This window comes from Pithys albifrons, chromosome 2, assembly GCF_047495875.1.
Source record: "Pithys albifrons albifrons isolate INPA30051 chromosome 2, PitAlb_v1, whole genome shotgun sequence".
Classification (NCBI taxonomy): domain Eukaryota; kingdom Metazoa; phylum Chordata; class Aves; order Passeriformes; family Thamnophilidae; genus Pithys; species Pithys albifrons.
Genome location: NC_092459.1, coordinates 97,571,995 through 97,644,083, shown reverse-complemented (window position 1 = coordinate 97,644,083; position 72,089 = coordinate 97,571,995). Strand labels below are relative to the sequence as shown.

At 37.9% G+C, this 72,089-nt stretch overlaps 1 protein-coding gene across 1 annotated transcript; it reads right to left on the bottom strand.

Moving 5' to 3' along the window:
- Nucleotides 1–27,288: 27,288 nt before the first annotated feature.
- LYPLAL1 (lysophospholipase like 1) lies at nt 27,289–55,122 on the bottom strand. Its single transcript, XM_071578950.1, has 5 exons — nt 54,985–55,122; nt 49,585–49,684; nt 39,439–39,608; nt 28,156–28,271; nt 27,289–27,545 (listed from the first exon to the last, which is right to left on the bottom strand). Exons 1-5 carry the CDS (start codon nt 55,067–55,069, stop codon nt 27,315–27,317), a joined length of 702 nt encoding a protein of 233 aa, XP_071435051.1. The 5' UTR covers nt 55,070–55,122; the 3' UTR covers nt 27,289–27,314.
- Nucleotides 55,123–72,089: the final 16,967 nt, after the last annotated feature.

Below are 72,089 nucleotides of genomic sequence, written 5' to 3'. Positions count from 1 at the left end.
TATGAACAAAAAGGGGAAAAAAAGAATAGTAAACATGGGTTCTTGAATGAAGTCTTGTTTCAGATAAGAAGTGATTGTGTACTTAAATTTTAACATTTCTGTGTAGGAAGCTGTAAAATGATTCCTGTGGCACTTAAAAATAAGCTAGATGATATTTATTTTAGAAAAGAATCATCATTTGATTTGAGCAATTAAAACGTGGTGGTAGCACTGCCTGAAGTTAGTACATGGACCTGTAACAAGGCTCCTGGTTTAAATATGTAATTCTTCCAGTGACTCATAGACAAGTCACTTAGTGTTTTTATTCTCTCAGGAAATATTGTAAAATTTCCCTTGATAATAGCAGCACTGGTAGCTGAGTTACTCGTGTTTCCCAAGAGGAGATGCAGCATCTGTGTCATATTCTCCTTGTCTGTAAATTATCAATATTATCATCTACCTCATGCAAATGTTATGAAACTCAATAGATGAATGATGGTATACAAAAAAAGAAGTAAAACAATCTTGAGCAAAGGTCAGATGAAAGCTACCACATATGAGGTAGAAGGTGTTAATCACATTTTACCACTACGACTTGGTAATAAAATTATTGGTATTTAAGTTATATGTATAGTCCCTTCTCACAATTGAGGACACGAAGATTTCAAACTGACAAAGTCTTATTAAATACAACTTAGGTATCTTGTTTAAATAAATGGAAAGGTCTGCAGTGAGTAGTTAAACCAAGCATGCAGCTTTCCTTGCAGACTAGACAAACGCTCAGGAAATGACTAAAGTCGGATGTTCGTGCTCACAGAAACTGGCAACAGGGAGAGAAGTCAGTAGGCAAACCTGGGTTTTGGATGACTGGTTGTGGTTGCTTCAAGTTGTTTTCCATTGCACTCATCACTTACTTTCAAAATACCCTGTGGCACACAACAAATAAATAAAAAATTGGCTTCAGACCCTTTACAATAAACTCTAATGCTAAAACCAGTCTCCTAATACACATAGTTGAGGGCTGGATAACCTCAAATTATATTATATTCTAATACTATATTTGAATAACTTCAAATGCTTCTGTAATGTCTTAAAAAAGAACATGAAATTACAGTTTCTGTAGAAAGAAAGCTGTTGTGTTTTTTATTAATCCATCCTTTGTTAATATTGTACCTCTTCACAGCAAACTATTCCTTTCAGACACTATCTTTAAAAAGTGCAGCTTAAAAGATAGAGCAAACCAAAGTAAATGAATGTTATTTTTTTAAACATTTTTCATTGTAAGACAATTCATAGTTCTATATTACCCTAAACAGTTTCAGCCTTTACCAATTGAGAGTACTCCGTGAGGTGGATGTTTTACAATCTGTATCACCTAAATGGACTTTATCAGCAGCATTTTAGGATTAAAGTTCCGTCAAGGCTATCAGATTTGCACAAAATTCATGCTGCTTTCTTCTTTTTGTCAGACTTTATAACAACTACAACATTTGTTTGCAGTAAATATAGTCCCTTTGGAAAAAAACATGTCCTCTGAGGAAGATGGCAATTTTCTGGTCATACAGAAAACCAATGCTACATTTTCATGGAATTATATGGGTTTTGGTGGGAACTACCAGAATTGAATTTCAAAGGTTTTATGTGCATGTTGGAGTAGGTTTTTCAAAAATGCCGAGCTATATAGGAAATATTTGTTGGAAAGGAAACTTCATTAGGATATCACTATTTCTGTCTCGGTTGCTGATTAAACATAAAATTAACATAAAATATCCATATAGAAGATCTCAAAATATTTTGTAATATGCAAAATACCCCACTTTTTGTGGACAGCAGGGTGGAATTTTGATGTGAAAAAGATTTTCATCTCTATTTTATTTTAAATTGACTGTGTTAAAATACCACTAAAAAAAAAAGAACAATGACACTTAAAAAACCCTCAGCCTCACTCAAATCTTTTGTGATTTCAGTCCTTAGGACCTAAGGGAATTAAAGAAGTGAGATGTAGTGTTTTTAAATTTTTTTAACTTCAAATAATTGAAATAAAAATATGGGTGCCTGTCTTAAGACATTATGGATGTTTTAGAGATTTAATCAGGGGAGAAGCTTTATGGCAATAACCTAAGTGGATATACAATGTGTTTTATTGTCTCTTCTTTGTCACTGTCTCACTCCTCCTCAGAGCTTAAGAAAAACTTTGGAGTGCTTTGTCTAAATGCTGACTACACAAAGGCAGCTATGTACTGTTCACTGAGGGACTCCAGATCTGTTTTGTATGAAGCTACTAATGAGCTAATGTGTTGTTACTGCTTTGGAAAGTTGATATATGTGCCCTGACATGGCCTTCAGCTGAACAGTGATGGGGACTGAAGCTGCTTTATTGCCCTGACCACAGGTTTCCCCAGAAAGGAGGCAGGCACATAATGGAGACGCTAATCTTACTGTACTTCTGATCTCCCCTGAATGACCTTATTGCTATAGACAAAACCCTGTGCATGCTAATCCTTGCCTATGCCCAAATAATGCTTGTTTTCAGCTAAAATTGCTTTGAAAGGTGTAAATTAACATTTTGCAGATAACTGAATTTGTGATTCTATTGATCCAATAAGAAAGCGGATTAGGATCATTAGACAGAAGGCACCTGCAATACTAGATGGAAATGATCATTATCCACAATGCAAATTTAATTTTAGTAATGATAGAATGGAAAGTTTTCATTTTACATTTTGTAAAAAAGATAGATCATGCAAATATCTTTGACTCTTTTTTTTTTTTAAATTTCACCTAAGTAAAAATTGAGACAAGGCCAACTACACAGGTTCTTGACAAGATAAATATGCACAAGGAGCCAAAAAACTTAAGAGGGAAAAGAAAAACAGCTCTATTGTTTCCCCCCTGCCCTCCTTCTTTCAATAGTTTTGTTTATTTTTCCCTCAATCAAAGATTTTGACTGTTAAATATACTAAGTGCAGGGATTTTATTAATTTAATTTTTTGTTTAATCAAAGAATAAAAACACATATGAAAAGCAATGAGAACACTGAAGATGCAGTAGTTATCAACATCCCTGTTATGATGCTGCTTTTGTTATTCTGCTCTTTGTAATACAGGACTACAGGATAGGGAGGGCCCTCCTGGGCTCTTTGAGCCACTCAATAGCTGCATTATAAGAACTCCTTTCGTAACTAATCATTCTCCTACTGAAATTAGGTCAGTGTTTCACCCATTTCTTCTGACTAAAAGACTGTTCCAGATCCTGTTCTTAAGCTTCTTCCGAAAGCTTTGTTTATTCATGACTTGATCAAACTCATTTGTTCATGGGCCAAGAATATCCTTTAAGTAATTCTTTCCTTTCCTCTTAATCCCCATGACTGGCTCACACAGATCAGTCATCATTCTCATTTTTCTGTGTTGGACGAGCAAGAGTTTACTCTCCCATCCCAGGACATGCAGGCTTTAATTGACTTAATCTTTCCACAGCACAGATTACCAGAGCTGTGTAGTGCGGTAGGGTCTCCCATGCCAGACAGGTCTCAGCTGAAGGGTCAGACAAAGTGTGTCCACGGGCAGGATGGGCTTGCTAGCCGTCTGGCAACCATCCTAGGAGAAGGACAACTCCACCCCAAACCCGGAGCTCGCTTAGCCCTGTAAGGCCATCCATCTAAGAGAAGGATACTCTAACCAAACCTACATCCTGAGGCATTCGCTGTCACCGTCCAAGCTTGCTAGGCCGTGGCAGATGAACCTTAGGAGTAAAGGGTGGGGCCAGTTCTGCGCACGCTGTGCCTCACCTAAAAAATCCATTGCGCAGGCTCGAAGGGTTCACCCACATTGCAAAGCCCTGTAGCGACAGGTGAGGGTCGAAAATGGCAGGTGATAGGAAGCAGCTGGAAGCCGCGGACCCAACCCTGCATGCAGGAGGTCCAGGGTATTGGTCACTAGAGACTTGACCCCGGAGATGACAGTCTCTTGCGGCAGCATCCTGAATGACCAAGCAGCCTTTTCTAGGGACAGCACTGCTTGCTCCACACAGAGAGGGGCCTAGCAAAGGTGACCTAAACAAAGCTCATCCTTGGCCATATTGACCGCCATCAATGGTCCACTCTGGCCTCCAATCGGGATTCATGGAGACAAACCATTCATGATGCTGCTGCTTCCTTTGAGAATGCACGGAGAGTCAGTCTTGAGGAGAAAAGACAATGCAGAAAGAACCGTTCCTTGCTGATATCACCTAGGGAGACATTCCACTGGGCCTTTTGTGACCGGACCTGCCTATCCCGTATGAGCCTTTTTAGCCACCAGCAAGCTTGCAGCAAGCGTGGGTAGTGCCCTTCTCAAATCTTCTTTTGCGAAGTCTAGCCATGATGATGATGATGTAGTGCAGTATTGATGCTAAACTATCAGCATGCTTCACAATAGTGGTGTTCCTTCTGTGTTTGAAATACAGTGAAGCAAATAAGGTTGAAAGTTTTATCAATGGGGATATCAGTATCAACCAGTTCCTTACATTCTAGGGAATTTTAAAAATGGGTATCTCTAGTTCACTGAAAATAATTTGTATAAGATGAAAGAAATGTAGTCCTAATCAGATGTGTATTTAACTAATTAACTGCTTCCATCCTAAGCAATTTAATACTTTTTTCAGTTCTACCTGTCATCTATCCTTTTCTTACTGATTCTGCAATGCTCCAACAGCAGCATTGTTTGGAACAAGTTCAGGGACAGTAATAGTGGAAAATCCATTCTGCATCCAGTTCACTTCTTAGGTCAGCATCTGAACTTAAGAAGAGTTAAAAGGCAAATAGATTCAAAGAAAACATTAAACAAATTTAAGGAAAATATGAAATAAAAAATAAGAAAAAAATGAAAAAAAATTTGTTCACATAAAAATAAAGTTATGCTGCTTCGTTATTTGGCTCTGGTTTTAAGATCTGAGGTAATTTTTGTCCTGAATCTTGATAATGAGTAAGTAATGAAAATTGACTAGCAACTTAAAATGGAACATAAAAATAAACTGCACTTCAAAAAAACCCCCAAAGAAATAGACATTTCTGAAAGGAAATCTTGCACTTGAAAATTTCTCATTGTGAACTACTTGGAGGTTTTCTAAATCATCCCTGTCCTCTTTGGGATCAAACGTGCATGTAAACAATACAGTTGCTCACCTGTAAAGAGGGCAGGACAATGCAACCCAATTTCAAGGTAACGGAACACTCCACCTGACTTCAGACATTTATTTTCCGTTTGTATGAAGATCTCTGCAGCTGGAGAAGTTTGCAAATGTGGCTACAAAGCACCTGAGGCAGCTGCTTCTGCAGGCAGCCTGCACAACTTGGGGGTTACCCAGAGAACACTGGAAAAATATTTGTGTTTTGATCAGTGAACTAACTGCTGTGAGTTAGGATATGGCTGTTCTTCAAAGACTGTAATTATTAATGAGCAAACTTCATTCTGTGCTGAGAGCTAGTATAGTTTCTCTCAAGCTTTGGTTAATTCTGGGTCTTTAAATGAACTGTAAAAATATTTGGAAGGGTCTGATTAGAAATTAGATTGAACCTCAAATGGAAAATAATCTGTTCTGTGATTTCTATTGGAAAAAATTACATATTGTCCTTCAGTTAAATATGTATCCTCAAGTGCTGTAATCCTTTGTTAAGACTCTTCTAATAGCTGTAGGATAAAATAAAACCCAAAACAACAAAACAAACAAAAAACCAAACCAAAACCTGCCTGTTACCAAAAAACCCCACCCAAAATCCAAAAACCAAAAAGCCCTTAAGTTTTCTGTCTGGCTCTGGTGTTCACAAGCACAGGTTTTATGAAAACTGCTTGGTCAGTATGTAAGTCAGATCTGATTAGGTGTCTGAATGAACTAATGGATTATGAACACACTTTCACACATACAGAAATAGAAAATACACGCAAGCATAATTTGTAATTACAGTTATTACTATTCAAAAGAAGTTTCAATCATCTTTATTTGGTTTGGTTTATCTTCATCTTTATTCTCCTAGAGCCATCCGTCTCAGAAAAGGCTTAAAAAATTGATAGAACTGCATCTCTTGATCATTTGTAATGTATTTATTTTCTTTTTAAAGCCTTTTGCCTTTTGCCTCTTTCCTAATTTACTGCATCAAAGCCTCATGAGCCATGGACTTCAACTCTCTGTTTATACCTCCATTGTTCTCCTATAGAGAGGCATTTCAACACAGAAAATTTTTCATAAGTTTCAAAACTTCACATCTCCAACCAAGATTTTGAAATACTTGCTAAATACTCCTTTTTGGTCTTCATGACACAGGCTTTTCATCATAAACTGTAACACAAAGACTATCACAGATTAAAATGGAAAAGAAATGAAAGTCAAAATCATACAGGGCTAAGACCATGTCTGAACTTGCGCCTTGATGAAATGAGATAAAAGGACACACACCAAATTAAAGTTAAGCCTTCCTTGGCCATTTCTAAAATGCAGGTCCTGATTACCTCTGGAGTGAGAGGAGAAAAATGAGATGCACATTCTGTATGATGACCATCACCATTATTTGCCCTATAGTGTTGCTTCTTCGTTGTCAGTGCTTTCTTTTAAATATTTATGTTTTCCCTAACTTGGCAGAAGTGAGTGTGACTCGTTAACTGAGAACAAAAAAGATCCTATTCCACAGTTCTTACTGCTTTGAAGGTTTATTGTAAGTGGATGAAGATGCTTTGGTTTTAAAATACTGTTCCCTAGTATTCAACAGGACAAAATTGGGTTTGGTCAAGCAATGGGTCATAGAATGGTTTGGGTTAGATAGACCTTAAAGATCACATAGTTTCAACCCCTCTGCTGTAGTCAGGGAGTGCCTTCCACTAGACCAGGTTGCTTAAAGACACCCAATCTGGCCTTGAACACTTCCAGAGATGAAAGAAAACATCCAACTCTCAGTCATCCCACTAGTGCTTACTCCTGGTGAAAGATTTCACCCTTTTAGATCCGTTTGCAACGTGGGTGTTGCAATTAATTAGATCTAATTGTAATTTCTTGAAACCATGCCTTTGGCTTATATGATGGAAATTACAATCACAGAATATTCTGATTTGAAAGGGACCTACAAAGATCGTCAAATCGAAGTCTCACATGAATTGCCCACATAGGGATCGAACCCACAAACCTTGGTGTTAGCAGCACCATGCTCTAACCAGCTGAGCTAATCTCAATTTGCCCACATTTGTAGGACTGATGACAAAGAGAACAAATTTGATGCTGACCCAAGGCAATCAAAAATGTGAGATTCCAGTAGTAAGGAAGTGATGCAGCCAGAAAAAGCACACAAAAATCTGTAGTGCATTTATAGTGACAATTTTGTGAATAAACCGGAGGACTTTCTAAAGCTGTCAGTGCAACAACCCCCTAAATACCATATTTAACTTTCCCGTGTCTTAGTACATAAATAAAACTCCCAAAGTAATGAGCCCATTGATCGGCACCAAAGACAGCACTTTCACACAACTGGCTAGCACCTGGTGTTCTGGGGCTGGCAGCACTTTGAAGGCTTCATTCTTTATCTGACAAAAGCTCATGAAATATATAATTTCTTCTTTTTTCCCACCTTCACTTTTGCAAATTGAGAAATTTAGAACTCATCTGGAAGGGTACAGTATTCATAAACGTTGCACAGCTTGAACTAAATGCTGAATTAGTGTTAACTGCTATTCTTTGTCGATTCACACTAGAGGTCTCAAAGCTTTTGAAAAATTGGAACATTTATACTTTCTGCTTTTCCACAGCTCTCAAAAGAAATGTGTTTATGATGATGTTCTCTAGCTCTCTTGTTTGAAATATTTTTTGTTCAACTTATCCTTAAGATACTATTTGGTAACTTGCACTACTTGTGTGTTAATCTGTTTCAAAAACAGACCTTAGCAATGGTACTTTTATCTTCTATACTGCCCCTTTCTATTTCATGTTAATGCTTGGGGTGCCACTCTCAGAAGAAGCCAACCATAGTTTAATATCTGTAAGATCATTATTTGCCCATTTGCTGAAGCAATGAGCTAGAAACTTTTCTCTGCATCATAAAGTATAGTTACAGAAGTATGTAAGGTACAGCGACAAATTTAATTTATGATTTTGAGGGAACACATCAATATCAAAGATTTAACCTTTTCAGGAGTCTGAAAGCAATATGTGCAAAGAGCTAGTTCCAAAGGCAACACAAATTTATTTAGTCAAGAATGAAGGTGATTGATTTCTATTACCAGCAAAGAGATCCACACAGACTAAAGATTCTGAAATTCTGAAAGTTCTGATGCCCTTGGAGAAAGTAATAGAAGTTGCATTAAGCATACAAATCAACAACTGTCTATCACATCCAGGTTTTTCAAGAAGAATTCAAATGAAGTAAAATCTTCTGACTATTAACCTAAGAAGTATTCAGAACTAGTCAACAAGATTGAGGAGCTGATGGACATGTAAGCACTCTGAAGCATTACAGGATATCTAACCACGTATAAGAGGGCTGAGTTTATCAGGTGACTTCTGCTGAGGATCCACTTTCAGCACTTGTTTTCTGCTTCTTTTCTTGCTTTTTGCTCTCTGTTGTCAAGAATGACTACTCAAGCTAAGCCACCATGGTTCCTTTTCACTGGTCTTTGCAGTAGGTCATCCTGGATTTCTTATTTTTCCACTCTATCAACCCCCCACAATTTTATTTGTTCTCAGCCCTCTGTAACTGAGGGCTTCACTGTCTACTATTATGTAGAATGTCAGTCTCTACAACCATATTATTTCCCTTTTTCCCATGCAGTGCACCCATCTTTATTGGGAAAAAAAAAAAAAAGAAATTACCTTCCTTTCTTTTCATCTTCAGATTACAAGCTTTGTCCTTCTCCTATCAAACTGCCATTTAGCTTTATACTACCTAAATTCATTCCTGTCTCAGTCACTTGAATACATACCACTGATTACTGGGAATAACCACAATAGTAATAATGGACAGACATTCTAGACAGAGTTTATGTCATCAAATTGTGAGATAATAAAAAGACAAGTCTTGTCTGATGAGTCTAAGGTTTTAGTAAATGACATGAAGTAAAAACTAGGGAGTAGACAGAAAGAAAAAAGTGATTAAATTGTGATGCTTCATTCGAAGCAGCAATCCCAGAATCAACATTTCTGATATGGAAGGACATGTTTTATAGTTAAGCCCTATCCCTGAGACTGATGAACTAAGAAAATGTTATGCTAAATTCTATGAAAGAAAGTACAAAGGTGTGCCAGAGCAAGGTGGGCACATCAGCAGATAAGCTGCAATTGCCACCAGAGCTGAAATGGGAAATTATGACCCTAAATCACATAAAATAAGGAAGCCTAGACACAGATCAAGCCTGTTCATTTGGTCCTGAATAAATGCAACAAAGGGGATTACTTCAAATTATCTTGCTGCCACATGAGCATGCTACCTAGTAAATTACTTCAAAGCCACAAGGTCATGCTTTGGAGAATATAAAGGCAATAAAAGACAGAAAGAAAACCCTGCCAGTCTGTCCCACTGGTGTCTTAAGCTGGCAACAGGAATGCTACAAATATACACAAATCATATGAATACCACATTTTATGTGTTGCCTTTTGCTGTCTAAAGGAAAAGTGAAATCACAGTGAGGATCCCCATCATGAATGAAGGGTATTGAAGTAGCCTGCTCGTGCCCTAGTATTGCCAGATGACATCATAGGATAGCTCAAGATGGATTTCATATTGACGTAAAGCACTGCTTAATTTCAGAAGCATTGGTATCAAACAGCTTTAAGACTTGTTTCATGGATGTTAAAAGAAATGTTTACTTTTGCAAGCAATTACTTGACTTTCCCAATTATCCAGAAAAATGACCTCATTGTAGCACATAAATATGCATTGGAGACTCTGTACGTAAGTTGTAAAAAATTATAGCTTTTAAAAATAGATATGCAACAGGATTGAGATACTTGAGCCCTAGACACATAAAGTATGTATGCAGTGAGAGTAAAGGTCATTACGAACCAAACCACACTGAGTATTTACAAAAAAATATCTCCCAGAATGTATATAATGGTATCTAGCTTATTTGCAGATAACCAGCCAGAATGGATGAAAAAGATCAAGATTTTACACTGTGTGAAAACCAAGTCTTTAATTCCAACCTCCTCCTACAGCCTTTAGACAGCTCTTACTGCCTACTTTGTGATGGCACTTTGTTCTGCTTTACCTTACCAGCATATAGATAAGGATGTGGAATAGGACTTTATTGGATCAAAAAAAATCCGAGCTATTACATCTCTCAGCTTCTAAATTAAACATAAAGAAATAACCTGGGGCATTTATTAATTCCATTTACTTTTAAAAATTTCTGTAGGTGTCATTTAGTAATTTCTTGCTGCAGGTTTAGTAGGAAGACAGAAGCTGTAATATTCTCCTGTGAAAAGGTATTCGGCGTCTCTTACATGGTTTGAAAGGTTTGGCAGACCTTCTGTAATTATCATCAAGACAAGCACTGTTTGAAAGTATCATTATTGGACAAGAGATTTGCAATAGAAACTATTATAAAGCTAAGTAAATGCCTGTCTAAAATAAAATGAACTTATATCTGTGTGAGCTGCCATAAAGTGAGGAAGTTGGCAAGCATGTCCTAAAAATTGTTTTGTCCTTACTTGCAACCCTCCATCCTCCATTCAGCTGTGTTCTGTCTTGTAAATCCTGCAGATTTACTCTGTGCAAACTAGGAAAGAGTAGGCAAAGGCTGAAAGAGAATCAGTGATGCCAGCTGCAAATTACTTCTCACACTCTTCAGCAGCCTAAAAGAGCCACACAGAGAGTAGGTACATGCATGTGCAATATGTGTGTGTGAAAAAAATGGGTTCTGAATCATCTTAATAAATATTTATAGGATTTATATTACTCCTGTAGGTATTCATCCTTCCATGAGACATTGCATATATTTTCCCAAATAAAATAATACAGTGGAGACTGAAGGAATAAACTCATGGGTGGCACTGAAAAGTATGATGCAAACATAAGCTTTCACTACTGTCACCTCCTAATGCCTCTCTGTAAAATAGTAAAAGGAAAAATTATCATCAAAAGAAGTTTGCATCCAAGGTTTTGAGAGAGCTGGTTAATATGCACAGTTGTCCCAATAAATCGTTAAATGTGTTTGCAGTGAATTCGTAAATCACTATGTGAGGCACTGAAATAACTGGCACTACTGTTTTGGCTCAGTTACCACTTTTACATCAGGGACTTATTTTCCAGTTTTTTTTCCTCTAAGTTGCTGTAATCATGTGCTGCAGTTGAATCTAAACTGAATGGCATGCACAATAAATATGCTGCCTCACTGAGATCATGCAAGTGCTGTAAAATGTGAAAGAAAACAGTGGAAGGCACTGAAGTGGTTCACACTGTGACCTTTTATAAACCAAGAAGAGAAAGACAGCAGAGAAGCAAAATTTTTCAGATTTATCTGCTCCTCTTGGCTTAATAACAGACTATGTTTGCTTGTCTTGTGAGGACATCCCTGGTGCAGGAAGAAGCCTACCTGAGCAGAAAACAAATCCCAGCTTTGAGCCTTCTTTCATCCACTCACAGATGCAATCTTACTGTGCATTTTTTTGCAGAATGTTACATCTGAATTGATGACCCTTATGCAAAAGGAGTCACTGGAGAGAGCAGACATTGACTTGCAAAGTAAGCAACATGTTTGGAGCTGAAAGACTCACTCTGTACCTCAACAGCAATCCTGCCTGTCACAGCTCTGTTATTGTTTAATCTTATGCCATATGAAACCCACAAATCTTCAGATAACAAAACAGCTACAAATGCCAGAAGGGACATTAGCATCTCTCAGTCTCTTCCGAATGTAAACAGCTACAAATCAAAAGCTGATCTTGTAAAGTGCCCTCATCAGTGTTTAAAAATAATCAGGATCCTATGACACAAGGTTATCTGCTCTTGGTTGATTTTGGTTTTGATATTAACAAGTACACTGAGCAGGACAGATGAAATTGAGCTGGACTAGCCCAGAGTAGAAAAGACTTGGTTTCTGACCCTAAATATGGCTCTTGGCTTCCTGTACAACAGAGGCTCCACGATGAGCACCATGGAGCAACAATTACTGTGTGCCTAGTTGTTTATTCATCTGGTCAATTTAGACCGTTTTACAAGGAAGGTCACCTATCTGGTAAGCTTTAGAGTAAATCCAATGCAAAGTGACAAGACTCTGACTGCTATATAGAGGAAGCATTAGTAAAAGCCCAGTTCTTCACATTTCTTGCCCTCCACAATTGTCCTTCAGCTGAAGCAAACAAAAATGTCAGTAGTAAACCACCTTAGCTTTTCATAATGCTATATAATTTCTTGAGAGTGTCATTTTCCAAAATATCCTATTGGACAACTCCATGCTCACAATTTTTAAAATGCAAAATTGTGGACATTAAGTGACTGAAAATTTATGAATCAAAATTTATAACTATTTAATACACACACATACACAAAAGTTTGGAGGATGTGACCTTGGTAATTTTCGATGCATGTTAAGAAGCACCACAATTGTTTCCTGCTTTGCAATGGAAATATACTGATTTTAAGTAATAGTTTACTTCTGGAAAACAGAAGCTAAAAGTATTAGGCTTTTCTGATTTCAGTAATTGCTCACTTTCAGACTCTAAACTACTCCTGATTTTATTTTCTAAAGGAAAATTAAACCACTAAAAGTAAATAGTTGGAAAACTTTTTTTCTCATTTGTTCATATAGACATATGTCAGTTTCTCAAATCCTCAATTCTGCTACTTCTTTTTCTTCCATATTGATGCTGTCTCTGGCAAAATGAATTCAGATTGACAGAAAACAAAAATAGGTTGGAAGGGACTGAAGGTCACTTGCTCCAACTTCCTCAGAGCAGCACCAGCTTCAAAGTGAGGTTCACTCCAGCTGAGATTCAAAAACCTCTAAGGAGGGATTTTTCATGGTGCTGAGCCACACTCATGATGAAGAATACATTCCTCACATCCAAACACAATTTCCTTTGTTAGAACTTGTGGTCATTGCCTTTTGTCTGTTTGCCATCATGTCCTTCAGAGAGTCTGACACAATCTCCAAAAACTCCCTTGGATAATGGAAGACAGCAACTGGATCCCCTCAACCACCTATAACTAAGGAAACACTGTTCCATCAGCAGCTCCTAGCACCTCTCATGCTCTAGCTTTTTAACCATTGTAATAGGTCTCCTCTGGACTTGCTCCAGTTTATCAGTCTTTAATGGGGGCACAACACTATAGACTTTTTCAGATACAACTACTGTAACTCACCTACAAAGCCAACTGCAATAGTTCAGCTACTCAGTGAAGGCTAAAGAACTAATTTTTCCTGCAGTAGATTACGGAGCTCTTAGATGCTTCCATCCAGTAAAGAGTTAAAGGTAATATAACTTCTGGCAAAAGACAGGTACAATTTTCAGCTATATCTGGGCAAGAGTGTTTATCTCCTGATATGGATCCTTTTAGAAGGGTCTTTATGCATGACTTTAAGGCTAATTTTCAGACACCTGTCTCGTATCTTTTGCTAGAATCATTCCTGTCAGAGCCCAAAGAAATTTACCTGCTGCCCACGGAGAACTCCAGAAACAGTGAGAACATCCACCTGCAATAATCCCAGCTGCCTCAAGAGCCTGGGAAGTTGTTACAGGGCTGAAGACAATATTGCCTGGATAAGACTGTTAAATCCAAGCATCTAGGAATGTATCATAGCTGTGAGAAGCTCATGCCAGAAACCACCACAGATCCATTGGGATGGAGTAACAGCAATAATAACAAACAAAAAATTTCACTTTTGAGAAGGGACACAAAACAGAAAAGCAAAGATATGTTACTTGGTTACACCCAGGCTCCATAATTTGTAAGAGGAATACAGTGTGGCCAAAAGAGTGGCATTGCAACTCTTGCCCTAAGGACTGAAGTAGCTAAACAGATCATTCGCAAATGGCTATAAATAACCCACATGCTGATCTTCAGCTTCCTGCAGCCTGCGCCAGTATGAGAAATGACTCCAGGAATAATTCCAGAAAAAATCCCTGTCCACATGCTGACTTCCATTCTGCCTTTTGCTTTCATATCCACTTTCAGATAAAATTGCTCCTGTTGGAATACTCTAGCATATTGCAATGCCATGAGAACTCACATTGCTGCTCTGTTTACTCCTGCCTTGGGAAAGAAAAACAATCCTGATATTCCCATCTTAGAGTGCTTTTACATCCACTTGGTCAATAGGTTTGGATGGAGTCTGAAAGAACATTTCTATTCCGCAGAACAACATTGTAAGAACCTTTATCATTTCACATGTTTTGTGAGTCCCATAACACTTATTCCAATCCCATTTGCTGTAAATTTCTTTCATAAATCTTCAGTGTAACAGCGTTAAATTTCCTAACACTCTCTGCCCCAGTAAACAACATTTTGTTTGAGCATCTCCACTGGTAAATCTACTGATTGAATTAAACCAATTGCATAGTCAATAGGAAAAAGTCCAATGGCAACACAGGAAGTCAGGAAACACTGGACAGATCCAGCAGAAATTACTGGGGGGAAAATCAAATGCCTGTATGGAAAGTGTTGTACTTTAGTTTTATTCCAGGTCTAAAAGTGGAAAAACTTAAAGGTTCATAGGACTTTACAGCAGCGCTGTTCAGGGTCTGCCAATGTTTCCATTATGAACCGCAATTTTCAGGGGTTTATAACTAAGCCATAAAAATTTGCTTTGGGATGAAACTAGAAATAAAAGCTCTCCACCCCCAAAAAATAATTCTCCTCCCTGCCCCCCACTTTTTGGTTGGGTTTTTTGGTTTGTTTTGGGGTGGGTTTTTTTGTTTGTTTTTGGGTTTTTTGTTTTGGTTTGGTTTTGGGTTTTTTTAGGGAGATGCTTAAATTGAATTTGCTCGTTCGTAAGCCGGCTCAGTTTAAAAAAAGTCAGTTTTTATACTACTAGAAAATATAGATTAGCTTGGGGAATCTAGAATTATAGCATAAGACAAACCACATACAATTCAATATCATCACACTACAAGAGAGCAAAGTTCTTTTTGGTTTGCATTAAAAATCTTAACAATATTCCTAAGAGACAGAGAGCAGTTATTCTGTGTAACTTTACAATAGCAAGGTCTCATTCAGAGGATCTCAACAATTTCAGCATTAAACAATAAAAATTATATAAACCTACAAAACATGGCATAAGAAAGGTTGAAGAACTTTGATTTCATCTAAGAACTGAGTATCAAGGGAAAAGTTTCCCAAGTATTAAAGAAAAAAAATAAGGAGGATGGTGATCAGATGTTTTCCAGGTTCACTTCAAAAAGAGTAAGAAAAAAAAAGATTTATCTGAAAGAATGAAGTTTTAAGTTACATGTCTGTAAATTCACATGGCAGTGAAGTAATGCAGTGGAATCATCCTCATATTGACCTGGTCATATTACTTACCAAATATTCCTCTTGAGGCTGGATAATCACTTTGAAGTTGGTGGTGAAATGTAGCACTCAAATACAGGTTACTCAAATGTAATAGTCAGATATATACCCTGAAGCTGTATGACCAGCTTAAAAAAATACCCACATTACCCTTTTTTACTAAAGATCCTTAGAGGGCTTTTTGGCTTTGCTTTGAATTTCTAGAGTTTTTTAGAGCATATTTTAAATTTTCCTGCATACTTGAAATGCTGTAATTAAAATTCTCACAGAATGATTTTAAATGAGCCACAGCTTTATGAAATACATCATAAAATCATGAAATTTTCAACAAAATGACAAGAGTTTTTAGCTCGGCTTTTATTCTATGATGCTGATGTTTTACTTTCCACACTTTATTTGGGACAGAAAAACTAGACTGGGCAGTTTCTCTTTATTACAGTATGTCTTTTGTTTCACTATGCTAAACTAACATACTTTAAATTGTCTTTTAAATAGCAATTTTCTAACCTTTACCCAAAGAATTATACTCTATATAACCAAAGCAATACCTATCTACTCCAGTTTGAAGAGAATCTGGGAACCAAGTTTTTCAGTCTTTTGGGAAAGAATTAGGAGCTTCTTCTGAGATTATTAGAAAGAAATATTTGCTAGCTTCTAGTCCTTCCTCTGTTAGCTTATCACAAAGGCTGGGAGTTTATAGTAATTTCAATACAGTGTAAAAATACTGATTTATAATTTAAAGAATTATGCAGCTTTGAAAACCTTCTGACTTTGTTTAAATTTGGCTGAGGGATCAACTGACAAAGCATTTTATTACATACACATCACATAAATTTTAAATATTGCTGATTCTTTCTTAAAGAGAAGCTTATCTCCAAGTGGTGGCTGGGGAACAGATCATAACCTTCTGGCTCTCTCAAAGGCTTCTGACATTTTCTACTCCCCCTTTGGCCCCTGCAAGTATTACGTCTTTTCTGAAATGTGGTTATGGCCCCCAGGGTCTTTCCTCTGAAGGTTATTCACCATCTCTGCTGTCCTCCCTCAACCTCTCCAACCATGCCTCACTGAATTGCATCATGCCTGGTACCTTTGACATCTGCTTCCCAAGTATTGACTGCCAACATCAAACACTATCCTGGCTCCCCGTATTATTCATTGCTTTTGATCCTAAAAATAACCCAAAAAACCCCCCAAAAAAACAAAACACAAAAAAACAACAAAACAAAACACACCCCCCCCCCCATAACCTACAAAACTAAACAGTACTGCGCATAATTTTTTTTTCCTAGAAGGTCAAATCCTCTGGGATCCTGTTTCTCATCCAGCCATACTGCTATGGCAGCACATCTCTCAGTACCCCTCAGGTCTCAAGTTGCAACACCAGATCCAAACACACTCAAGACTTAGATGTTTTGTTTCTGCACCTGGCTTGTGCAAGTAAAGTCGAGCTTATCAGTGACTGAACAGGCAAAATCATAACCTACTTGCAGCCAAGCAACCCACACATGGTGACAGGCTCACATTACTCTGATGCTGACCAGATATGTGATACCCCTGCCATCCATATACCAAATATACCCCTACAAGCAGAAGAAACTTCTTGGGCATTTGGCTCCTGCCCTTCTACAGTTTCACTCTAACTCCAAACCACTGCTCACACCAAGTGGATGTGGACAGAGCTGGGCTTCAATCTGAAAACACCTTGGGAAGCAACTCGGTAACACTTCTCAATGAGACCAAACAGAATGTAAGGTGAGCAGCTGAACAAATCAGGTTAAGTGACCTTTGACAGTACAGACCACACTGAAGGTTTGAGTTTGTCTTGAAACAGTTTAGGACTCAATTGCCACTAAATATGATCCAAGACACAAGCCAAAGTTTTCTTGAAGAAATATGGGCCTAAGAATAAGGTGGCAGACAGATTTGGTGCACTTACCTGGTAAAAACAGTACACAAATTCTATGTGTCAGCAAACGTGTGATGACTGAGGTTGGATTTACACAGTGAAGTCCCAGCACTGCACGGATTCCTCTGTTGTGGGTCCTGCTCTGGACAGTGCCCCACAGAGCTACAATACAGACAGTGCTCTGTGCTGCGCACAAAAGGACAACACACACAACTCAGTCCTCCCCCAGGCTCCTTCCACTCCTCATTATCCCCCTCCCACCAAAATTCCAACAAAATAGACAGCAGACCATAGTAGCTGCACAAAGCTCTATTTTTCTACTCTAACACTTGGGGTTCCCTAGACCACATTGCACCATCAGCTCAGGAATTTTCATGAGAAATAAAAAAATGAAGCGCTACTACTCTAAGCAGCCTTTGGGTGGATTACAAGTCACGCTGCTGATGAGTGAGTAACTTTAATCACCTTCAGAGCCCTGTAACCTCCCTGAAATAATGCAAAATGTTATTATGAAATTGAAGTTGTGTGCAGAGAGCAAGAAAAACAGACCTTCTAATTTACCAGACTTACAACTATGATTAGGACAATAATCATGGGTCAAAATGTTCCCATTACATCAGTGGATCTAAAATTAGTCCCTAACTCTGTTTTTGAGGGAGTAAGAACATCTTTCAGCTTTCCAGTGGTGGCTGTATGAATTGCAACACAAGTGCCCTCTCTACAGCTGTCAGCATTATGTCACCATTTCACCTACACTCTCTTGAGAATTAAAGGAAAATAATAATAAAAATCATACTACTGAATAGCCTCTTCGACATCCTCTCCTACTTGATGTACTATTCAGGAGCAGCAGATCCTCAGCTGGCAGAGTGTCAGGTGCCCAGTCAGGACCTTGTCTGATGTATTTTGGCACAGTTCAACTGGTCCTAAATGAGCTACACCAGCTTACAGAAGGAACTGGCACAGACAACTCTGCTCTACTCTGTATAGCATTAACAGGTCCTCCTAATTATTTATTGAAAGAACATTTTATTTTCCTGCTGCTCTCCTAAAGCCAAGTCCCTCCAAGGTGGTCTCAATCCAGTGCCTGGAGCTTGATTTAAGCTGTTTTTGAGATGCCTGCAAGTTCTGTGTGCCACTGTCAGGTAACCTTACCAGGTTTGGCCAGCCAGCCAGAAGCAAAATGTGTTCAAAGCTCTGAATATGATGTTGGGCACAACTTTAGGAACATAATCCATGCCATGTAATTGTCTCAGTAAACCAAAACACAGTTTTGACTACAAAAGACATCAGCACATGCCAGTGTTGTATAAGTAAATTGTTATAACACACTCAGTTGTGGTTGTAGCAATGGAGGGAATCTGTCAAAGTAGAATGAGGCCCATCCTTTTCAGCACCACTTCAGCATTTGACTAAGTTCAAAGGGAAGATTTTAAAGAAACTGTAGTTGAGTTAAATTTAAATGACTTGAGGTAACTACAGTACAATAATTTTTAAAGCCTACCTTAATACACTGACTGCTATGGAGGAACACTCTATTAAGCTTTGACAGTTGTGTATGTTTCATGAGAAGAGAATAACACTGATTTCAAATACTACTACAAAGAATAATAAATGCAAGTAGTCACAAAAGCATTTGATAGACAAGGATCTATGCTATTACTTTTGCTACAAATGCAATGTAACCTATTGCAGCAGCCCATTAGAGTTCTGTGGTTTAAAATATGATGGCCGAAGTGGTTTTGTCAATTCTGCTTCCTGTCATAGAACACAAACTCACAACTTAAAAAAAAAATGCAGAGTTTTCTGAAAATTATTTTTACAGAAATATATATCCCTAAAGTAAAAATTTTAATATTTTAAAAAGGTAAATAAAAGAATATTTACCTGTATTTCCCTGTATTCCATTTATCTCCCCTTTTGCCCTTTTATCAATGTCCCCTGGTAAAAAGGAAAGAACTAGAAGAGAAATGGAGACAAAAATCTTCATAGGAACCAAGAACTTCTATGGCTTTTGAAGATAAAATAAAACTCTTTTCCAGGCTTAAACGGATGGGGGGTTGGGAGAGAGAAAAACCCTTTACTGAAGCAAATTAAAAAAAACCAAAAAAACAAAAAAAAACCAACCAAACCTAACAAAACAAAAATTGTTGCACCATTAGTTGCATTTCAAAACCTTGTACAATAAGGGGAGCCAACCTGCAAATCTGTACAGGAATTCGGCCCATGTTATTGGTGAATGATTTCAACATAGCCCCAAGGGGAATGCATTTAAAGACCCATATGTTTTGTTGGCAACAAATCAAGTTCCATTAAACAACACTGTATTCAGCTACACAACAAATTTACTTACCATACATTTCATATGGGAACTAATTTGTTTGATAGGAATATTGCTGATGTTTATATTGGTTTACTGTAATGAAAACAGTATTTTCCAAACTATGAACAAATGCATTCCAGTAGTTTTACAGTGGCTTAACCAAAGTACTGGTAGTACTTCAATAAGGGAATTTATACAATACGTATGTTTCTCATTGCTGCTCATGCCAAACGTAGTAAGGGTTTTCCACTATGAAGATGGAACTTTCTTGTAGTACTGTGAGAGCAAACCCAAGTCCCCTCAAGGACCACTAGGAGAGCCACAGAGGCTAGCAGGACTACAGGCAACTTTAGGCTTGACAGCTTGCTGTATTCCAAACTGCCTTTAGGAAAACCAAATATTCAGTGCTGGTGGAGTGGAGCATGACATGAGGCTCTCCCTTCCCATGACATTACGGAAATTATGAAGGCAATCACTGAAATGCTGTTTCAGCTGAATGTTAAACCCCTAACTTTTAGATATGTAACCAAGGGCCTTTATATAAAATGTGAAATTCACATACCACTGCCTATCTGGTCAACAAAGCTGCCAAATATTTTCATATACACAAAAACACTGACAAATTGTGCTATAAAAACACTAGAACATCTTGAGGATTTCACTCAGTAATTTCATGCAATCTGGCATTAATCAATTGGATATCTTCAGCAAAAATATATTTCCTTAGTGAGGAAAAAATCCAGTTCTTCCAAGAAAGTCACCTTTGGTGTTTCACATGTTTATATTTTTGCTTAGAGAAGCATTGTTTAAAAAAAAAACCCAAAAAAGCTGAGAAGGAGCCAAGGATGATTTAATGATGCACTTACTGAAAACTCTGCAAATTGTCTTTTTTTCTCAGCTTTCAATACACAAAATCTGCCTTGGCACTTTTAATATTAATATCCATTCTTTTCACCAGGACAGTTCTGACTTCTGGTTATGAGTAATGGTAAATTCTAAATATAAACAGAAGCACAGGCACCATCATTTCCAAAAAAACATGTCAATATATTATTGTAAATACTTCCAGCACTACCCTTCATTTGCAATCAAGTTAATTTTTTAGGAAGTTATTTTAAATTAGCACATAGCACTCCATATCATCTTTGTACATCTGGAAGTGGCCATAGCACAAAAATCTCTACCAGTATCTGTATGGTTCTAAGTGCAAATCTGATATGATGCTTCATGAAATCAAACATTTCTCCACAGGCTGACTGCCAAAAGGAGAAGGAACCTACTTCTAGACAAGTTTTCTCTCCCTTCTCAAATCAGTGGGGAAGAAAAAGTGGCAGCCAGAGAGGCACCTGTAAGTCCTAACTGGAAAATACTCTGTTTCAAACCAAAGACTCTGTTCAACTCACTTCTGAGCCCTCACCAGGGTTCATCCCATTTCTGAGCTCCTCACCAGGCATTTATTTAGCAGATTTAGAGTATAATCCGTTCAGTGGAAACACTGAAAAACATTCATTTCTCTGAAAGACGCAGGATCAAGGCTTAAGTCAATATAGGCCTATGGATAAATCTGATTTAAATTATTTCATATTTGGAAATATCCTACTGATGGCCATGCAATATTTCCTTCTCAGAAAGTCATCAGTCAGCCATTATTATTTCTGAAGTGCAAAGAGAATGAAGAGCTCTATTTTAAGTACAGATCAAGTTTGTTGCCTGAATTCTGTATCACATTAACCTGCAAATTATTTCAACGTACACCTCATAAAAAGGTAAACACAAAAGACAGAACTTCCCCCGATATATAAGCACAGCTTAAGTGGGCTAGAGATTAGCAATTAAAAATCTATGGAAATGAAGGATGGTTGAGCATTCAACCATTCTTATTACTCTGGAAGTATTAAATCACTGCCTTTGCATTTTTGGCATACTACTGTGACTAAGGTTCATAATTATTTTGGCTGCCCCTCACAAGACCTTGGCTACGTTAAGAACTTCACCCCAAATCCTCCACACTCAAACAAAACAAACTCCATCTTTGAAGCCAGACTTTCTACATAGCTCCATCAGTGGGAACCATAGGCTCTAAGGCACCAGAGGTTGTTCACATGCTTGAACACCATTATTTGGCTCAAACGTGCTCCAGAAAGGATTTTTACACTAAGATCAGCTATGATAGCAGGTAATCCTTGCAGTCTCATTTACTTCTGCATATTTTAAAGGCCAAGAAGCAGCAGAAGTCATATTTTTATAAATTTTCTACTGTATACCTGACAGTAACATCTTGATGGCTTTGATTCAAACTATGATTCGATGTACTTGATGTCTACCAGTATACATTCTGACACCTTTAATTACACTAAAATAGCACAAGCAAACAATTAATTTTTCTATGCTTTTATTTGGAGCTTCACACTGTTAGATTATTATTCCTTCATGTAATTTAATTTAAAACACCAACTGCTTTCAAGAACCCTGGGCAAAATATCCTCCAACCACAAAGTATTAGCCCTATGAAGTTGTGGAAAAGTTGGAAATATAATCTCTGGTCTATTTAGACAATCTCCACTATGTATTAAGGCCCAAGTTACAAAGTCTCATCAGCTTTGTTCTCAGGAATCAAACCTTCTTGCCACTAGCAATTAATGATCCAAAAATAATGTTTAACACTCCTTACACAACTGTTTTTATGCACTTAATAAGGAGAAACCAACTTTTGCTTGCATTTTTAATGTGTCCTATAGATTCACACAACAAACCCACAAAGATTTCAGAGGCCTCCTCACTAAAGTAGTGTTTACAAACCTCAGTGCTTAACAGAAAAGTGGAGTTTCTGTATTTCAAACTCACAAAACCTTTCTCAATGACAGTAGGTTAGCTGAACTCGTCAGGCTCAACACAATGCTGGGGAATAAGAGGCCTTACTAAATCCATACTACTGGCTTTTTAATTTTATTTTTTTAATCTGTTCGGTAAACACAATGCTCACCCAAGTGACAGGGAATAAGCTCATTTCCCACCTCTGCCTGAGAGGGTGGAGGTTGGTATTCCACACTCTGAAGAAATTACTCAAATCAGTGATCAGCAGACTGATGCAGGATACTGTCTTCTGTACTTCCAACTGCAACAGTTAAACACTCCTTGAGAGAGAAAGAACAAGCATAATTATTTTGCAGGCACTGACGTAAGCAAAGGAAAATCTGGAATCCTCTGTTCTACTCAAAGATGATACAGGTCCATACTAAAAAAGATATTACATAAATTGTCAGTACAGGTAGGTAATGTTTTAAGTCCTGGCACACAGGTGAACATGCTCAGATGGGCAGAGGAATTAATGCCAGGTTTCCCATCTTTGACTAACACTAGCCACTGAAGTACAGAATGGGAGTGGGAAAATCACTGTGTTTTCCTTCTGGTTCTCATTTGTAAAGACAAATATTCTCACTCACAGCTCTGTACAGGAAAAGTGCTTGTCTCCCATATGCTGGGTGCTACTGAGCAGTTGGTGTAAACATGAACAGGATGCTGCTAAGTCCTATTGCAGTTTATAGAGAAACGTTTGAACAGACAACTTGGTATTGAAAATAGAACTGCCAGCGCCTCTTTCTTCTGAGTAGTGATATGAGAGGAAGAGGATTTGGAAAACAAACAAAAGTAGGAAACTGCATGAATTGGTAATTGTGTTACTTCCTTTCTCTAGAGCACCTTTAACCAGCTGCATCACAAATGAAGGCTGACACAAGCTGGAAAACTCATGGAACAGGTTTTTCTTCTAGGATCTCCCAAACAATCTTCTCAGCTGTCCTAGAACATGTGTCAACTGGAAAGTAAACTCATATTCACTTTCCTTCATCTATGTCTTAATAAATTTCATTCTAACATTGTCCACTAGGTTCCCGTTTCCGTGTTTTGCCATCTGGATCTCATCTTTATAAATACAAGCTACATTCACCCACTTGGCTCACTTCATCTGTAGAGACTTGTTAAATGGCTTTAAAGATGATTTAATAAAAAAGCAATGAAAGATCTAACATGAGAAGAGATTAACTTAAGCAGAGAACTTCTTAGTTTAATGTCAAAATTACGTTACCAATGACTTCTGGCTTCCCACATTGATCAGCCAATTTCTGCCTTACTCACATTTGTTCTCCTGCTCTACACATTTGTATGAACACATTAATTACTCAGAAGGCACCCAAGTTCACAGTAATGATCTAGTCACGACTTTCAAACATCTGAGATACAAATGTGTAGTGTCAGAATAGTAGAAAGAAAAAATAAGTTGAAACACTAGATCTTTGTTACCGAAGCAGTATGGAGCACACTAACTGAGCCCAAGAGAGCTAGTTTATATTAAACTAGTTTTCTTTTGCTTCCTTAAGTTTTTCACCAAAATAGCACCAAGCTCCAAGAAAATAACGTCAATATGGATGGATTTACTCAGTCAGTTATTCCAGTTATATTTTAAATGGTATTAAAAGTTTGTCCTTAAAAGCCAAAATTTTATCTTAAGTTTGAAAGGAAAAATGTAAGAACAAAAACCAGCATGCCAAATAATTGCTCATGCCTCTTCTGGAGCAGCACAGCGCTGCCTTCTTTCTAGTTATGTTCTCATATCTTCACTAACTCAAGCAATACAGATCCGTGCTTGGTACTTAAGTTTGAAATTTATTCCTCAAAATGCTGTTTAAGACTGTATGATTAAGAATGAACAGAATCAGGAGAAAGCTCATGTACAAGGGAAAAAAAGAGAGTGCCTCAAGTTTGCTTGAGTACATGGCATGTTTCTGCTTAAGATTTTTGTATGATCAGAAGTGAAACACTATGAATGAATGAAAATAGTTGTGTTCCTTCATCTGAATGTAGATTCATCTGACAAGCCATATCAGTTTAGGGCTCTGTATGCCCTGGTACCTGCTACAGGAACTCTGTCCTAACAATATACAACCAGTTAGTCAAAATGGAACTCTTTTTGATCCTCAAAGATTCTACAAAGTACTTCAAACTCCAACTAGAAATTAACAGGCAGCTGTAGTGCCATAAGCATTGCTGAGATGCCCTTTCAGTAAATAAACCCCTGCCCTGTTCCAGTATCAAACTAAAAATGAATTTTTAAAGCATGGTAAAAAAGGTCTAGGTCACAAAAAAAGAGGTCAGTCAGTCAAAAACCTATCTGGATTACTTCTGAAACATGCTGTCAAGCAGCTGGGCTAATTTTGACTATTAGAGTTTTCATTTGACTAGAGATCTAACAGCAGGCCCACTGTCTACAAGGATTAATATTGCCTCTGGCTGCTTCTCAATACCAACCAACAGTCCAAATTTTTCTGGGCTAAACTTCAATCTGTTTGTCCAATATGAGCTAGGCACCATGTGGGACACAGAGCCACACCATCCTCAGCAAATGGGATAGGCCAGTCACACTGTCCTCACTGTGACTGCAGGAAAACTATGGAGTTCTCTAACATCCCAAAAGTGACCTCAAAAACTCAGATTTGGGCTTCATCACAACATATCCCTAATGGATTTCCAGTCTTATGTCACAATTCATCTCCTGATTGGTTGGCATTTCACTCATAAGCCAAGAAAGGTTGAGGAAAACAGATGCAAACTGGGAACTTACTGTTTTTGAATGCAGATATTTTTAATTGCTTCTTAGCCTATATCAAGGGAACTAAGCCAAACTCTGCATCCACTGTATTTGCAATTGCTGACAATGTAAAATCAGAAGAATGGGTGTTGGCTCAGTACAAATTCCTATTCCCACCCATGATCTTCCTTCAACTGCTTTACAGTTTTCTAACCTTTTTAAATAAAAGCCACCTTGCCAGAAGCCTGCCACTTTCCCATCTGAATGCTCTTGTCACCAAAATGAATTACCACCTTGCATTAGCAGTTCAAATAGCCTCTTGGTAGGAACTGCAGGAAGAGCAGAAAATGGGGCAAAACTCAAATGATGTATTATCGCTAAAATGCTACTATTTCACTTGTCAAGGATTGTAATTAGAGCTGGGCCAAGGCAATGTTAGCTCAGCTGCCTCTGAACACACGTGTTTCAACTTAATTTGTAGTAATTAGGAAGCCTAGGGCACCAGGAAAAACTGCTGTTCACTTACTGTTTCAAATAGCTGAGTTTTCATGTGCCATTTAAAATGCTGTTTTTCAGAACAGACTGCTGACTTGCTAATGCTAGGAAAATGAAATAAAGCAAAATATTTTTAGCAGCAGGAAGTTGTTACTTGCTACTGCCAATTACATGCCTTGTACTTGAACAGTGACATTTTTTTTCCCTTTGCTTATTCAAGATAGGTAAAAGCTGGCTTAGACCTTGGTGCATGAGGATTCAAATAAAATTCTTAGTCCCCTGGAGCTGGCTGATACTTCTGCAGTCATAGTCAGTAACTGGCAGCAATCTGCTGTGACAGACAGAGCAAACAACAGTGTCCTAGATCCGCTCCTCAGAAAAGGGAAAAGGAGAAGATTAAGCAAGAGACTTGGATCTATTGGCTTTGGCAAAAGGCTGAATACCTTGTCATGCTAAAAAAATTACTGAATTTGGGGAGTAAGAAATGGGGCAGAGGGGAGAGAAATAAAAAAAAATTACAATTACATAAGAATAGATATTTATACTCTCAGTTAATTTATCAAACTGACACAGAGATGAATCATCCACCATTAAAATAATGGGATACAAGGTTTCTTTATATCACAATCGTTATTTACAACTTTTAAATATTCACGAAGGAGTCAAGTATCCTCATCTTTTAATTTAAAATGTGATCTTGTAGGCCAAAAGAAAACTCTTGGCAAAAATAAGTTTCTACAGGAACAGTGCCCAAAGAATGATTTCTTCAAAAACAGAATAGATCTTAATAATCATGATGGCACTTCTTTTTTTTTTTAAACCCACACTATAAACCACACAGGGCTGAAGAAACTCACATAAAGCTAGATCTCTCAGTAACAAAACAATGAGAAAGGGTAATAACAAGGACCTGTGGTATAGCTAGACAGAGCTACTTAGGACTTTTTAAAAATATAAAATAAACCTGATTTTTTTTGAGGTGACATACAACTCTGCTCTGAGGCAGGTTCATTCCCACATGCTGAGAATTCAACTGATGCCAATATAGTTCCTCCTACTGAACTAACTTGAATATATGCATGCATTTCTACAAGTAAAACTGCATTATTTTAATAATTGGCCTTTTTTGTTGTAATGCCATTAGAAGTAGCCATATCACTGTACATTTTTCCATCTTAGAATACTCTCACCCAGAGCACGTCCCACCCCTCCTCCCCCTAAAAAAATAAAAAAGGGTATCTGGGGGATTCAAAGCAATGCTTCCTGAATATAGTTTTGATTATTTTAGAATAGTTTTATATTCTCAGTCATTTTTTTCTGAAGATTGATGTTGATGTATATTTAAAAACTGGGCAAGAAAACAGAAAAAAATCTCATCTAATAGAGTGAGTTTTAAGAGTCAGCACCATCATTTTACCACTTGGGTGAACTTTATGGACTACAAGAGTGTCTACCTGAAGCTGTTCTTACATAACAGATATGGGACACCCATATACCTGCCATGCATTTTCTTAAAAACACAAAAATCAGAAAGTACATGAGGTTGGATCTTCCTTTATTCGTTTCACTTTGCTGCTTCAACAGGCAATTTCTTTTCAATCCAGGATTTCAGTTTTTCTATTTCAGTTCTGTTTAACTCATGATTGAGATTTGGAAAAGTATGAAGTGATGCTGATACACCCAATGACCTTAACATCTTGTTGGTCTCTTCACCCCATGAGTAGAGCACTAGTTCATCAGCAGTTCCATGACACTGAAATAATTCTGGAAGAACACTTTCATTTCTTTTCAAAGCCTAGACAGAGAGGAGATACTGTCAGATATATTGCTAACATTTTTAAAAGAATAGTTACAATTATATTGTGACAACTTGCATAGCATTGCATTTATTAATCTGCATTTTAGTGGTCATATTGTACTGTCTCTACAAAAGCAAACAAGGAAATACTGGGGAAAATGCCCCTTAAATTCCAATAGAATAACTCTTGACAAATGATAGGGTTTACTTTAAGGTCTATACCCCTCTTCAAATAAGAGAAACAGAAAAAATTCTTGACAGTAGATGGAGTCCATGAGTATTAGAGTTCATCAAAAGTTTCAAAGAATAGCTATGCTTACACAGACTCTTGAACAACTAAGGACAACTAGGCAAAGCATTTAACTTGTGAATCTCCTTCTACACTTCTAATAATTGTACTGTCTGTGCAAAAAAAGCAACAAAACCTCATGTAAGGCCTACTTTAAAGCCTCACTTCCCGAACACTCTGTTTATCTGTTTCCAGGAAATGGCAGAAGTTTAGAATATGAATCAATTGCCTCAGATGAATAAAAACGCTATATTCAATTTTAATTACCATGTTTTCCATTTAGCTAAGCAGCTTTGCTATAACCCCCCAAACACTCACCTGGTAAACAGCAGAGTCTTTGTTGAGAAAACTGGACAGTGCAAAGACTCCCGCCAGATCCTGATGAAACCTATATGCTAAATGCATTGCCATTCCACCTCCCATTGAAAAGCCGCCTAGGACACAACAAAAGAAACAAGGATTGGACTTTTCTGTAAGTCTTTGTAACTCAGTGTTCAATTTGTTTTTATCTTGAAATAATGCAAGCAACAAACATCTCGAGTGACATGAAGGTTACAATGATCTTAGAATCACAGAGTCACTGAGGTTGGAAAAGACCTCTAAGATCATCCAGTCTAACCTTTGACTGATCACTACCTTGTCAAATAGATCACAGCACCAAATGCCACATCCAGTGTTTCTTGAACACTTCCAGACATGGTGACTCCACCACCTCCCTGGGCAGTCAATTCCAGTGTTTCCCATGAAGAAATTCCTCCTGATGTCCAGCCTGAACCTCTCCTGGTGCAACCCGAGGCTTAAGTCAAACTATGATGAAATTAAGACATTTGATAGCTAAAACTACTGCTGAAGACTCATTACTGAAAGGGGGGGGGGGGGCGGGAAACCCAGCCAAAATGCCATTCCTTTAGAAGGGAAGTTCTAGCCAGGTGGGGGCTGGTCTCTTCTCCCAGGCACTCAGCAATAGGACAAGGGGGCACGGGCTTAAGCTCTGCCAGGGGAAATTTAAGTTGGATATCAGAAAAAAATTCTTTACAGAGAGAGTAATCAGGCATTGGAATGGGCTGCCCGAAGAGCTGGTGGATTCACCATCCCTAGAGATTTTTAAACACAGATTGGATGTGGCGCTGGGTGCCATGATCTGGTAAATGGACTAGAGTTGGACCAAGGGTTGGACTCGATGATCTTGGAGGTCTTTTCCAACCCAATCGATTCTATGATTCTATGATTCTAAGCCATTCGTGCATGGTCCCTAACAGGTAGCTTAACACTGTGGCAATGTGTGGTAGTTTTGGCTTTCATTTTCAGGTAGCCTCATTCAGCAGGCCCAAAGGATGTGATGTAGATTAGAAGGGACAGGCATCACCTGACTTAAGCAACCAAAGAGGTACTTCATATCATCTGACATCATCAAGAAGAGTCAAGGGGTATAAAAAGAGAGAGAGGCGGAGCTTCTGTCTCTTTTGGTCTTTGCCTCAGCCCATGTGAGGATGTGCTGCTCTGCCTCTGCCGAGATTAGGCCTTGCCGCCATCCGCACTATTGTTATCTAGGGAGGTGAACATTTCCTTGTTCATTTCTCTTTCTCTTGCTAGGAGGTTTCTCTGGAAGAGTTTTTGGGAGGTTTTCAAGGGCTTGGGTGGTTTGGAATCCGTATTATTAGGTTGGGCAATCTCAGTGAAGGTGTTATTATTTCTTTTCACATTTCTATATATATGTGTTATATCATATTCTATTTTAAATTTTCCAGTCTTCTGTGTAAATATGAAAACCTTGCCATTTCAAAGTTCCATTTCTAGGGTTTTTTTTCCCTCCCTTTCAGTTCCGGGGGGGGGGGGGGGGGGGGGAGCTCTGACAGGCAATTGGGCAGTTGACATTTTGCCAGGCTAAACCATAATACCATATATACTCTGCCATTAACAAAGTAAAACTCTGTGAACCAGTAATTCTCACTGCTTACCTTATTCAACTTATTCTTCCCCTAGGCTAGCAGCATTCCCACATGAAAGATCTCTGTCACTATTGTACATAATCAATGAACATCCACATTAGACTAGCATTGAGGATATTCTTGTTGTTAAACCTTGGGATATATAATAAATAGGGGGAAAAATGCAATGTCCTCCACCTGAGCTCTATCAGGATCTCTGAATTAATGACCTTCTGTGATCCATGTCTCTTCAATTGCACTGCTTTCTTATGTGAGGTAATTCCTCAGGGATGATTTTTACATGACAAATGCTTATTCATTAAGAAAAAAATCTAGACTACCACATAACTTCACAAGGACACAGTACACAGGCTATTATATTGACTATAACCAGATAATGACTAGAGTGAAGTTTCCTGTATTTTCTTATGTGGAGTCTGATCATTCACTTCCTTTCCTTTTGATCACTCTGAACAATGCTATCATCCCCAAATCCCCAAAGAACTTCTATTCTAAGAGACCATTTTGCATTTACTTACAAATAAATACAGATAATACTTTGTCAACATAAAAAATTTAGTCTATTTTAAGTATTTTAGATTACAGGAAGAAAAGCTGCATTGAAAAGTCATTACTAGTTTGTAAATGATTTAATCTTAAAATTTTGTACCCAGTTAGTCACAATCTGGCACAATGTTTGCAATTACTCACCAGCAGTCTTTGACAATGCAGTCACCTTCTGTTTAGAAGAATATTAGGTAATGGTTCTTTTATGCAGCTCATACTACTATGAGAAAATGCAATACAAAAGACTAGTACTTTGAATTTGGTTTGCCTGGGAAAACTTGGAAGTTCATCATCTGGTACCATAACAATCTCCAGGTAAATGCCATATGGTAAATGCTTCAAATCCAACAATTTGAATAAGCATTTGTAGCTGCAGACAATTTTTTTTCAATTACAAGAAGCATTACAGTATAAGTGTATGTCTGACATACCACATAAAAGACATTCTCAGTCAAGAACTTCCACAAGTATTCAAATGTTGGATTAAAGCAAAATAAGAAGCAGACACAGATATTACACAAAACAAATGTATGAACTGACAGTAACAATGTAAGCAAAACATGGAAGAAAAGTACATGTATACAAATTATCTCGGCATAAAGAGTACATAAATTCTACTTAGCATGTCATGAGTCTTAGACAAAATCAAAATGACATGGCAACATTTCATCCTTAGATGGGCAGAACATCGCAAGCTCTTCACTTGAGATCAATCTACTTTCTAGACATACAAAGGCCATGCACAGAAGTTGAGAGGGTGTCAACAGGTTTTACATTAAAAAGTATGTTCACTTTCAACTTTTCCTGTATACCTATTTCAATGAGAACCGTGACTAATGCTTCAAAACAGTTAAACAGAGCTAGCTCTGCAATGCTCAGCATACCAGTTCAGGAAAGCATCTATTCATGTTAACTTTCCTGCCTTGCAAAGGTTTATGTGCAGGCTAAACGGTGAGCACATAGAAAACAGACTCAATTGAATAAAACATTTTTTGTTGCAGAGAAAATTGACTCAAGTACACATCCATGATTTCAATTGTGCTTCAGTGTAGTGCTGATTTTTAAGTAACATCACTTTGCAATAAGAAGAAAGCTCATTGCAACTTCCTTTTCTAGTTGAGAAAGATCTGCTGAAATCACACAATCGAAATTAGAGAATTTGAACCAGAAGGAAACTCCCCTGCAATACTTTAATGAAACCAAAACTTCTTTGCAAAACTTCTCTGCTGGCATATCATCTGTAACTGTACTAAGGTAACCTCAGCCATACCATGGTGTAACACAGAGCAAACGGAGACTGAATTTCTCATATGTAATTTATTCCTGCTTGAACAGAACAGAAACCCTCATCACAGTTGCAATTTTTCAGTGATAAAACATTCTTTCCAGAGCATGTAAATGGCCTTAGAAGCCTTTTAAACAAACTTTCAGCTTACTTCTGCTAGCTATCTTGGTTTGTTTTAATTTGCTCCTCATTTGTATTTGTCTGAAATGATAATATGGTCCATGATGACACTTGAACATTATACGGGGTTCAGGAAACCAAATATTTACCTACTGTCAAACTTGAGCTTTATTAATTTTTTTTGTATTTAGCCTAACAATGTTTGGGTTTCTCAGAAAATGACTAACTTAAATATCTAGTATAAAGGTGTCTTTATCTTGTCTTTCCTGTCCTATGTACATAAGAGAATGCTAGAAACTTTGCCTTCTACTTGGTGCTCCACTTTGGTGCCTGCAAGGACATATTCCTATATTAAGTTCCTCAGGTTTTTATTCCTCTTTACAGCAAAACCAACTCTCTAACAGACACAGGTTTGAGATTGCCAATTGCTTCCTAAATCATATAGATCCAACTGTAAAATACCTTAGCCAATTTGTTATAATGATTTTGGAATTAGGAAACAACAAACAACATCAATTTTTTGCTCTTTCCAGTTAAAATTTTAAAATGTACTCAAAGTTTTTTTCCACACTAGAAATCACAGCCATTGGGGAAAAAATATTAGTTATTAATCACCTCTAGTGCACAGTATTTTGCCATCTACTTTGAGTACAGATCTGCTCTTTGCAGAGACAGACCATAAGCTCTTCTCACATGAACTTGAGTGACATAGTCAGAAACTGCTTCATTACAGCACAGAAACAAAAAAAGGAGGAGGAGAAGCTAAACCTTAGACTTCCATGAGATACGGATTCGGACTTGGGTGTTGGAGTGTGGTATGGGGTGTGTATTTTAAGTAACATTTCTTCACTAGTTTCTTCATCTTCCCTGTATTTTTTCAAATTTTTCAGTACAGCTTTGGTGACAAAGTGGCAAGAAATGAATCGTACAGTCTACAGTGTCTGTGCCAGCACAGCACAAGCCAAACACTCTCCTGTTGTATAAGGCTACACCAGTACAGTTACAAATTGTCTTGGCCTGTTCTGTTACCATCACAATACATTACAGACCCTTGCCTCATTTTCTATCCATTCTCACAGTATTTTCCATTCTCAATTTCTCCTTTTTCAGTATTTCAACTTAGTGTTACTCTAATCAGTTTGTTATCAGGAATTTCTCCCTAAAGCTGTATTTCAGTTTACTTTCTGCTCTCTTTGGGGACTTTCTGTGATTTACCTTCTATTAATGGTAACAGCAAAATCTTGTTCTATACATCATCTGCAAAGAACCTGACTTTCTGTTTTGACCTTCCCATTTCATCAATGAATGCAAGTATTGTACACATTTAACAGTGTTCATAAATGAGTATCAGCAGAGAGTACTAATGCCAGTGAAACACCAAATTCTCTTCTCCACAGAACTCCCTGAACACTGCTCCTGTGTTAAGTGCTCAAACATGTACTTTGTCTCAAGTGAGTTTACTCACAGTAGTGATTTCCTCCTTTTAAGCTATTCAAGAAACTTCACCAAACACTAACCTTGCACACCAGCAGAACTGCAATGCATGGTTTCCACCTTTGATAGCCTTTTAATTCTGTTAGTTTCTCAGGAACTGAAAGTCTTCATAAGAACAAAGACAACTTCCCTTGCCTGGCCCAGCTACTTGCTCTCGTTAGGAACATGAATCAATTTGCTCCTCAACTTTCTCAGCAGTTAGAACACATTTTGAAATGCATATTTAAGTGGTACAAGTTTTACCACTTTCTTGTAAAAACAAGTGTACAATAGTTTCTAACGTATCGACTTGCAGTAAAACCAGAACCAGTTAGAGTTTTATTTTCAACTGTTATGGGTAATAGAGGGGAACCCAACATGTGTACCTAAGGAATCGTAATTTTTAGCACTGGAAGGAAAATAAAATCCTTGAAAAGTCTCAAATCAATTTTTATTAAGGTGTTAACTCTACCCAATCTATTGCTTGCTTCATTTACCTTAGTGTGTTTTCTTTGTTGTTTCTAAAGAGGATGAAAGCACAGCCCTGCTGCAACACTTAGCTGTCATTTTTACATTTAGCATAACCACATAACTTGGGAAAAAGGAAGAGAATAACCTATTCTTTATGCTCACAGTATCTGTGATTTAAACTGAATCACAGAAAGGAAATTAGAAAATAGCTCTCTAAACCAAAGTATTGAAGCACAGAAATAGGTTGTCTTGGAGACTTATGAACTGTTAGTGGAGATCTTTTAGAAGTCAGAAAAGGAAAGGTAGATTTGCCTAACTAGAGCTGAACCTGCACTGACACATAATCATGGATTAGTGAATGTTGTTAAGCCTCACTCTTCTTGATTTTGTAGCATGACTGTGAAGAAAGTACAGGTTAATCTGTACCCTGTGGTATGTCTACACATGACTTCCAAGCATTCTAAAAGCCCATTCATCCGTTTAATTTTGTATTGACTTCAGGCATTTATTAAAGATGAGTAAGCACTTGTTTTCAACAGAGTTTTTACTAGTGCTGATCAGAATTTGATTCACTTTATGATTATTTTCTCACCAAAGTCATTACCTGATATGTGATGACAATATCATGATTGAATTATTTTTGGGTTTACTGGTGTGAGCTTTATTTACTTCTAATCTTCACTAACATTTTCTAAGCCTGTCATTCACCACCCTGAACAAAACTGAGTATATGCCACCTTTCAGAGTCCCCTGTTTTCCAATACATTAATATGGACACCATCAAATGCTGGGAAACAAAGTGACAAGTGGTGGATCCTCCTGTCTGGTTAAAATTAGCATTTGTACCTCCTACTGAATGACTTATGAAGGAAACAGAAACATCCACTTGTTAGTGTCTCTTTTTACTTTCTGATGTGCAAGCTAGAGTAGGAGAGCTCCAAAAGAAAAACAAACGGCCAGTTGAGGTACAAAAAACCCTGAGAGGAACAAATGTTTTCCCTAAAGTATAAATGCAACCCAAATTTACACTGATTCACTGAAAATTAATGAAATGTTGCAGGTATTATGGGGAAGCTGGGCTAACAGCACTGCTTTGAGCCCAACATCTCAGGCATAACTTAGAAAAAAACACAAAGCCAGCAATGGGAGGTACAGAAATCTCATCTGAATTGCACTGACAAACAGCAAGATAAACCTGTGAATTTACACTGCGAGAAGGAGGCATTGCTGATTTCTAAATGAAAGACAATGTTTTCCCAATAAAGACAGAAGATACAAAGTAGGTAGGGTGAGTGACAGCAAAAGGCTTAGAGACCAAAGACATACAATGCCAAGACTGTAGGTGAACTAAACCTACTTTAACGATTTATTGTTGATTTTTTATCCTAACATATTTACAGAATTCTCTTTCTCTGAAATGTCAAAGCCATGATATTTCCTCCCTATCCCTTTCTCACACACACTGAGAGAGATGGAAATGCTAATATTTACAAGAAGCACAGAGCTTTCATGTTACTTCCACCATGGTTCAGTAGCTATGTAAGAAGTCTAGCAATAAACAAAAAGTGGTTGTGTGTCTTGTGTTATTGTTAGAGTACAAGGGGTCAGGAATCATGCATGTGTTTTTTGGCATACAGTCAAATCTACAGGACTGTTATGGAGAGTTTATTTTCACTGGCTGCTTACACGAGTGACTACAGGTGGCAGAGACCAACATGCTTGGATCAGCACTTCTGTACTACACAAAAAGTGACCTGTAAAAGTAGGAAAGCACTGCTAAATTAAGAAATAAAAAAGAACAAAGAGATTGCCTTTCACTAAAGTGTTGTTGACTAAAGTAAGCCCTATCTAAATGCTCCAAAAATGAGGTGGCCATTTCCTTCAAGAGCTTCTAACATATTCTTGAATAAGATTGTTGAAATCTTTGAGATTTTCCACCAAAGTGGAATCATTTTACATTGCACTGTCACACGAAAGCACTTCAAAAAACCCAAGAACAAAACAACCAAACACGAGAAAACAAAACAACACAAAACCACCCGCATCACCACCTGAAGAACCAATTCAGCTTCAAATAGAAAAAGGGGTTATTGTTCCACATCTCAAACTGTGGTTATTTGCTTGTTTGGCTAATTTAGCAATGAATTTAGGCATTTATGAAAAAGAAATACATCCAGTTTTTAAGAAGGGATACTATCAAAGTTCCAAGTGTCAGAATTTGACTAAATTTATAATACTATTCTACCTCCAAAGTCAATATAAACCTACTTACAGGATTATTTGCAAGAAGTGCTTTAGCCAGGAAGACCAGTAAGAGTAACGCAACAAGAATGTTTGGCTAAAAAGTGACTACCATTATCAAAGTCTGGGGATGATATAATTATTTTTTGAATAATTACATATTGCTGTTAGTCTCCCTTTCTTCCTCCTCCAAGGTCAGGGAAAATAATCAGAAGTCTACTTCCTTCAAAGGACATGTATTAATAGGAAAGCAACTCATGAAACTGTCAGGAAATAGGAATGAGTAGATGAACCATGTACTACTACTGTGTGCTGGTTGTTACACAACATTGATATGGATGTTTTAATAATAAGACCTCATTTACATCCAGTAAATTAAGTAATTTAATTTTTTAGAAGTAGATTCATAGAGCAGCTGTTAAAAAGTCAGGCTGCACCAACATTTTCCTTGATAAAGAAAGAGAGGAGTGGCACTGCACAACCTGGACTGCATCCTCAGCTTTAGAATCCTGCCCTATAAGCAGCCACTTGTGGATGTCAGAGCTAACTGTGCTATTGAAACAAACAATACAGCCTATAACTTTTATCAGAGCAAATGATCTTACTGCCTCACAATTCTGAGCTTTGTGGAAAGTCTGAATGGCTCAAGAAGGAGAATCACTCCACAGAACACCTGGCATTGGTCTTCTCATTTTCCACTGTTTGAGAGCCTGCTTCCCCACTCTTCCCACTCACTCACCTTTGCACAGTGCTCCCTCAGATCTTGCCTTCTTATCCCACACCTCTGAGCTGTCAGCAGCTACCCACCTTCCTGCTTGCCTAACACCTCGCTCACCCTCATCTAACAATATCTGACACTCATCCTCAGCCTGTAATTTCTAGTCTGCTATTCCATATAAAACCGTAACCTTCAATCTTGTTACCCTCCTCATACTCATTTTGTTTTCTTTCCACTCATTAAAACTCCCACTTATTACAAAACCGTCACTCAACTCAGTTTTCCTTAACCCTTTAATAAGCATTTCATTCCCTGTAACTACCTTCATACAACTACTCTGCTCTTTGGCTTCTGAGACCTACCTGAAAAGGCCCCTGCTGGTCTTCACAGACACCAAAGTTCTCCAGTGTCTTCTCTCAACTATTTTGTCTCTCTTTTCCAGAATAGGATATATACCATTATCCCATTATGGATCTCCAACGTGACTCAACAGCACTGAATGCACTATGAATTCACAGCAAAATATCAGCATGATTTGGTTGTAATAATGCCAAGGTTATAGGTTCAATCCCCATTGACTTAAGAGTTGGACTCGATGATCCTTGTGGGTTCCTTCCAACTCAGAATAGTCTGTGATTCTGTGTGATCTTATTTTCCCTTCACTTCACAAAGGCTGCCTCCTCAAACTCCATGGTGACCAGCAGTCAAAAATCTACTGTCTGCTCCCCACCTGTCAACTTAAGCCTCATCTTCTTGTACCAGATGGATATTCCTGACTTTTTTGAAGAGAAATCTAATAAGACAACAGGACTTAGTTATCTCACATTCTAAGCAACTGACCATATCTTTTGTTATCTTCTGTACACTAGTCTCCCAAACTAGGAAAAATTTCAGGCCATCCATTTCTCCTTTTCCAGTGACCATTACACTTTGGTGCAGACAGACTGCCTTGGCCTCATATTCTCTTTTGATCAAAAATCATAGAATCACAGAATGGCCTGGGGTGGAAGGGACCTTAAAGATCATTTGCTTCCAAATCCTAGGCCATGGGCAGGGACATCTTTCACTAGACAAGGCTACTTAGGGTCCCATCCAACTTGGCCTTTAACACTTCCAGGGCATCCACAACTTTTCTGGGCAACCTGTTCCAGTCTCACACCCCTCACAGTAAAGAATTTCTTTCTAATATTTAATCTAAACTCTCTTTCAGTTTAAAGCCATTCCCCCTTGTCCTATCATTACATTACATTACTTGTAAAAAGTACCTCCCCAGCTTTCCTGGAGGCCCCTGCAGGTTCTGGAAGGTGCTCTAAGGTCTGCCCAGAGTCTTATCTTCTACAGGTTGAATATTATAAAGCTGCACAGTGCCTTTACAGAATTCCTAACTTCCTTTAAGAAATAATTCTAGAAAAAGGACAATTATTTCTACAAATTAAGATTAATGTCACCTTTACGCATACAGACCTTACAGGACCTCTAAGCTTCATTGTTCACTGCATCACACACTGGTTAATTATCAAAACCAGTGTAGAAAAGGCACAAAGTTCTTGTGGAAAAACACTTAATCTTGTACAGACACAAGTGACACAATTGGTTTTCCTCCAGCAAGTTTCTTATGCACCCACATGGGTCATTTTCTGTACTTTGGAGGAAGCTAATTCAGGGCTGATGTATTTTGCTTCTTGCACAAATATTGGACTCAGCTGTGAGGAGGTATGCATGTAGTCTCTGTCAGGTGAGGAAACAATGCTCTAAAGAGTGAAAAAAAAATTATTGCTGATTTATATATGAGGAATGCAAACAGAGATGGGGACTTCCAAAGAATTTATGGGCTGAAACAATCAGTGCATACCAACTCCCTTACTCTGCTTATGACTTGGAAAACAACTTTCATACCTTGCAGTGTCACTATTTCTAATTTTGAAGGCTGCAGAGAAAAGAGAAAAGCCTAGTAGCACACTGGATCTGTGCACAGAACATCTCCCAGCTCACTCTACAGCAAAGCACCTGCACTTCTTTAGCTGCTTCCAAGCCAGCAGGTATGGCATAGGAAACAGATCAGACTGTGCTGACACCCATCCAAAACAATGAATTCTGCAGCCAGGGCAATGAGTCAGAGAGGGAAAGTAAGCACAGGCCTTCAAAGAGAAACATGGGGCTGAACCAAGAAAACATGTAGGCTAAATGGTAGTGGTTCCACCACACATGATTTTGATGCCATGACTCAGTTGGCTATAAATTTGTAAGTTCCCACATTAAGAGTTTTTTCCTCAATCTGAAATAGTTTGTGGTCTAGAGATGGGACAGGGAGCCAAGGACTTGTGAATTCTCATTCCCTCTCTGACATAGGCTACTTCATCACCCTCAGCTCCTGTGCCTCAATATGCCACTATTTCACAGCAGTACTGTGAAAGTTACTGGAAAATCGTGGAAATTAAGACAAACAAAGATGGACATATATGAACATATGACTGCTAATACTTCATTTGTTATGAACATATGACTGCTAATACTTCATTTGTTATCAAGTATTAACCTTTAATGATATTTAACATGCACATTTTTCCTCCGTGAGTTAATTTAACCCCAAATGATTAGAGCAATAAGTTCATGATTATTTTTATGCTACATCTCCACTCTCCAATATACAATTCATTTTGGGAAAGTATACTTTTCCATCCTTGAAAAGGACTAAAAGAAAATAGTAAAAGGCATACTTTTTAAAGTAAACCAAAGTAGATGATCTCTTGACAGTTAAAAAGTCCATTAAAATAACATTATAAATAAGTCTCTCTTACCTATTAGTATCCTATTCTTTGCAATGCCATTCTTAATCTCATCGTTGATCAAGTCTGTAAGCCCCTGGCACATAGAATCAATACTTTCAATGTGTTCAGGACAGTCATTGGAGATCTTATACCTGTCAAACCACACAGTGGAAAAGGCTCCTTTCATTGGCGTATATGGCCTGGAGTGGTGGAAGGAAAGAAAACAAATGATTAACCAAGCATAAGATCAAAAGCTTTCAGCATGATAAGCAAAAATAGCTCAGTATCTTCCCAGCAAAGAAGACAATAAACGTCCTTCAGTTTACATCCAGTCATATTGCACTTCCTTGCATTCAAGTCATGGTCCTTTAAGAATGAAGCAAACATTTGGAAGCTATGTAAAAAGAAATTTTCAGTCAGTTCAATGTTAAGGTTGGTCAGGTCAACTAAAAATTTTAAATCTTAGGCCTACTGAGAGATTCTTAACCTAAACAAAGCTAGGGTTGAAATCCACACTGGAATACAACAAACTAAAGTAACAGCTAAACAAGACAGCTTTTCAGGAGCTAACTTTGTGGGATTCAATTGCCTAACTCTTAACAAAATTGACAGGGGATGGGAATTATGAACCTCTAGATATACTGATATTTTTTTTAAATAAATAAATGCAGCCATCCTCAATGAGGCAAGTATCTTACAAAAATAACTGAAAGAAGTGCCATGTGTTTACTGGACTGGTGTACAAACACAAACAAGAGACATGATACTCCCTACCATAATATTGTGTTGTCAAATTAGTATTTTTAAGTGCTTCAGCGTGCTGCCCAAACCTCAGATAATCAAGAAACTGCGAATTTAAAGCAACCTTTTCTTATTTTTAAATAAAGATTATTAACAGAGCCCTGAAATCTCAAGAAAGGTGATCTAATTGCCTTGCAATGGCTCTCAAATATATTATAAAACGTACTGCTATGAGATCGATCCTTCATCTCAAACAAAGCCCCTTGAAATCCGTATATGCTGTGTTTAATCAGGAGGCAAATTCTTCATTTTCACTTAAGCTTAGATCATTCTCCACAAATAGACAGCTTTTGATAAATGTCTGGATGCGAACACAAATGAAAATGTTAAAACTGACTTCTGTGCTGTCTCTGGATTTTTTTCAGTACTAGGATTAAACCAAAATACAACTAATCTAAAAAGAGAAAGGCACTATTTAAATCATTCTTAATGAAGGAACAAATTCTGCCTTTATTAATACCAGAGAGGCATTAATAATACCAGACATTTCAGTCAAACCTGTCAGGAGCAGAATCAGTGGAGTTTCTGGAAGGAACCTGTGCAATGTGTTGTACAACAGACTAAATGCCTGGGCAAACAGCATTTACTCCATGGGTTTAGCTTCTCCCTCAAACACTTTTACATCAATCCTGGTTAAAATGCATAGCAGCCAGAGGGCTTCATTTTCTAGTAGTCAGAGTATCCAATACTTGTGTGAGAAAAGATGTGAAAGGTTTTAGTATTATTACAGCGGACCAAGTCAAGATTTCCATGTAACAAAGATACATACATGTATTACATTACAGCTACTTACCTTTACATTACATAAACATTAAAAGAGGTTTCCCCATAACTAAAAGACAAAATCATGCCATTTATAAAGAGGACAAAATGCATTATGAGATTGTTATATTTTATCAGAAGATGAAGCTCAGAACTTCTATCTGCTTTCTTCACAAATTCTACAATAAGAGAGATGAAAGACTGTGCTTTAAACCCACAGGAAAAGACCCCCAAGCAAACAGACAAATGGTTTTCAGCTGCCTCAAAAACATCCTTGCAACCACTCTTGATTTCTCAGAAATGCATTAAAAATAACCTTTACATAAAGCTGAGAAGTAAGATTCTTTTAATGGTTCACCCAACTGGCACATCTGTTTTAGTCATTCACCTTGTTCCTTAAATAATCCCTTTATTAGCTGGCACACTGCAACTCAGACATTACCACGGTAAACAAATATGTTTGGCATGAAACCATCTGTAGAGCTCCAAGAATAAGCACCGAATTTTTTCATACAATTAAACCACAAAAAAAAAAAAAAATCCCTATGTTACAGTGACATGAGAGGCTGGACTGAAATACGCAAAAGCAAAGAAACGGAGAGTGGAGTGAAAACTCCATCTGATAAGATCAACGTGGTCAGTTAAGGACAGTGTTAGAGCAAATAGTGTGCTTTCCGTTTGGAGTTTTTTGCTTTCTTCAGTTTAATCACAACTCGTAACAGTAGCCCCTCTCTGCCTCGCTTCCTTTAGTCTCTTAAAAAATACTAAAACTAAAACCCTGTGTCTCTAAAACTGTGCACTTTTGAAACTACCTATGGCCCCTAAGTTGTGTGGTCAATTTTTTTTCTTAATTTAAAAGGTGAGTGAGCTTTTGTTTTGCTTGTTCTGGAGCACACAAAACGTTCAAATCCACACCAGAAAACAAGAATTAAAAACCCTCTCTGGGTATATCCAGCTTCCAAATTTGTATCCATTTTTAGGAGACAGTTTAAGAAAAATTTAATATGAATTGAATGTATCTCTTAACATTCAAAAGTAAGGAGGAAAGACTACATACAAGAGCCATGGCTAATAGGAACCATCATTTAAGAAGCTGTAGGCAATATGAGGATTAGAATCTTTAAGTGCTTCCCAGCATCCTCAAATCACTCTAGATCATGTTTTCTGATTACTTTATAGTTCTTATTTTTAAGGGTGTGCATTGATCTACAATTTTTTTCACGCATACACCTCCTGCTTAACACCGCAGTTTCAAGAAGATCCTACACAATATTTCAATGTCTTAAAAGGAACTGTAATAGCTGTGTTAATTTCACTGTTGATTTCACTTCAAAGTTTCAAAGTAATACATCTCATTCCAGTTTTCACAAACTCAAGATAGGTTAGCTTCTGATACAGTGAATTCTGGAAAATATAAAGTACGTAGCAGTACCACCATGTTTTTCTGCTTCCTGAAGACCTCTAGATCTTCTTAATCACATTTATAATTGTGCTAACTAGTCAGAAGTTCTCTTTAAGTTAAAAGAAGTAGAGAGCAACCAAATGAGGGCTACATGAGGTTCAAATTCAGATCTAAAACCATGGCAAATTCCATCTCCAAAACGATGCTGTTAGCACGGGGATTCACATAAATCACTGTGACCATCCAACATTTTAAGTTAAAAGACAAGCCAGCAGTGCTAGCTGCTTCAAATAAAAACCGTAAGAGCAGGAGACAGCACATGGATAGATGGCAAATATTCTTTCCCCAACTCTTTTTCGTGATGCACAATTATATCATTGCTTTCACATTCAGTGCTATGATCACCCTGCATCAGCTGCCACATAAAGCCCAGACCACTGATGCTGGCTTACAGGGTTTCAGACAGAACTTCCTGAAGTGTCAGACAGAACTGGAAATTTATAGTGAATTTAGGCTTCGGGATTCAAACAAGGACAGAAAAAGATCAAAATTACTGAAATCTCCATTTTTCTTCCTGCCCAATCCCATCAGCTCAGAGGCACAGAAACAAAGTCATGTTCTTTTGGAAGACTGTGCACCCCTTCAAGAAAATCTACAGAGCACACTACCACACTGTTTAGGTGCTACTTTGCTCTGGTGAGACTCCACCTGCAGTATTACATCCAGTTCTGGAACCCTCAGAACAGGAAAGACATGGACTTGTTGGAGCAGGTTCAGAGGAGGGCCACAAAAATAACCAGAGGGACAGAGCACCCTTCCCATGAAGAAAGGCTGAGCTGGATTTGTTCATTCTGGAGAAGAGAAGGCCCCTTCCAATACTTGAAGGGGCCTCTACGAAAGATGGGAACAATCTTTTTAGTGTTGTGATAGGACAAGGTGGATCAATTTTAAACTAAGAGGAGGTAGATTTAGACTAGGTACAAGGAAAGACTATTTTTACAATGAGGGTGCTGAAACACCAGCACAGGTTGCCCAGAGAGATGGCATCATCCCTGGAAATATTCGAGGTCAGGCTGGATGGGATTCCGAGCAACCTGATCTAGTTGAAGATGTCCCTGCTCATTGCAGGAGGGTTTGACTAGATGACCTTTAAAGGTCCCTTCCAACCCCAAATATTGAGTGAGCCTAGAAGTAAGTCTTGACTCTCTTAAAGCTGATGGCAGGTTTTTCAAATTACTCCCTATTCCCAAATTCTCTCATAGCATAATCTCACTGCTGAATTTCAGTACCACAACACAATAGGAAATTTAATACATAATTCCACTTTTTAACTCCACGTCTGCTTGAAGCAGAAAGCAAATTTTAAAAGACATTGTGAAGAAAGCAGAGGATCCAGCTAGTCAAATCAGAAGCATAAACTAAATCTCTAGTCCAAGGTATTTCTTATATTAAAACTGAGGTTCAACATATCTTAACAATAAAGCTTTGTGGTATAGAAACAGAGCATAAGGTACATCCAAAATTCAAACAGCTTCAACTTAGAGCTATACTTTAAAAAAAAAATTATAAAAAGGAAAGCAAGAGGTCACCTTCATGATGAGTAATTTTGGCTGTTCTTCAGAAAAAGCTATGACTGTTCACTCAACCACATACAAATGTTTTTGATAGAGTTATTCTGGATGTATATTGCCTGAAATGAGAGCTGACTGAACCAGTACAGAATGGTTACCTGAAAAAATACTATACTGACAGCTTTTGCTACTTGAGACAAATCTTAATCATTCAAGACAAAGGAAGCCACAATAGAATCTGGCATAAAACTCAGTGGGAGAAATTAAGAGTTTATTTCTGATTCTTTGTTTATGTTGTTTTGTTGGATTGATCTTGTTCCTTGGGGCCTTTTTTTTTTTGTTTGTGGTTTTTTTCGAGTGGGTGGTGTAAATTGAGGGTATTGTACTAGTCAGAAAACAGCAGTAATACTATGGTTGAAAAGACCTTTCAGACACTGCCAGTTCCTCACCAATCAACAAATAGTGCCTGCTTTGTAAATTTACTGAAAGTGGCAAGAGGCACACTAGGGCTCAATCTGCATCAGTTCTCCATTATGGAGTTAGAAAGATACTCTGGGAGTCAAAGTGGTATCTTTCACAAGCTGGTGGCAAACACCACTAAGGATGGATGAATGACACAAGCTAAGCACAGGAACCCTTGAAAAGACTGTAAAGCAAGAGCACAGAACGACACATAACTCAGAAAACCAAAAATGCTAGCTGGAAGGGTGATATAAAAACCACTGTTTCCAATTCTTCTGTATTGGAAAAGGGTTGAGAGAAGGAAAACAAGAAGAAGGATGCCTAAAAGCATAATGTAGTTAAAGGGATTAGAAATCCAAGATTATTTCCATCATGTTCTGTTTTCCCCAAGCAGGACTAGAGTATCTCTGACAAGTGTTTACTGCATTCCATATGGTATTTAGCATCTGATGTAAAAAAGCATTAGATATGAGCATATCTGTTAAGTTTTCCTCAACTAATTCAAGAGCAAGAATAAGGGGAAAACATAAAGCTTATCCAAGCATGTTTCCAGTATTAGTATTCAGAACACATTAAATTTCTACTTAAACGAGATGAAAGAACCACCCCATGATACCAACCCAAACCTCTTCCATTTCTCCCTTAAGTTTCCACCTTTAAAAAGACTTCTTTGTGTTAAATTTATGAATGAGGTTAGGGCTTACAAAAGTCAAGGATTAATAACATTTGCTTGAGCCAAAAACAGTGTGATAGGCACTGTGTGCACTCCTCTCCACAGCTCCGCCAATCCATCTCAAGTCCGACCTGCAGTACACCCCTGCTGCTTTTCCAATCCTAGGCCTCTCACAGGCAGAGACTGCCAATGATGCTGAGTGGTGCCAAACTGTCTGGTGGTTTTGCGATACAGCCAAGTGGGGACTATGAAGAGATGAAACTCACTTCCACCCGTGAGCTGAGCAAAGATGTGAACTTGGGTGAAAGGATGGAGTACTAGGCAATATAATGCTGAGCAGTCCTTACCAGCCACATAAAGATATGGGAAGTTATTTATAGTTTATTTTCTGACTTTCAAAAGAGAAGGACTGTCAGAATGGAATGCAAGACAATGCAAAAAGTCCTTGGCCTAGATTTTTTCAGGGAATTATAGAAGGTAAGGTATATGTATTAAAACAAGTGGAGCCTAAATTGTTTTAAATTTACCACGTTAGCTCCTGCAATGCCAATTTAAACTATCACTTTCTATTAAAAAAAAAAAGGTTAAATTGGGTGGTTAAATTCTGATTTAGAAACTCAATAGAAACCTAATGTTTAAGTCACAGTTGTAGCAGCTGAAACAGTATTTAAGTTGTAGCCATCCTGACCCAAATAAAAAAGGAAAAAGGAAACCCTTTCCTTTAAAACTATTAGTGTAGACGTGGCTTTAGGGATTGCATCAGCTGCTAGGGCTACAATTGGAGTTTGTTTTTTTAAAGATGTATATTAGTGTTACAATGAAGAGAAAACAGAATTCTGTGGTGTTTAACTAGTTTAATCTATGTACAGCAGCACTGATCTTTAAAGAAAGCTAGATCAAGTTAAGACAAGTTTTATACTAATTTTTAAGTATCTCAGTAGACTACATTACACAGAAAAAAACCCAAAACCTCAAAGCAATGTACAAAACTTTTAATTTATACAGCAAAATTTGAATTTCCCTGGTACACCCAGGTACATACATTTACTTTCCACACTTATTCAAAATTCAGATGTCACTACTCTCACCACATCACACTGAGACTTCAAATCCAGATATTTTTCCCATTCTTATCTAAGCCTGCTTTTTACCATAAGCATTTTACTTAGTATTTTTGCAAGTTTTTCTTCTTTAATAGTAAATTTCACTATCTACATGCTCGGGACAACAATTATGAGACTCATTGCACTTGCCAAAGTGACAGGGGATGAGCGAGACAAAACGTTGCAAATACTTTACCTGTCCAGGGACTATCTGGTGATCATTCTCTATACCCTGCACATTATAAAGATGATAAAAGAAATAACTTTTTTTAAAAAGTCTAACTTTTTATAGAGATCTATAGAGAGCAGTTAAAAACAGTTTTATAAAATGTAGTTCAGTAATGTTCTATTGCTTTTACCCATAATCCTCTCTAGTGTTTGCCGAAATCAATGCTAGTGAAGCCAAAAAACATATTTCAGAATTCTTCTCGATTATATGCTGGACTGGTTTTCCAAAATAATTTTCAAATATACTGACTCTCAAATCAAAATATGTCTGAACCTTTGATGCTCTACAAATCAAAAATATGCATGTTTCAGTGCTGGGGATAAAATCTAAGTAAAACATAAACATAAACTCTGGTCATCCTCCACAAAGAAAAAAAACCCCTCAATGTTTTGTTGAAAAATGTGAATTCCACTGCTTTTCAGAACCCTGTTTAGTAGAGGTGAAGAATGTGTAAGACTATATCTATAGATCTATCAGCAGAGTAATATCCATCAAAAATGTGAGGAGGTATTCCTGACCTGCAGTTTATCCTGCCAAAGCCCCTAGCTTTGCAGTTATATCATCAAACCTGCTTTTACTGGCATAACTGACAGAGAACATTCAATATATATGTGCAAAGTTATGCTGGGAAAGACAGGAGTTTATAGAGTATGAAGTACATCCACATTTACAGTATTTTGCCAGAAGAGCACATTAGCCAAGCAATCCTAATACAGGTCTTGGCAAACTTTGAGCTTTTCTTTGATCTCATCATCAGCACAAGAACCTGCAGCCAAGTTTTCATTCTGCCCCTACAGCTGACAGCACAGGGGCAGGTTACAGAGACCCACAGAGGCTCTCTCACATCAGCCTAACTTTGGCCAGCACATCCCTCTTTCTCTATATGATCAAAGAACCTGGATGAGACTCTTCTTCAGCATATCTGCACACCCATAACCATCTGGCTACAGGGCTCATTATCAAGGATGCTGAATTCCCCTACTGGTGCCAGAAACATTTTGAATTCTTATCAAAACGTATATATGTATATATACACACACACACATAAAATTACCACATATATTCAAGCTCCTAATGCAGATATAATTATTTTAATGTCTTCCATTCAAGTTTGGATATTCTAGGCCTTGCTTTTATTTTCCCTGGGAGAAAGGAAAGCAACTATTACAAAACCGTTTCAAAAGCAGCGTGAATTGTTCTTGAATACCAAAACATGAAGAAGGTCAGTAAAGGCTCCTGTTATTTTGGTTCCAAACAAAAACATGTATCATCACAAACTTCACCTCAGCATTGTTGCAAACAATGGCAAACATTATTGTACTTAGAACACCTGGTTTATTTCACTATGTCAGCTAATGCTGCTTATTACCCACTGAGGGTTGTACACAAGTGTATTTCATATTGCCAATCAAAGACAAATAGTGTTGGGTATTTCATATTCTTTGAATATACAACTTTTTACAGTTTTGCTAAAAACCACTTCTGAATCAACTCATGCATAACCTCTATCTGCTCTAGAGAAGAACAAGAGTAACCTCAACTTAAAAAGGAGAGTGAAATAAACTGCTTATTCGTATCTTTTAATTACAACAGTACCTTTCTTTCTATCTGTTTACCAAACTACTGAAATCCAAAGTCTTCAGATAAAAATGCCCTCAGGATATTTTGCTGGTTAATCATTTATACACAGTTTGCATCTGTAGTTACCCAAAGAAACCAGAACAAATGAGAAAAGGATTTGACCTCAGAAGTGCAGTGGGATGGAAAAGTGAAGCAGTAGCCTAACAGATGTGGTCTAAGATGCTCTGCCTGCATATAACATGTGAAGAATAATCATTTCATAGAGAAGCAAAATCTCCTGCACTTCACCAGTACCTGCTGTGTTGAGAGGGAAGCTATGGAGCCCATCAGTATGTGTGATGGGCCACTGACATCACTTTAGCCTGTCATCAGTGAAGTAATAAGCACATTATTTACAGAAAATCGTATTCACTTCCTACTAACCCAAAACACACTGCTTCAAAGACTTCCACTCACGGTCTTGATTTTTCTGTAACACAGTGAGTACATTCACACCACAATCTCTCAATTGCTTTTCCTGCCTAAGCAGACCATAAAAAATACATGGTCAGGGAAAGAGTTTGTTTTTTTCACGTTTTACTGAGTGCCAGACAAAATCTGCTATTATACTTGTTTATACCCTCCAAGATTTTTTTTCTGCCTTTGAAACCTCTGTACCTCGAAAGTCTGTGTAGACTGTCACAATTTCCTTTTCCATTCAGCATTCATCCACACTTACGCACAAACCCAGAAAGAAACTCAAGACCTATTACCTTTCAAGGAAACATTTTCCTAACTTAGAGCCACAGACACCTTAAAAATGAATTTATATTAATAAAAATTAAACACCTCTGAAATGTAATATTATGTATTTAATATATGTTACATATATAATATATATAATTATGTATTATATATTTAATATTATCTTTGGATAACTAAATATGGAGGTAGGTGTCAATTTTTAGCCTTATGGTTTGACCTCAAAGTTTCAAATTTCTGAAGCCAAATTTTTTTATCTGTCACTGAACACACAGTGTCATTTAATACAAGATTTGTGCTTCATGCAAATGTTGAACCTAATTCTCTTTGTAACGGTCGGGTCAGCATTCAAACGAGAAGTAAAGTGCATTTGTAAAGTCCCAGTCCTTTCTCCAGCGGCTGAAGATCTTTCAAATCCTACTTGCCAAATAGACTGATCACCTTCAGAACTGAAACCTGTCATTAAGTACAACAGAATATTTTAATGGCTAATATATGGGAGTTAAGATAGGCAGGATTAGGATCCAGAACATGGCTCTATAATGCCACTACAACACACACTGGAGTATCATCTTCTATTTATAACAAAGAGATGGCAAGATACTATGAGGACAATACCCAAATTTGAACTAGAGGCTGTGACTTCTGTGAAGTTTTAACCATTCAGAGTCTTAACTACTTAAAATCACAGTTCCTAGACAACAATGCACTGCTGAGCTCCAGTTTTGCCAAAAATCATATAAAAGAGAAGAAAGAAGTGTTACAACTGTCTGTACCAATATTGAGAAGTATATTTTCCAGTAGTGGAACAAAGCAATTTAATCCTACAGTAATAATATATTAAACAATACCTGGCAGGAGCTGTTGGGTAAATTACTTTTATATGTTGGAAAGCCATGTCTTGATTCAAAATTTGTTTTATCCATGCTCTTGCTCCTTGGCCAGTATCACCTATATCACACAGAAGAGTACAAGAATTATACTGTGCATTTAGCAAGAAAATTATACAATGTCAAATGTATATATTCCAGATTGAGCAAATTTCAAATCACAATGTCAATACACCAAAATGTTAAGGAAGAACTTTCTAGACCCTTAGTCCCCTTCCCAATGAAGATGGACTCAAAACTTCCCAAAAAAAGACTACTTGAGAGGTCCCACAGCATAAGTTTAATAAATACTTCACTAAATCCTATGGCTTAAGTATCTTCCAAGCAGACACCTCTCAATAACCATATTTGACAATAAGTGATAAAGTAAAAATCTTGATGAACATTTTAAAAGCAAGATAAAACAACTTCTGCTCCCCACAGTAAAGATAATTACTTTGAATAGGAAATTTAATATTAACCCATTTCAAAACCTACTCAAGAGCAGTAAAAAGGATCTTCACAATTGATTATGCTAATACTGCCCATAGGCTTTAAGGGAAAAACATGTTTTGTAAAAGCACTCATGTTCAGGTTCAAATATCCAGCAGATTCTTGAAGAAACCATAATCACACAGTTCTGCTTAAAAACTAGTTGAGATTAACTCAAAAAAAGTGTTTTTTCCTAATCTTATCTACTCAGCCTTTGGCCAAAACTCCTGCAGACTGAAGTGCTATGAGCAGATAAGCAGGGTGAATTCTTATGGAGACAGCATATGCTCCTTTCAAACAAGTATACATATACAAACCAGTTTCTCAAGCTTGTCTTTGCATTGCTGTTATCCTCACCCATAACTTCTATGCCACCCCTTTGAGGAGCACACACACACACGTCTCCAGTGTTAAACAATACTTCATGCTTGGGGAAACCACTCCATCAAGGAATACAGTTTAATAGTAAGCAGTATATTCCACCTAAAAACTGCGGTGGGGGTTCAGCAAACTGGAATTTCACCACTGCCACTCATGCCAGCCATAAGGACTTCAGTCTTGTTTGAACCTGAGGTTCCCACATATTATCCATCCAAACTTCTCATCCGAGTTAACAGTATTCTCTATTACTTTAACTCAGGTTGTCTGGTTTGACTTTAGAACTCGTCCCATTCTTTTCAAAAAAATGGCCAAACCATGACCAGAAAAAAAAATCACTGCCCTAAGCCAGCTTTACTACCATGTTACATGGGCTCATCTCAACATTGTCTCATGAACATATCAATTCATTGTTACAATGTTACAAATTCCCAGTGGAGAGAATTTGCTCTTTATGTAGCACTTGAACAAATTTCAGTGATCCTGGTTTACGAACACAATTATTGCATCTTCAGAATTTTAAAACAGAAGGCAAGAGGGATTCAAACCCAGCTGTTATTTTTGTTCTGTTAAGCACAACTGGAATAACTGGAACTATTCCCGGTTTGACCTAAACCCTCCATGTGACAAACAAGCAACAGAGTTGCAAAGCTCACACAAATCTTATTTTGTCTGTGGTATATTAAACAGTCAAATCCTTAACTGGATGCTTCGGAAGAGACCACCACAAGCACTTTGCTTATGCAAGTGGTATGGTCTAAGTCCAAACACGCCTCTGTTTTTTCACAGACACCCTTGATGTACAAGGGTTTCCTCATGGTTGTTGCCACCTCATTTATATAAAAAAAACATATCTTAAGGAGGCTGGAATAAACTTTTTTTTCCCCCTATACACTTCTTTTTTCAGTCAGAAAGTCAAGGTCTAGGCTCTGCAAACAATTGCACAAGACCAACTCTCAGGTAAGTCAACCTAAGCAACTATCTGAATGCTTTCCAAATCAGGACTTCATTAGGTCTTTACAAACTCCTTAATGATATAGGATACATCATTATTTTACTATTTATTCATATCACTTAAACATTGTAAAGATCTACATAAACATTTACAGTTTAAAAATTGGTTTATCCATGAAAATTTACAAAAAATTCGGTAAGCGAAAATTTAACTATGGCTTTCTGTGTGCCAGGAGTCATCATGGTACAAATGCTCCCCAAATGCTGGGAGCACTTACATACACAGATAATGCATTTGATTTGCTAGGAATAGAATTTGGAGGGGAGGGAGTGTGGCAATGCATTCTCAATACATGGCTTGGAGGATGTCATGCCAGAAATGGATGGATGAAGAAAATACACCAGTCACTGAGAATGCTTTAACACCTGATGTTTTTAATGTGGTTTAAATGTACTAAATGTAAAAACTGCATAGTCACTGCTTGTTCTTCCCATAACCCCCTGCCAGGCCAGGGGGCTGGGAGGACAGTGACCTCATATTTCCTGTCACCCCCTCCCATTGAATGTAAATCCCCTTACTCCTATTGGCACAAATCCAGACTTCCCTCTTGTCTCTTATTGGTGAATTTGTATCCCTCCAAAGTCCATATAAACCTGTACCCCTGATTAAACTTCCTCTTTGTTCCTGCCTTCGCCGGTGGTCCCTGTGTGTCCTTCCTGGGGGCTCTCAGAGACCATATGGTCAGGGTAAGCAGAGAGCACACACTTCTCCTGGGTTAATAGACTGATAATCCAGGACCAGGAGGAGATTCCACATTGTTGCAGATTCCTTCAGCACACGCCATAACGAGGCTACAAGAAACCAACCCTCATAAGGGAGAAAGAGAGGAGACCATAATATCAAACAAAAGTCAATAGCCTTCAGAAAGCTTTCTACTTCAGGCTGTTCCTAGATTTTAGCATCATAAATTCTGAACACTACAAGAAGCAAACAATGGACGATTCTGCTTTAGGTCAGTTTACAAACCTGAAACAGACTGATGGCAGCAATACTATGCTTTTCCCTCTCTTCAAGTAAAATATGAATTATTTTCCTTTCAAACATAGATTGAATTTCCAGATTATCTTTCTGTGCAAAGTTTAAACTTAACAACATGTAACATGTCGGCTGGATACTAGGAAAATATCATGACCAAAAGGGCTTTCAAGCACTGAAAACAAGCTACCCATGGAAGTCATTGAGTCACCCTCTCTGAAAGTATTTAAAAGATGTATAGATGTGGCACTTAAGAACATGGTTCAGTGGTGGACTTGGCAATGGTTGGACTCAATCATCTTAAAGGTCTTTTCCAGCCTATGATTCTGTGCATGTTACAACATGTGAATTTGTAATCCTAAGTCTAAAAAAATATTACATATTTGTTATATCCATTTACTTCCCTGCTATCAAATGGTTCCGCTACTTAAATTTGATGTACAGTACCAGGAATTTTCTAATAGTTTTCTACATTATTCTGCACTTGTTATAATTTGTGTAGAGCAAACATTATGAATAAAATGGATTCATGCCACTTGACTGCCACTTTCCATAACAAGTGCCGCACAGAAGGTTTACAATTCAGGTTTACAGGCCAGCCCACAGCAACAGCACTGTAGCTACTTCTGTTTTAAATTCTATTCTGCGGAACTGCTAAAACCAAATAAAAGTACCCTTGTACTTTCCCATTACAAGCATTATGAACAAAATCATTTAAAAAATGAAAAATTGTAGAGTACTTTAACCACATGTGGAATCAACCTCTAACCATAATCTTCCCTTACTCCTCCAACATTAGAGAAAATTATTTCCTCAAGCATTAAAGCATTAACGTTAACAAGAGGGCTAAACACATCTTATAAACTCTTTCACTTTCGTTCTTTTGCTCACAGAATTTTAAAAAAGCAAAATTAAACTAGGTTATAAAAACAAAACTAATTTAATAAGCACATACAGCTTTGTTAAACTAAACAGAAGCATCAGCTAAAAACAAAACTAAGAGAAAGACACTGAAAGAGTTGAGCACATTGCCATATGCACATGGGCAGCTCAACAGAATGGATTTCCAAGGCCTTGATCAAATAAAGATTTATAATTACTGTTTGGGGTTTTTTTCTCCCCAAGTCATTTCGACGTTGTCATTTAGCAGGTTAGAAATAATTTCTAAGAAAAATATCTAACAAAACACACACTGCGTTCCTGCCCTCAGGCTTGATGCAGGTAACTCCCCTCTGCAGTGGTGGCTACAAAGCCAGTCTGGACATGGCCAGGACCCTTCTGAATGGACACAGGTCAGTCTACCAACACTGGCTTTTAAAAGGTGACAACAGTATCTCAGACCAATCCCAAAACACTAAGAGCCACTTTAACTGTGAAAGTCAGTCTTTGCATGTGGCTACCTTCTGAGTGGGGTAATTAAGAGAGCAGTAAGAGTCAAGGAAATGGCATGAGGCTGACAGATTTAGGTCAGATTCCAGGAAAGGATTTTTCTCCCAGAGGCTGTCTGGGTACTGGGACAGGCTCCCCAGGGAAGTGGTCACAGCACCAAGCCTGCCAGAGTTCAAGGAGTGTTTGGACAATGCTCTCTGCCACATGGTGTGACTCTTGGGGATAGTCCTGTGCAGGGCCGGGACTTGGATTCGATGATCTTGATGGGTCCCTTCCAACTCAGCATATTCTACGATTCAGTGATCATCTATAAAGTGTTCTCATGACACAGCCAGCCTTGGTGGTGCAGGTCGGCGCTCTTCCTGTGGCACAGGGCACAAAGCCCTACGGGCACACAGCCCTGCTCTGCGCCCACACACAGCCCCGCTCTGTGCCCACTCACAGCCCCGCTCTGCGCCCACACACAGCCCCGCTCTGCGCCCACACACAGCCCCGCTCTGTGCCCACACACAGCCCCGCTCTGTGCCCACTCACAGCCCTGCTCTGTGCCCACACACAGCCCCGCTCTGCGCCCACACACAGCCCCGCTCTGTGCCCACGCACAGCCCCGCTCTGTGCCCACTCACAGCCCTGCTCTGTGCCCACACACAGCCCCGCTCTGTGCCCGCGCACAGCCCTGCTCTGTTCCCACACACAGCCCCACTGTGCCCACCCATTGCCCTGCTCTGTGTCCACACAGAGCCTCGCTTTGTGCCCACCCATAGTCCCGTTCTGTGCCCACCCACAGCACCACATTACGCCCCCACACAGCCCCACTCTGTGCCCACCCACAGCCCTGCTCTGTGCCCACAGCACCATTCTGTGCCCACACACAGCCCTGCTCTGTGCCCATAGCACCATTCTGTGCCCACACACAGCCCTGCTCTGTGCCCACAGTCCCGCTCTGTGCCCACACACAGCCCCGCTCTGTGCCCACAGCCGCCTCCTGCTTCCCGGTCAGCGCCGCAGGGACAGGGTCACATCACGTCCCTTCCCGGCCCTGGCTGCGGCCGCCCCGGCCCGTCCCCCCTCCCGCAGCAGCGGCAGAGAGGGAGCCGCGGTAGGCCGCGCAGAGAAGGGGGTGCAGCAGCCACCTGAGCCGTGCAGGAAGATGAGGGAGGCGCTGTGCCTGCCCGCGGGGGACACCACGCTCCTCTGCAGCGCGGCGGGCGCCGCCATCCCGGAGCTCTCCTTCCTTCCTCCTCCTCCTGCTCCGAGCCGGCCCTGCCCATTCCGGGCCTGCCGGTGCCCTGTCCCCGCCCCCAGCGCTCCTGGCACCAAACCGGGAAAGCGCTCAGTTGTAACGCCGTGCTGGGCTACCAAAGCTGATTTATAGAAAACACTGAATCTATCCAGAGCCCGTATTTGGCAATGCCTTGTGTCAGGCAAGCTGGGGACCCAGCGGTGATCCGTGTTGGGGGCGTCGCGCAGCAGGTTGTGAGGCCCCAGGAGGGCACCCTGCGGGGCACAGGCCTGGCTGCCAGGACAGCTGGGGGATAGCTCAGGGCAGGGACTCTGGGGGCTCCTTCGAGGCACTTCAGAAGGTGAAGAACTTGCAGGGACCTCTGTGAAGAAGGTCCAGTAGACATCTGAAAGCTTGTCTGACCGTAACCCGTGTCTAAGCACAACTATTCTCATGCTCTTGCTATTTTCTGCTGAACTCGTGTAAGGGGATAAGGACCAGGAGCTTACTTTCTAGGTAAACTATATACGTTCAAAGTATTCTTTTTTTCCTAGTGCTGTGCAGATTAAGTGCCTGCTGTCATACTTTGAGGTCTCTAGCAGTGGAACGAGGATGACCAGCCATGAACTTCACCACTGCCATTTCACTAGCCAGGTGCAGTGCGACCCAGGGGTGAGCACCAAGTTTACAGATTCGTTTTGCAGTTCATCACAAAGTATTTTGGCAAGCCATAGAGTCGCACCTGTTAGTTCTTAAAAATGTAATGAAGCCTTAGCCTCTTGAGGTAGCATGTTATTACCTTCAGAATGGCCTGTGGGTTTAAGTAGATGAAACATCAGTGTGTGTGTACTGTGAAGAGCATGCTGTGCTTGTATTTCTTTTCAAATTACTGTCTGACTACTATTCTCCTGTATATTTAGGCCCTGAAGTCTTAGGGCACTGCTTAAACATAGACTGACAAATGGCACATTATGATGCCCCTTTAGAATGTATGCAGCTGTATTTTTAATATATCTAAAAGCATTCTTCAATGGGGCCAAGAAGTAAAGAGAAGGAAAAAAAAGTTGGGAAAATGAACAAATTGCATGGTGAGTATATCCAAAATCTAGCATGTCAGTTGCCCAACTGAAGAACACAAAATCTCATCAAAGTAATGCCACTATGAACAAGTTAGTATTGCCAGTGCTTAGCAGCTGAGAGACACCTTACTTTTCCTTTGACTTGCAGTATACAAAAATAATTATGGTATTTAAGAAGTTAAGGCTCTGGGGTTTTTTATTTTTAATTAGCTCAGAGGAAAAGTTTAGTTATTATTATGGGACATATGCACTCATTTAATTATGCTTATTTATGATATTTTAATTTATGTTACCATCTTTCATGACCATTGTAATTTCTGAGGGCTATTTTATGTGAAGAGTTACCAAACAAAGGTGCATCAGTGATGTGTGGCTTTGAACAAGCTCTTCTACACAGATATGGCAACAAACCATGATCAAGCCTTTTTAAAGCTTACGGATTGTCATTCCCTGCCTCTGAGTTACAAGACTGGAGGTAGAAGATTTCTTTGTGCCAACAAATAAAGTTTGATACCAGGAACAAAACAAAGGATAAAATATCACACCATGCAAAAATAGTACGTGAGGTTTGGAGGATTTTGTGTGTTGGGTTTCTTTGAAAGAGAAACAGTCAAGGCACAAGATTTATTCTTTTCTTTTTTTTTTTTTCCAGTCAGAAACAAGCGAAGGACTAACTTTATCTTTCCCTCAGTGGACAGGATTCTGGGGCTTGCTTCAGAGGGAAGACTAATATTTTTAAAAAATTAAAATAGACAACTACGTAGAAACTTGTGAGAGAATGGGAGCTCTGAACAAACATAAATGAAAAAGAGATGTATTACAGTTCTGATGACAACAAATTTACTGTAATAAATTATTATTTATACCCAAGGTAAATTTTTTCTTGGAGTGTTTTTAAGTATGTTAATTGTATTGAATGTTAATGATATTAAATGACATTTAATGCTTGATGAATTTTAATTGCATTAAAAAAATCAAAACCAAAACAAAACAACCCCACAGCAAAAACCCCTTCATAGGTCTTAATCAAGTGCTCAGACATAGCCAGTAGATGATTCTATTGTTTCTGATGATTTCTATTGTTTCTAGTTAGAGTGATGAGTCCCTTTCCCTACCAGTTTTGCCTTCTACCTAAAGTAAGGAAAGGAGGAAACATGCTTGGAGTAAGAACTAGAAAAAGGTTATAACTCTTTTCCTGGAGCAATTTGTGAAGCTTATGAAACACAGAGATGTAACCCAAGAAAATCATGGTGGCTGCTAAAACCTGGCCTTACTACTGTAAGGACTATTCCGAGTGAACTAACAGTATGTTAATAACGGTGGAAAATTATAGGCAATATGGAAATACCTTGCAAATTTTGTTAAACTAACATATGCTTAAGTTCTCATGCTTATGGTGTTTTACAAGTCTTTCACTGCTGACATGTAACATCTCCAAAAGGAATTTATTGCATTTCTCAACATTAATAAAATGTGATCCCATACCCTTAAAAACATATTCTGTTGCAATTGCTTCTCTTTTTTATTCTTTTTTCCTGGGCTTAATGAAATAAATGGATTACATTTTTACTTAAATGTGAAATAAATACTAATTACTATGAAATGTAAGTATGTGGCCATATTTAAGTTTTCTAAAGAAAGTAAATGTTAAGTATGAGCTGTGTTTCGGTCCTGAGGATAGGCCCTTGCTCAAAGAGCTCGCTGTGTTCTGTTCTCTCATACGGACTCTACTCAGAAAAAACCCCAGAGGAGTTTAATTTACTCGCAACAATTTTGATACTTTATAGCATTTAAAATGGCTTTGGACTTTAAAATTGACTGTAGCTGAAAGCAATATGTTGCAGAGTAATTTTTATGTTCAGCATGTGTACATATATAACATCCAGAAATACAACTGTATATGCAGAACTTAGGCTCTTGCACCCCATAATGAAAAATAGTTTGTAGCTATTGTACAGTTACTATTTGGGGTTTTTAGTAGGTGACTTAATCCACAGTTGCTTCACTGATGATTACAAAAAAGTATATCTGATTTCCAATTGATTATATTATATATTTAGCTGATTTTGACAGGAGCAGGGAGTTTGGTGTGGATATAGGAATAAAAATATCAAGTATTTGAAACTTTCCACATCCTCCTTTTATTTCTTTCTCCGTATAGTGACATTATCATCACCATATAAAAAATTATATGGTTGAGTGAAGGTATCTTATACTTGTTTTCTTCATTATTAAGGCATTAAAATTAAATGCTGAGTTTCTTTGACTCTTGGACATTTCTTCCCTCTCCAACCTTTCTCTCAGTGTTTTATAGGCTCAAGGGTCTGTCCCCTGTTTTTAAGACCGTGCCAGTTACTGTGTTCTGATAAAAATAAGAAACTATCCTCTAATTTTTAGGTGGCTTCATTTATTGCAACTCAGTGGCAATGCTTTGACATAGAATTACTTGGCAAGGGGTTATTTTAGGTCTCCCCTTTCAACGTACATCTTGGCATAGTTTATTCTGAAAAGTTCTTGTAAAGAGCTCTGCACAACTGTTACAGTAGAGGTAGGAAGTGCCACATTCAGGCATACAACCTAGCAGTCCATTTATCATGCTAAACTATTCCTATTCTTACCAAGCCAAACAAAAAATCTGTTTCCATTCATACTTTTTAATTTAACAAAAAATTGACTCTTTAGCAAATGATCAGTGTTCAAAATATGTAGCTTTGAACAGTCATTTTCTTGTCCAGTCAGAAATATGTTTTGGTGCCATGATTCATTATGAGGAAAAAAAGCCCCCTGGCCAGGCTGCATATGCACAGTGTTGTGCATCACAGCTGTGATTTACTGTGGAGTTGGGTAAGGGTAATCAGTCCACCAGGGAAAAGCAAGTTGCGTTCTACATCTGAATACTGTCTGGCACAATGGTATCTTGACCCAATGTTTCTGGTTACCAGAACAAGGTAAACAAGTAATAAATAAGTAGATCATGTTCTTTTTGGCCCAAGTGACAATCATTATTTAGGGTCTTGTGAGATAATTTTACTAGCAGGAGCCAGATATTTACTGCATGCCATCCAATTTGTTTAAAGAGAAATGAGGGCTCAGTCCTAGGGACAACGAGAGACAGTTCCCATCTTCAGAAGTCTGAGCCTGCACCTAGCCAACATCCTGCCAAAACAAATCCAGGCTTGGCTACATTACTGGTGCCTGTGTGTTTCTTCTGCTTGTTCTGTGCAGTGGGTTTGCCATTTCAGAGTTATTTGGATGTACACTCAGCTGCTGCATCTGCTGGCATCTCCAAGGCAAGTTCCTTGGCCTGTCTTCTTCAGCCTGCTGAAGCCTAAAGGAAGGGATGTTCCTCAACCAGAATTCCCCAAAGAATCTCACAGACATACTTGGGGCTTACCAAAATCACACTAACGATATCCTTAGCAAATAGTGACAGTGCTTTCTATTGTTACGTGAACTAGTGGTGTCTGCCACTTATTTAATATGTTGTTGATCAGAGCTATATCTGCTAACTGGTGTGACTGGTTTTACATCGGTTTAACAGAGCTTGCAGAGCCGCTATATGTTTCAAACAGTATTTCAAAGATTCTCTTCCTGGGCAGTAAATTTACCTGGGCGTGGGAAATTGAGTTCAGGACTTTTGCAGAAAATTAAAGTGCTGTGGAAGGGTTTGGCTGCATTGGAGCTTTGTGGGAATAGGTTGCTACTAGGACCACCTTATTATTAGAGTATTTAGTAAAATTTTTTGACTGGGAATGAAAAATCTCTCATTTATTTAGTGTTTATCTAGCTAGTTTGTTACATCTTGTGATTTTGTTGTGCTTTGGTATTTCTCTTGAGGACCAGTGGTCTTGCATGTATGTTGCTGAATATGAATCTCAGGTTCTTGTTGCTTTAAAAGAACATAAGCAGTATGCATGGAGAAAATAGCTGTGAAAACATGAACCTTAAAATCCAGATATGCATGCAAAATTTCTCAAGATTCCTATTTTAAAACTCTTACAATTTTGACTCATTTTTTCAAGTTCTGATTTATGAAATAGAAATTCTTGAAATTAATAGGAGTGCTCTAGTGAGATTACTGCACCGGGGTTCATAAATCAGTGTGACCAGAGCTGTGCTGCCTCATTCTGATTTCACGTGTACATGAATCAAGTATATTAAACACATCACACTCTCAAATGACATAGCTGTGCTAACAAGCTCTCTTGTTTTCTCCATAGAAATGCAATCTATCCAACCAAAATATCTTGTGCCAATGTGGAGTACTTTTGCCAGTATAAATTGAAAGTCTGAAAGAGGGCTTTGCTCATATAAATATATTGGCAAGACTTAATACAGTCACAACAAAATTTAGATTTTCTTTCTTAATGCTAAAATCTGGGTTTGGTTATTTTACTGTCAGTCTAGAGTAACTCTCTGGTTGATCCAAAGATAAGTTGAATACAACAAAAGAGTCTTTTGGACTCACAATTGTGTAATGCCATTGGAACATGGAAATGGCAGAAGCCCCTATTTTAGTCTGCAAGTGAAAAGTATCTGTGTTCATATTGATTTTTGTTAATTTACCACTTCTGAACCAGCGCAGATAAAATGTAGAAATTTATATTAACACTAGAAACATGTAGTATAGAACTCCCTGACAGAATTATTTGTTGCTTTCTCCTTGCTTTCATACCAAGGGGACTTGGTATGGCTTCCACATTTTGGCGTTTATTTGTCAAGACGGGGGCATGGGTGCAAGCGGGTTTTTTGGTGCGTATTTACATGATGCCATAAAGCAGTGTTTTCCTTTTTCAACACTTATTAGCTCAGCTCCTCAGCTATGCAACACCACACCCTGGCTAAAACTTATAGAGGGATAATTCTGACAGGTTTATATTGGCCTAAATTTACAACATTTTATTTGTGAAAATTAATAGTTTGTTCACATTTCCAGTACAATATTGTGACTATTTGACAAGATTAATCACCAAGACTTTTGGAAAACTTGAAATCAGAGGATGTCCTACAGTCATATGCTTCCATCTTCAAACAGTGCACTAATGGAAATCCTATTTTAAAAAATTGAATGTGCTATGTTTAAAATTACTTTAATGTCACTACACCAAATTATTCTAAACTAATGTGAAGCTTGTCTATACATAAATTAATATTAAGGTGAGATGAATAGTGCAATACAGTACTCCAAGTTTTTAAGATAACATTTATGATGCCTTAGGATAAAACACTGTGATGTGTCTTTTTCATCATAGACCAAATATGGTAGAAGGCATGAAATTTGTCTCAATACATTTTTCCTACTTAGGACTTTATGCTTCAATATAAGAACAGTGTGTAGAGTGACTATCATACATACATTTTTTATGTATTATCTATGAAATGTTTGCCAAAAGAGTAGTTCTGTAACCTCTGATGACAAGTTTTGGATGTACAATCTTTCCTGTGTGCAGAGGGTAAAGTCTATGGTTGGTCCTTACAGTTTTGCTTAGTTGAACTTTAAGGACACAGGTATCTTTTTCTGAGTGTGTAACACTGGCCCTTTCCCATAGTCAGTAGAGGCAGTGAGTCTTCTCTCTGGTCTGTAAAGGATGTCTATGGCCATGAGCTCAATGATATCTGTCTGAAGTCTGGACATCTCAAGTTGGGTGAGATTAAATGCATTTGTGGTTTTGTATTGTTGGATTCGAGGTCATGGCCATAGCATTATTAGCAGGACATTGAAAATTATGTCTCTCAGAAGTCTAATTGGGTCCCAGTTTGCATCTGTACACCCTCATAGCTGGAGTGTGGTGACTGAGCACAAAATAGTTAAGACCCCGTTCTGTCATATCTGAGTGGTACGTACATTTTTAAAATAAGTACCATCAAGATAGCAATAACAAGGATTTGTTTTGTTTCCTGCATTAGAGGAACTATGGAATTAGAGTATGAAAAATATGAACAGGTCACTGTAGAAAGGTTATTCACTGGGTGCTGAATTATCCTAACAGATAGAGCACACTAGATTTTGTTGAATTTAAACAGGTCTGAAATCAAAGCAGGAGATTTCAGTAAGTAACTTTTGACATGTTTTTGTAGAAGAAGGGTGAAAACTTTTGGTGGGTTGAATTTTTCTGGATGCCAGGTGCCCACCAAGCCATTCCATCAGTCTCCCTTCTCATCAGGACCTGCAGAGAAGATACAACAAAAAGCTCCTAAGTTGAGATAATGACAGAGAGATCGTTTGCCCATTGACATCATGGGCAAAGCAGGCTAGGCTTAGGAAAGATGAATTTAATTTATTACCAAGTTAAGTGCAATGGAGTAGGATATGGGAAATAGGAACAAGTCTGAAAACACCTTACTTCTACTAAATGAATTCTCATGCATGTGAAAGCTGCAAAATAGACCACCTGTGGATAACTGGATGGCTCCATTCTGAGCCAATTAACACAGGGAGAATTATGTAGAAAATTAAATAATTAGATTTCCAGACAATAGGAGACATCATATGTTATGCTTGCATAATATAACCAGTTTTTTTGAGAAACAATTGCAAAGAGAACTAGGCATGCAGGGTATGAACAAACCTGGACAAAGAGCTATATGCTATATATGTTCAGATTGCTCATTGTTGTCTTGAAATATGGCTGTGTTTGATATCTGTGAATTACAATAAAATTTGATATACACATGACATTAGAACCATATTGGTTTAAAATAATTGACTCTGAAATACTGATGTGTTCTCATAAAGAAGTTTGTTGTCTGAATTTATGTGTTTTCTGTTATGCAAAATTTAGGCACTATTTTCAAATTAATTGTGTATTCTTTCAGATTTAAAAGGAATTACTCAGTTGAGTAAATCCTGCTGTAAGTAGGTCCTGTCCAAATGAAAGCCAGTATTACGTGAGAACAATTACTTTTCATTGTCCTTTGCCTCAACCATGTGAAGTTGGAAAGCTCTGAATATTTAAATATGCTAATTATACTTCCCTTTGCTCTGTGGTAGATGCTGTTTTGCTATGTAAATTGGCTCGGGAATCTGCGTGTTTTTGTGATGTGCTAGTTGCCATCTGCTTTGGAGACATTCCCATGCACTTTTGTTGAGGCAACAGCTATAGTGTTTTCAAATGTCGATATTATGAAAATGTAATGTGATTGGGCTTGAACAGGTGCCTTAAATAGACCACTCATCATATTTACTTTGCCGCCAGTCATAACAGGCAAACTCTTGGGTAAAATATTGAAGTTTTTTGAAATTTCCAGATAGATAGCGAATAATTTGTGTTTCATATTCAAAGAGATTTTGACAGTCCTGAAAAGAAGTCCTGCTTGACCAAAATCCACCATTATGTTTCAAGTTTTCAGAGCTTAGTATTTAATTTGATTTGATTCTTCAGTTGTGTAATTATTTTGACAAAACAATTCAGCTCAAAATGCCTTATTTTTGGTGGTAGAGGCAAAAAACTTGTAACAGAGTAAGCTGAAACAGTATAAATTTATTCGTATTATTACTCTAAGTCAAATACAGAGCAAGCAGCTACATTGGTTTATGTTTATAAAATCACTGGATTTGGTGTAAAAGGTACATCAAAGATTCTGTATATATATATATAAACCAGAATGTTTAATGTGGACACAGATGATAGATATGGTGTGGACACTGAAACTTAGATATGCTTATGTCATGAACATACTTGAATTTAAATCCGGTGAGAACATTTTATCACTGCCAGTTCTAGAAAAATAATAAAGTCAGAGGTCAAACCACTAATACAAACTATATACACAATAATATACACTTGCACATGCGTTAACCTTTTTGATGTCTTGATTTTACCTTAATGGTAAACAAAGGGCATAACTTTGACTTGAAGTCTTAACTTTTCAAGCATTAATGACTGGAAGTGATTGATGCAAAATTCATGTAGAAATACAGGGTAGAAAACTGAGGGTTAAAGTAGATTGAAATATAAAGGGTCACAATGAAACAGTGAGTTATCATTACAGATCCAAAAAAATTATCTAATATTGGATGCAAAAAAAAATGTATTTCAGAACAGGAAAGTTTCTTGTGGTAACTGATATCAGTTACCTGAAATGAAATAGCACACAGGGGAAAAAAAAAGGATAGAATGAAAATTAACACAGCAGACAGATGGGATCTTGTTTTCTGAAAGGTTAGATGCAATTAAAAGTAATTCACTTAAATTACAGCACTGGAAGATTGGCATAAATAAGAAGAGGATTTTGTGTATGGGCATTCCAGCAAAAATATGAGGCTTGAAGTTTGATTTTGAGGTTACCTTAAAAAACAAAACAAAACAAAACAAAAACATGCTTGTTATCACATAAATATTTAACAACCATTCTTAAAAAGAAAAGGTGTGCTATAGAAAAGGGATTGCCTGTGAAGATTTTTGTATGGAGCAAGTGAATCTTTAAGAAGCCTTAGAACTGTAACCACATTTTGAACTTAATATTGGCTGGTGTTTTGCCAGAGAGGAAGAGAAGACTTAGGTGTGGTTGTTTTTTTTCTTAAAAGGAGATAGTCTTGACAATTAATGGGAAAATTGAAGTCTCAGGAGAGGATGGCCTAATGACAGAGTTATTAGCTGCATCCAAAAAGATGGTCTCACATCCTTGCTGAAACGTTCAAATTACATGAGAACACAGTGTGCTTTCCCAGATGGGTGAAAGTGAAATATAATCATCTCTGCCTTTAAAAATTATGACAGAAATAGCTGAGAAAATTATACCTCAATTATCTTGATCGATCTCGTAATAAACTCTGCACACAATCTATCTGTCTTTTCTAGGAAAGAGGTCAGGAAATAAAAATACACCTTCTTTTTTTTTTTTTGTTAGGAAGAGAACCAAGATGAACATGAGGTGAAATTTTTAAATGAGTGTATCTATTTATTAGAGATACTGTGGAAGCAATAGTGGTTGCTATCAAATTTTACATTAAGCAAAAGTTCAGTATAGGATCAGGTAAGATAGTGGTCTTGATTTATAATGAACAAAGTCAGTATTTTATGGTGAAGAATCTAATTGAAAGTACTTCAGAAAGATCTTGAACAAGCAAATACTAATTTGCTCAAACAATACTTTGAATATGTAAGGATTTGAACTTAGCTAATCATGATATGGCTTTTATAGCGCATGTTTTGCTATTCAAATACAGAGAATGAAGAAGTCCTGAGGTTCATAGGATGGTAAAGCATTTATCATCTAGACACAAAGGTGTAGACAAGACTAGTGCAACTCAGATCCTGGTGTATTTTATATGTATACATAACACAGTGACTGTGAGTGCAAATTGTACTTCAATTAAAGAAACACTATGGGTTTCAAACCCTTGTATTTTTATTGAAGGTGATTGGTCCTAAGTAATTTATAAATAGATAAATGACCTCTGATGTGAAGAAGGTGCTATTCTCGTCAAAAAATTAATTGAAAAAAAAAACTTCAGAAAAGTAAATAAGGAATTGTCTTGCTGAAAGGATTTTACAAGTCATGTGAAAGCTGCAGAATGAGAATAAGTTGTCCTGTTTAATTTAAAGGGATGTTATAGGCAGTGAGCTTGAGAAGATAGGATTTCATAGCAATCGAGCACGGAAAATAAATACTTTTCTCACATCATCCCTTTCACTTACTTTTATTCCATGAGGTCATATGTGAACTTAAGTCTACTGACTGAGTACAGAAATTAAAGATTTAAATGTAATACCACTTTTTTTTTAATAGAATGCGTTACAAGAGATTTCCACAGAAAAATGCTGGAACCACTCACCTCTCCTTAATTTGATTAACTCAGAATGCTGAAATTAGATTGTATTGTCCTCAAATTAGTAACTGAGAGATACATAGTAAGGATCTCAGGGTACGTGCAATTGTTATGTATTACTCTTTTTAACTGAAACAATAACTAAAGTTCTGTTGGATAGATTTTGGGGTGAAATTTTCTTCTACTCTTCTCTGTCCTGCTCCCTGCCGTTCCAGATGGTAACTATTTGTAATACTAAATCTTTAGACAAAGTTTTTTTGCTGATTCTTGCATCCCTTGTAATTCTGAACTTCAGTTTTAGAAAGGCTCCAAAAATGTGGGCCACTATTACACTTTTGAATCAGCTGAAGTGTTTAATATTAGAATCTTTATGATGATGATATAGGGAGAGTTATTGTTTTAGACCCCTTGATTTATGAGTTTTGTTAGTGCTTTTCAGCTCTTTGATACATGAGGATAGGATGTGTAGATTTACTAAAGCTTTCAATTTTGCTGTGTTTTATTGCGGGAGAAGCAAGAAAACTGAGTGATGCTCAAATTTTCTGGTGCCTTCTCTTGTTAAAAAGCTGGGATAGAAAGGAGGAAAGAGCCATATGAAACAAAATTGTAGATTTTTATCTAATTTATGAGACATACAAATATAAATCTTTCTGGCACAGTTTTGTTTCATAGTGGCATAGAAAACACCTATGAACATTTTTAATATTAAAGCAAAGCCTTCAGAGAATGAGGACCCATCCTAATATTTTAGCAGAACAGGAAACCTGCAGTTTGCATGTCACCATGTACCAGAGCATTTCATAACACTACAAAAGGATCTGTTTTACCAAGCTGGTTCTGATCCATAAAGGCTGTGACTGCAGATTATTTCCCCCTTTTAAAATTCCTAGTGATTATTTTTTCTCAATACTAGTGTTGTTATATTAGTTTCCTAAGGGTATCCAGGTGTTTTCACTGGAATAATGCAATTTTGAGACATTTCTTTTCTGCATGCCAAATTCATTGAATTAATCACCAAACACAAACGTGGCTCAGCACTGTCCAGCAGCAGTAATGAGATGCAGCTTCTCAGTGGATGGTTTCCAAGCTGGCAGAGGGCAATGGGGAGTGACAGCCATCACCATCCTCTGCTGGTTTGGCTGTTGGACATGGGGCAAGAGCTGCAGTACATTTGGGCCAAAGCACGGCACAAACCCCACATCCACAGTGGGCGGTAATCAGCAATTTTCCAAGCAGAGCAGTAATGAAACCATGTTGCTTCTTGCCCCGAGACACAGTCTGTTGAAAATAACATGAAAACATCTTCTGAAGACTGAGAACAAAAACCTGGACTGAGAATTGTCCTGTGTGTAAACAGAGGGCCATTGTCCAGCATGTTTGGGCAGCATCTGAATACGTGACTATTGTACCTCAGGGCAAACATTAGCAGAACTGAGGGAGAGTAGAGATGTTAAAACAAACAAACAAACAAACAAACAAACAAACTCAAATGTACTTACATATTTTAGTGATATTAAGGATTTAACACTACTTTCAAAGGCTGTGTCAAAATCTATGTATTTTGGACACAGGATATATGTACTTTTGCTGCTCATCTTTACAGAAACACACACTCAGCAAGCATAAATCAATGTGGCTTCAAAAAAGCAACTGAGAACCAGGTTCAGAGAAGGGGCTGGTTCAAAATTAGGGGCAGAACCATTCTTTAAATATTTGAATCTGGGGTTCAAAACTAACTTTAAATAGACCAAATCAGTTTTGAGAGGCCAAGCAGGTTTTTCAAAGCAGGAAATATTCTTGGTAGCAGTGGTCTTACTTCTGAAAGATTAGCATTCTTCAGGAGTAGTCAGACGTGATACGTCAGTGCCATCATCTTCAACTGTGATAGCTCATAATAAGAAATCAGGACTTGTTCTTACAAACCTTTTAAACATGTATGTACCTAATTCCACTCTATGTATCTGGCTTTGACTTTATATACTTTTGGTGTCAGAAGAATGAATAAAATAATCATAACTCTAATAATAATGAACAGTAGCTTTTTTCTATTGCTTTTGTTGCATATACAGACTTCTTGTGGACATGTCCAAGTGTTTTCTTTTTGTTTTCTTATTACATTTATCTCATCCCTGTTTTCCAGTGGTTTATATTTTTATTTGCAATGTAAAAATACTTAAAACACTGTTGCAATTTGTTTTTATTGTGCAGTGCCATCACTTAATCCAGGTGTTTGTTTATCTTTGTGAACAAGGTTCTTACTGGATTTTACTGATATTTATTTTTAGAATGCTTCTGCCACATTTCATGGCTGTTGGGACTCTTGTATGGGAGGATGTTTTACCATGTGCATCATTATCACTTCATTATTTTGTACACATCTTTTAGGTCATCCTATGTGTTATCATCATCACTGAAAATATGCTTAACATATAACAGGTGTGGAGCTGAATGGGGAGAGAAAGCTTGAAAGATAAATGCTAGTTTATCCATGGCAATGCAGTGTCTCTCCATCAGACATATATTTTATATGTATATATATGCATACATATATAAATAAAACATATTTAAACATATATGAGCATATATTGGTTAAAAGATGATCATAGTCTTCATAGCCCACTCCCTCAGTAAATCATCTGCATAATCACTTTGCTTTTAATGTCCCTATGACAGAAGAAAGTCATGTAAAGTAAAACAGTCTTCCAGCTACAAAAATTGTAGGTCACTGACTACATGGCTGTCATTCATAGTTTTTCACAACCTTTTACATCATAATGATATTTAATATTGTCTTAATGCTTAGCTTGATTTTTTCTTTTAATGAACACAAGGTGTAAACAAAGTAAATAGAGTTATCTATGTGTTGCTGAGCTGCCGTGAGATTTCTCTGGAGTACAGTGTGTTAAATCATGTTGTAATGGGTGTATAGTGCCCTGCTATCTGGCATCAAGTTGGGCTGAACTTACTAAGTGGTCAAAAAAGTGCTGAGTCCCAGTGATTCAGAAATAGCAGAACGTAACTTGAGGTTCTCTGCAGCCAGGTGACATTTGCAGGAATTTCATGCCTTCTCTTACAAGCACAGGAGCCTGAACCAGCCCCATAGTCACAACTGGGAGAAAAGATGGACAAATTGGCATGCTTCGTCCTGACATTTCTGTCTTGTCCTCTACCTGATGAATATCTGCCCATAAAAGACTAAAGAAGTATATTTCAATTCCTGTGGGACTGGGCCCTGAATCAGGAGCGGTAATATAATTCTTGGGGTTTTCCTTCCTCTTCTCTGCTATTATTAGACCATTTCCCTTGTCTCTGTTTCTCATTTTTTGGTGCATTTTTAGGAGACCACTATTATATTTTCCTTTTTCTTTAATGTGAATATGTCTAAAGAGCCCATTGTTGTCAGTTGAAATATTTATGCAGTTTAGCATTCAGTAATTCCATTTGCTCCTTTAATTTGATCCTTTAACTTACTTCTGCTTATTTTTACATACAGTGCCTCCAAATCCTCAGCACCAGATTTGTTTATCTTTTTTAAAAGCTTTCAGCTTTCTGCTTGTAAAACTCTTTGCATTTCATTCCTTACCTAACCACAATGGCCTATGTTGCACTTTTCCCTGTTTAGATTGAAGTGGGAAGAATTTCAACTGCACTCTTTCCAACAGTTGCTTGAACATTTCCCACTTTCCCCCTAGTAGCTTTCCCACAGTTAGTAGAAGTCTGATCAAAAGTACTTTCCACTGTTTTCAAAGTTAGTTACTTTATTTCTCTTATGCTTTCTGGTAACATTCTGTGCTCACCCTTGAAATTTCTCAGCCATCATACATGTTTTGAGTGACTGTTGTGCTGTGTGTGTATATGAGTAAATATGCACATGCATGCACAAAGGCAACTATATTTAACCTTTTTTTCTTGCCTCACCTCAGCCTCCAAACTGCTTATATCCCAATACTGTGTTTTGAGGTGGATTTTTTTAAAGACTGTTGCACTATTTTTTTTTTAGTGTAGAAAGACTATTAGTGGGATGGAGAGACATCTGATATAAAACATTTGTCCAGTCCCTGGGGATATCTGAGTAATTGGACAACTTGGTGTGAGTTCTGGCATAGGCCACCACCCCAGATGTTTTGGTGGTATGTAGGACAGTGAGAAAGGAGTGATGTTGATCTAAGGAGGGAGAGACTGTAAACAGAAAATGTTGGATTTGTTTCTCCTAAACTGTTGAGTGCAGAACTGAATCTGCCTTTCAAGAGCAAAAGTCTGAGAGAGTTAGAAAAGGCTACCTGGTGTATACACTATCTCAAAACCCATTCCCTGATTACATGCCCCAGTCACACTGTCACCTGCCCCCAGACCTACATCCCAAGTTTCTGGAAGTCAAAAAAGTCTCTGCAAGAAGAACACATTTGGTTCTTTATATTAACAGGAACTGCAAAAGCATTAGCTAATCAACCCTTTCAAAATCCTTGGGCTTAATTGAGCTCTATGTGGCTCCAGTTTTATGCTGGTTTGGATCCAACAATTTCACTGGCATAAAAGAGCATGAATGAGGCACTCAAAAGTATTCTTTAATGAAGGGGTTGTATAGAAAGGCCAACTGGAGCAGAGGCATGAGGTGTCTTTAGTCAACATTTTCTGCTCTTGTGCCCATTCTTCAAGGCTATGCTTCCACATCAAGGACATGTAGTGGGTGGGATGGGCAGCTTGGTCAAAATCAAAAGCCATGGGCTGTGGGCTAGACCTTCAGCTAGTGTGAACTCGCACAGCTCCCATGAGACCAAGTTTTAATTCATGTTATCATTGGGGGAAACCTGGCCACTGGTTGTAGTATCGCATAGTATTTATTTGTTTTCTGCACCCAGATAGTGCCTCCAACCTGGTTTTATTTCCACACGACTGCTATGCTGCTTTGAAAGTCAGCCTCCAACAACACTGCTCTGCTTCCTTGTTAACTTTGAAGTGTTGACCTAAGAACTGTCCGGGTGTAAGGGCAGCACTTCCAAACACTGTGAAAACCTGAGCAAAACTGCAGCAAGTAAATGTATCTGCAATAGTAACTGGAAGGAAACACATTATAAAAAGTGGAAGAGAAAGATTCTAAGATCAAGTAAATAGAAGAACATGACCCAGTATATGAATTCGGTGGAAGGAGCAGAGGCAGAGTTCACTGGGTGTGGATGGATTCACCTGCTGGCATAAAACCAAATGGTGCATATTTTATTTTGAAACTTTGTTTGTTTGATTGTTAAAGCAAATAATCAAAATAATGGTTTGAAATAGTGTATGTCCACGCATATGTGTGCCACATTTTGTTTCTTATGTAACCTTTATCACTAAGTGTTAAGTGAGTTGTCCTGAAACTGGAAAGGAACTGGAGCTTTCTGAGTAAGCGACATTCTGAAGGAGCTACTTTGTGAAATCTACAACCATAATTGCAGTCTGATCAGGATTCTCTTGCAATAATACCAGATTATCAGCAGGTGTTAAAAACCCCCAATGATTTGTTTGTTTATTTGAAGTTCTGGGGTTTCTTTTTTCTTTTTTTTTTTCTTTTTTTTTTTAAAGCAATGTGGCAGTAACACTTCTTGTATAAGAGAAATAACATCAACAGAAGGCTAAAACAGCACGTGCCTGTAGAACATCTGCTCTGAGAAGCCACTTGAAAAATAACCACTCAGTAGCATGATAAGAAAACATCTGTGAAGCACTGGGAGGAATATTAGCAATGGGAGGAGGCAAGGAAGGACAAGTGAGGCTGGACCTACATCAGGGACAGACATCTACCAACTGGCAACAGCTCTGTTATTTCCTTCATGATTTCATCTTTAACATTATGATTTTATTAGAAGGAAGGAGGGATGTGGCAAATAGAAAACTGAATAGGGTGGCCATCATCTCACCAGGTGCAAGGATGAAGTCCCAGATTCCCACCTTCATCCAGGCAGCCCTGGTGTTGGAATAGGAAGAGAGAGAGTGCATTGCTGGCCAGGCTTCGGGCAGGCAAAGGAGCACTGGGTGTAATCAGAACCTGGTATGTGTGTGTATATAGCCTGGTCCTTGTTTGCCTTTGTTGTGCTGTACATGTTGGATAAATCACACAAGATTTTATTAGAAAAACATTGTTCATATTAAAATTGTATATAAACAAACCATCAGCCTTCACAAATT

Coding starts and splice junctions, on each gene's coding strand:
- LYPLAL1 (XM_071578950.1), bottom strand. CDS start 55,069: ATGGCGGCGCCCGCCGCGCTGCAGAGGAGCGTGGTGTCCCCCGCGGGC. Junction 39,609..49,584: donor TACCCAACAGCTCCTGCCAG/GTATTGTTTAAT, acceptor CCACCACTCCAG/GCCATATACGCCAATGAAAG. Junction 28,272..39,438: donor AAAGAATAGGATACTAATAG/GTAAGAGAGACT, acceptor GTTGTGTCCTAG/GCGGCTTTTCAATGGGAGGT.